Source organism: Ictalurus punctatus, chromosome 12 (assembly GCF_001660625.3).
Source record: "Ictalurus punctatus breed USDA103 chromosome 12, Coco_2.0, whole genome shotgun sequence".
NCBI lineage: Eukaryota > Metazoa > Chordata > Actinopteri > Siluriformes > Ictaluridae > Ictalurus > Ictalurus punctatus.
In genome coordinates, this window is record NC_030427.2 from 2,783,751 (window position 1) to 2,855,839 (window position 72,089).

General features: G+C 39.5%; 1 protein-coding gene and 1 long non-coding RNA gene across 16 annotated transcripts; both read right to left on the reverse strand.

Annotated features, from left to right (window-relative positions):
• Positions 1–242: 242 nt before the first annotated feature.
• Positions 243–26,283, reverse strand: LOC128634216 (TBC1 domain family member 10A-like). Of its 15 annotated transcripts, none has more exons than XR_008397507.1 (13): positions 26,257–26,283; positions 25,971–26,105; positions 25,005–25,058; positions 24,794–24,909; positions 21,662–21,740; positions 21,473–21,573; positions 20,670–21,385; positions 20,225–20,384; positions 11,425–11,517; positions 10,252–10,775; positions 9,950–10,124; positions 9,063–9,193; positions 8,082–8,769 (listed from the first exon to the last, which is right to left on the reverse strand). XR_008397507.1 is itself a non-coding variant. In XM_053684504.1 (7 exons), the coding sequence occupies exons 5-7, from the start codon at positions 3,652–3,654 to the stop codon at positions 2,497–2,499; spliced, it is 807 nt and encodes a 268-aa protein (XP_053540479.1). In that variant the 5' UTR covers positions 3,655–3,758; positions 9,063–9,193; positions 9,950–10,124; positions 10,252–11,517; positions 11,606–15,307; the 3' UTR covers positions 243–2,496. The 15 variants fall into 15 exon arrangements, 4 of the variants coding, with proteins under 4 accessions (XP_053540479.1, XP_053540481.1, XP_053540480.1 ...); XR_008397508.1 differs by having other exon boundaries at positions 10,252–10,303; positions 10,707–11,517; XR_008397506.1 differs by having other exon boundaries at positions 10,252–10,303; positions 10,447–11,517.
• Positions 26,284–27,226: 943 nt separating this feature from the next.
• Positions 27,227–30,723, reverse strand: LOC128634235 (uncharacterized). The gene is made up of 2 exons (XR_008397542.1): positions 28,916–30,723; positions 27,227–28,792 (listed from the first exon to the last, which is right to left on the reverse strand). It is a non-coding gene; the product is annotated as an uncharacterized LOC128634235 (long non-coding RNA).
• Between the last annotated feature and the right edge of the window lie 41,366 nt (positions 30,724–72,089).

Genomic DNA, 72,089 nt, shown 5'->3' on the forward strand with positions numbered 1-72,089 from the left:
AAATCAATTAATTCAGAAATTACACACAATGTTAAGTTGATGTAATTATCAACATTATTATGTCAACACAACTCATCAAAATAATGTGTACAACTTTAAAAATTTGTTATTAATTCAATAAATTAGAATTTTTATCTTGCAACCACACATTAAATTTAGATTGTGGGGGTTTGTTTTGTATAGCTCCGCTGTTAGAAAATACACAATGGTTGAATGTGAACATAAATGAGCAGAATGTAAGCTTGTGAAATAAATTAAACTTTATTGATTGCACTTTTGAGAAATTGGCATGACTTTGAATAAAAATTTACTGAAATAAATACTCTAAAACATTGATATACCCGATGTTCAAATGTTCAAAAAGAAAAAAAAGTTTTTACATACCTTCTAAATAGGTCCCTTTAGGAGGTAAACGTTTTAAAGACGGTGTTTTATAAGAAACGTGCGTATTACATGCCTTCTAAACCTAACCATTTAGGATGATAAAATAAAAATTTCTACAGTCCTTCAAGGCTGTATGATGTCGTTGTTCTCTTTTACTGAAAGAAAGGTCAAAATCATCAGTGTTATTTGTTGTGAAGACTGAAGTGACAATATGTCTGAAGAAAATGAAAATATGTATTACATATCCTACCTTCTAACCAGGTTAATTTAAGGGTGAAAAACCTTTTTTAAAGACGGTGTTTTAAAAGAGTCGTGCATTTTGTTTAAACTATAAACAAGATTTCAGAAAATGGTCCGCCAACGAGGATACTTACACAGAACTGTCGCTAAATACATAAGCTTTCGTCTATGCTTTGACATCCCATGTCCCAGCAGTACATTTATGACCTCTGATGACTATGTGGGTGTGTGGGGGGTGAGTGTGAGAGAGAGACACACAGGTGTTCTTTTGGGGGTTTTGCTGACCAGAATTCTTACAAATGTGTTTGTTAACGAATTAAAGGGAGTCATGTGTCTCAGTGTTAAAATTATGGTTAAGATGTTGTAGTTAAAACACAGAAGAAACTCTGCAACTATCTGTTACAATGTCTGCTCCGAGAAATGCTAATACCCTTAGAAGATTGCTGTGTATTCACCAACAAGAGGACCTGTTGAAATGAGAGAGGACCTGACTTTTGCTACAAAAAAAAAATAAAAAAACCAAGAGGATAGATTGACAAATTATTAATGAAGGTAATGTAAAGACGTTGTTGTTTAACCCTGAGCAGGGCGTCAACAGCTCCAAAGATCGTGTCTTAAGTCCGAGGGTTTAGTTAGGAGGTAGAAAAACATTTAAAGACGGTGTTTTAAAAGAAACAAGTGTTTCATCCTTAATGGTAAAAAAGAAAAATGGTTGTACTCCAATATGAAATAAAACGGCGGAGACACACTGAGTACACTTCTGTTCCACAGTCTATAAGGATCCCAAAACTTCATGTAGTGTGGAAAAATATATACACCCTCCGTGACTCTGTTACTTAAGGTTTAAACATTATTATTTTGTGATGGCAGCAAGACAAAACGGTTGTGCATTTGGTATGTGGTGATTTTAGAATTAGGCCCCAAATGTCAATTATGATTTGTGTATGGCTTCGTCAGGCAAAGATCACGATGGTATGGAAAGAGTATACAAGAGTAATTGGGGTGATCTAATGCTTAGGACTTGTACAGTACTTCAACTCGGGAACGTCCCACCATGGCGTTCAGAGAGGCATTATCTAAGGTACACGTATATATAATATAGATCAGATCTATATTAGAAGGCGGTGTGGTATAACGTGAATCAGCAATAAAGTTCTCAGCTTGAGTTGTTTTGTTTGCGTGTAAAGTATACAGACAGAGGATATTTCACTGAGGTTATGTTAATGAAAAGGCTGTGCCTATTGTACAGGATTGTTGTGATTGTCGTGCAGCTCTTGTAAGATGTGGTAAGGAAATTTGTGAAATACAAACACAAAGAAGTGGTGGTTGCTTCGGATTAAGAAGAAAAAAACCTGCCAAATTGATACGAGTGTAATATAAACAAATGTTTGTGATGCCTGTGAAAGTCTTTCAAAAGTGAATCTGTAGGTAGTTTCCCTTCTGAAGACTGGAGCGAGTAAACAGTCCTCAGCAACTGCAGAGTTTTTGTGGAGTGTGTGTACATTTTTGGACCAAGTGTGGTCCTCTCTCAGATTGTTTGCAGTTCCTCCGGTGTAAACTATAACACGTATAGTTTATAACAAGTATAGTTTACACACGTTAAAGACTTAACGATCCTTGCTATTCAGTAGACGTGTGCCAATAATCAATTCCTCAACGTATCACACTGTTTAACACGCACAACAAAAAAAAAAAAAAATCAATGAGTGTTCTTTTTGTACTCGGGAGCAGCAGGCGAGTCGTGGGTGACAGGTGCGTTGTGCGTTAGCAGAGGGCTTGAGTGTGTAGATGGATCCAAAATGGTGGCTGAGTTTTATGTATTATTAGGGAGCTCATCATGGTCAGGTTGTCCGGATTGGACAGGAGCACATTTCAGCAGGTGAGGACGCTACGCTGAAGGTGATCCGTGTACAGGAGCAGTAAGGAGGGATAGATGTTGCAGAGGGATAGATTCCGCCAGTTTCTTATCGATGGAGGAATTCGAGGACGCTGCACGAGTCGCTCTGTAGAAGTGCTCGTCTCTTTGACCTGATTTTCCTGCATTGTAGGGAGCCGTGGTGGATGTGATGGTGTATTTGGAAGTACAAGATTGAGATTTTCCTGGTTCAGAAGCTGTATGTCCAATATCTGACTAGGTTTAGACTCGCCAGGTAGAGCGTAGGGGTTCGGAATGAGGGCTTGGTTTTTCTTCAGGCTCCCTCTCTTCTTCCTGAGGTTCGGCTCGGACTTCTCCTCAGGGATCGATGGGTACTGGACCATAATGGTGGGTTTCTGGCGGAGGTCTTGGTGTGTATGAGGCTCGGTGGCCATGATGGTGCGAGCACTGTGCATTCTCTGAGGGAGTTTGGGGCCGGGCTTGCCGTGCTTCTTCTTCCAGCGCTTCAGCTGCGTGCGTTGCTCACGTTCCACGTCCTGTGCCGATACCTGCAACTCCAGAACCTACAGCAAAAATCAGTCACAAAAATGAACTGGAATAGAATGTCATTCTACTGTACTTAATGTGTTAGGATGGGCTTCATTACAACGTCATGTAAAAGACGATGATAAATATTTATGAATGCTAATTTTGTAGAAATACGAAGGTGATGATGGATAAAACATGCTTGATCACCATGGCATGGACTCGCATAGTTACAGTAATGACAGGAAATGTTACAGTAGTGAGAGACCCATCATCATCATCATCCTCCTCCTCCTTCTTCTCTCTGTTGTGTTACCTGGAGCACGAAGAAGCCCTCCTGCATGTATCTAGGCTCAATCGCTCTGAGGACCTCCATGGTCTCATACTGACCCGGACAGGCCTTGAGCTTATCCCGAGTACCCAGCATGGACGTCAACACCACCAAACCCACACAGAATATCATTTTCACTCCTACACAAAGAAAGAATGAGAGAGAGAATCAACACAGAAAGAAAAGAAGGACAAGTGTGTGTTTGTGTCTGACCGTCACACAGGAACATGTCCCACACTCTGAGGACCGTGGCCCAGGGCAGAGTTCTGGAGAAGGCGCACATGAAGCACTCCATCATGTAGAGCACCGGCTCGATCTTGTGCTTGTCCAGGTGCCGATACGCCACAGAACACACTCGCTTCACAGCGCATGCAGGATCTCTCCGTCCAGCTGAACCGCCTCCTGCACACATAACGGTTCACAATAAACGATATAACTTGCTGTTAATAACACAAAACAACTGTTCTCCTATACAGAGAAGCCCTGTTTCTAATAATACATTGTGCAAACAAAACACGTAAAATTACAAAGCAAAACTACAGCTCACACTAAAATACATAAACACACACACACACAATAATATAGAACATTAAACCTTAAAGAAAACACTAAGCAAAACTGCCTCATGAACACAGCAACACATACACACAAACACAAGATGGCGGTGTTGAGTCAGCGGAGCAGGGTGGGGTTTGTAGCTCCGATATATAATTTCTAACAGAGCTTATGATCTGTGTGGCGTTACAAAACTAAATTACCGAGTGCGAATGTTTCCTCTACAACTTCAGACTGAACTACATTCGCTTCAGTCAGATTTCAGTTTTTCACTTTTTCACGCCTGCAATCCACGGATACACAACTATAGCCGTTTTAAAAACGTGCATTCAGTCCGGTTTCTCGTTTCTACTGTACTTCTATATTCCAATTTATTTAACTAGGCCTGTAAAAAGAAAAAAAAAAACCCAAACACATGGCAAATGGTACTTCTCAGCTTAATTTGATTGGTGAACAAATACAGTGGTCTCAGTTGATCCTAAATGTTTCTTTCCCAACAAAATAGAAGGTTTAACAAATAAAAAAATGTAATTTCTCAGGAAGTTATTCAGTGAAGTAACAATGAACTATTTTGGCCCTTCAAAGCTATTCAGTGATGAATGTAGCCACCCTTCTTTTCAATAACCGCCGTGAGCCTTCCATTGAATGTCAGTTTCTTGATCTGTTCATGATCCATTTTAGCTGAATGGAGCATTGTCCTGCATAAAGATCATGGTCTTCTTGAACGTTGCTGACTTCTTCCTGTACCATTGTTGAAGAAAGGATCTTCTACAAACTGGCAGTAGATTTGGGAGTTCATTTTCAGTCCATCTTTAACCAGACGGAAAAGGTCCATCTGCTCCATCTATAATCACTCTTATTTCATTGGTCCATGAAACCTATAAGGAACGGTCTTCAGGTATTTCTTGGCCCAGTCATGATGCTTCAGCTTGTAAGTCTTATGCAGTGGCGGTTGTATTTCAGCCTTCCTTACTGTAGCCATGTCTCTGAGCACTTGCCACCTTGTATTTCTGGACACTCGTGGAAGGTTGCAGTTCTGAAACATGGTGGCGGTGCTGGCTAATGGGTTCTCTCACGTTTTATTCTTCTTAGTCTTTTGCAGTCAACTAGCGCCTTTTCTTCTCCGTGGTTTTTTGCCCCCTGTCGAGTATTCATCACAAAGCATTTTTCTTGGGAGGTCACACCTCAATAATTTTGCGATCGTCAGTGTGCTGCAGCCCCCTGATAGGCATTTTACAATTTCTGACCTTTTTTTTTTGACCCATTTTCCTGAATTGGAGAAGCTAATAATTATGCAAACCTTATATAGGATGTTAATCACTTTAAGGTGTAGTGTTTATATGTGGTGTTCTCCCAACAGGTTATTTTGTAGACCTTGATTTTGTTTGATAACGAGCTTTGCTTTCATTGGTTGGCTTAAAGGAGGGCGGGATCATGAGTATTCTACTTTTTTCCCCTTCTTCGCACTCTTTTTGATTATACTGTTCTATCTGCTTTTCATGCACAAGTATGTCCCTGTACTATTAAGGGGAAAAAGTGCATGTGCAAGGAGATGTACTACAAATATAATATATAATATAAACTTACACACATTTTTAACCAGACAACACCACAAGCTGTCAAAATGGCTGACGTGGCCAGTTTTATCCATGTTGGGCAGAAGGATAGACTGTTATCGTAACCATAGTGCAAAGTGTGAATGAGCGAGCAAAAAAACACTGATAAGACCGATTTGAAAACTTTCCAGGCTGATATTCTAATGAGCACGCTTGACCTTTGTTGATGTGAAACACTCAGCCTGCTATGGTACTATTTGATGATATCTTTTCATGTGACAACACTGAAGAAATGACACTGTGCTACAATGTAAAGTAGTGAGTGTACAGCTTGTGGAACCGTGTAAATTTGCTGTCCCCTCAAAATAACTCAACACACAGCCATTAATGTCTAAACCGTTGGCAACAAAAGTGAGTACACCCCTAAGTGAAAATGTCATTTTACAGTTCAACAAACTCTCCTCCAGCCCCCCAGTGCTGAGCCGCCCACAGAAGACAACGTGGTGTAACCTGTGATACATCTCCCAGCCTGAAGAGGGAGCACTGCTCAATGCATACATGCTCTCAGTGGGGGGTGGGGGAGGGACATCTGCTTTGTGACTAAGTCAAACTTTCTGTGAATATTTAACCATTTGTCCTCATTCTCACTAATACGACTGTTTACAATATTATTCATATGAAGTTGGAAACTGTGCAGAGGTTTAATGTGTTTCTAATTGAAAGTACAAACTCTGAGACAAACTATTCATGCATTAGTGCTGCTCCAGCTTTTTAGTGTCCATCACACTTTTGTGTGAAAGCATCGCTGTGTGCACCGTTAATCCAGAGTCTGTGATTAGATTATCCACATCATGTTCAAATAAATATTTCTATAGTAAACGCTTTAGAGCGGGGAAGCCTTACTGTGGTCCTGTAAGACTACAGTCCAGTACAGTTTGGGAATTTTCCTGAATCACACCCGATTTAAGTCCTCGGGTCATTAGGTAGGAGTGTTAGATGAGAAATCATCACACTGTGCATGATCACAGGAATTCAGGACCAGAGCCATGCTCCCCTGATTTATAAATTAATTGTTGATGACCTTAAAGTAATTCCCAGTGAAGATTTATCATCTTTTTACAAGCATCCTTTTCACATGTAAGAAAAATTGCAGTGATTTGTACATTTGTGCTCTGCATTTCTTTCAGAGACGTGGGACTGAATTGTCGTGTATATAGGCAGTTTTTTTGTGCTCTGAAATTGAACAGGACTTTTGAGAAGATAGCTGCTCATGGTTTAATTCACTTTTAAAAAGGGACTGACAATATGAAGTGAGCATACGTGTATAAAAAGGTGGTTGTGTTGAAGAAACCTTGTTGACCGATCTTTGCTAACTTGCTCTGTCTGTGTGTGTGTGTTTACTGGTACAATAGTGGTAGCAGATTTTCAGAGCCGAGCTTACAGTAAGGAAGACGCTGAAGTGTACTTGTTTGGAAGATGTAGAAACTCAAGTCTTACATGTTAGCACAAACATGTCTTTTTCCTTTATTAGGGAATTTGTACTTTTGGACATTTTTGAAAGATATCATGCTTGTGAAATGTGCTTTGCGTGTTATTCATGTTCAACTGGTTGTACTGGGCTTAGATTTGTGTCTTTTTGAATCATTTACGCTCTATGGCACCTTTTACGGTTTTGCTGTATGGGCTGTGTTCCAATTGATCTGTGTTTGATCATTTCCTCCCTTCGCTCAAACGTTGTATTTGAGAAGGCCTTCTTAGTAGAACGGTTGTTTTCCTCAGCTTTGGATTTAGCTGAGGGCCGAGAGGTTTTTGGAGTTTGAAGAGGAGGCGATAAAAGATTTGGAACACAGCCCTGTTTTCCTTTCCGAGGTTCCCCGGCTTTTTTCCGTCACCCGTCACCTCCTAACCGAGCTCAATTCTGCTGCAGCTTTTTAGCCACAAGCTGCTGGTGCTTGACTTCTGAGGCCTTATCCTGTTAAGCGGCCGCACTATGGCAAAAAGGAGAGTTCAGTATGCCGACTGTATGAGCTTCAGTTGAATGTGTATGTGGTCGAACTCTTGGTAGGACAGTCCAGTATATTACAGACGAACACAGACGAAAACATCCACAAGGCTTCCACTAAATATTGTTGAATGTCCGCTCGTATGCAACTCTCCAACAGTGTCACGTCCTATCGAGAGTTTCAGTCAATGTTTATAATCTAACACAATGGGATTTTTTTTTACTCTGGTGTAATTTTCTTGACCATTTTAACGCAGCATCTCTGGTGTTACTTTCGTCAAAAATGTAGAACACCAGAGACGAGGCAATGACGACGTGATCTCGTTCCTTCGTGTGTTTTTGCCTCAGATTCTGGCGACTGTTCAGACTCGGTTTGTAGCGAAATTTCAAATCCACAAATGCCTTGAACAACGTACATTTTCAACAATCCGTTGAAATCGACTGGTCCATTTCCGCTGCACGGTGGATTTGAAGGGTGCACTGTGATCAGTGTGGCGACGTCTGGGAATCGAGTTTCTGAAAAGGCCACGAGTTGGAGGTTACATTTAGTTTCTAAGGACATCTGGGCTCTTGGTGTCTTTTGGATAGGAACTGCAAAACTTTTTCTATAAGGGTGAAAACAGATGCATGCTTAGATTCTTTATCTGTAGACAGTTTATCTTGCTTACTACATTGACATATGAAGTTTGGACGGGTTCTGTAGAAAGAGATTAACATTAAGGGGGAAAAAAACAATGTAAAAATAAAATACTGAAAGTGAATTTGTCCTGGATTGTTTTATTTATTATTTTCCATTGGGATGTCAAAAGCTTCTTCAACTTGGCCACAAATCTAACAAAGCCAGGTACATTGTCAAGTATTGCCCCAAAATACCTCTATGGTAGATAGATGTGCTCACTGATCACTTGTACATGTGCTCATTCATACAATTATCCAATCAGCCAATCATATGGCAACACCACAGTGTACAACATCAAGCAGGATCAGATGAAGAGCTTCAGTCAATATTCACATCAAACACCAGAATGTAATCCAGTGATTTTATCCGTGGCATGGTTGTAGATTCTAAATGGTCTGGTTTGAGTATTCCAGAAACTTCGGCTCTCCTAGGATTTCCACACACACACTTGTGTGAAAAACATCCGGTAAGTGGCAGTTCTCGGGGTGGAAACACCTTGTTGACGAAAGGAGAATGGCCAGACTGGGTCAAGTTAATAGGACGGCCATGGTAACATCAAATAAGCTCTCTTTACATACATGGTGAGCAGAAAAGCATCTCAGGATGCACAGCATGCCAAACCTTGAGAACAGTAGAAAACCTCATTGATCCAAGATCCATTTTGAAGTATTAAAGATTTATAAAATGTGACACTAGGTTACTTCTCTATAGTTAAAAAAATTGCAAACAGGAATGTGTGTGTGTGTGTGTGTGTGTGTGTGTGTGTGTGTGTGTGTGTGTGTGTGCCCGCTTCATACTCATCCACTCCCTACTTGTGCCTGAGTGTATTCATTGAGTAAAGACAGTGTGTGCTCTTAAATGTATGTATGTGTGTGTGCGCGTGTGTGTTTAGACAGCAGTGTGAAGTGGTGTACCACTATGTGAGGAGGGAGAAGTATGCTCTGAGGATGAGGAGATGGAGCAGGATGACGTGGCCTCTCTCTGGAGCTCCTCCACGTTCTTCACGCAAAAACAATAACTCTCTCAGATTCTGATGGAGCGGCATCTACATAATCAACAAAGCACACAAACATCAGTTTCGTTCTGGGACACCGATTTTCTAAATCATTCCATTCGCTTTCTATTTATTTATGTAGCATTATTAAAAGATCAGTCATCAAGCCGGTGTAACCTTAATCTTTATCGCTAGCTGCTCCTGAAGTGTTTTGGAAATCGTTTCAGCCACGTCATGTTCACTCACCGTCCACTTTATTAGGAACACCTGTACGTTCATGTAGTTTTCTAACCAGCCAATCATGAAATATACAGGAATATAGGGGAATCTCAAGAAAACTCCATTTCAACACATTAAAAAAAAATAATCTCACAATGTTGGACTTGAGTTTGTAATGCAGTGAGCACAACCAAGGAGTGCATTTTAAAAAGAAAACTACAATGTTGTTGAAGACTGAAACCTGTACCTACAAACTAGAACTGAAAATGGAACCACTGAAGAGTCAACAGTGTCAGAGATCCTCGTGTGTCCAGTTCCACTGTGTACGGCACTTTTTATGCTTACCGACCCATTACTCCAGCTTTTGTGTTTTTTTTAGCTTTGTGCTGATAGAAATGGTTTTGTTTTTTTAAAGCAAACTTGGTGTTAAAACCCAGAAACATCTAGAAATAAAAAGTGACATTCATCATGTGTTTGAAGTGACACTGTTCAGTTATACAAGTAACTAGGTATTTTGGTATATATTGGAAACACTATTTTTGAGCATTTCCCCAGAATTTCATAGAGTGTGGTTTGCAGTATAAGCACCTGTGGTCTCATGCGTGGGTTCCAACGCACATAATAACCCACCCAGAGCTCCAGATGTGTGAGACTGGCCAGTGGATACAGCACCTGGTTTTTACAGTCCACATAGAACGGGTTAGTGAAGTCCTCCGGCTGACTGTTAACGTAGGACCACAGTGACTGTTTTACCCTGTACTTCCTAAAAACAAAAGAGAGAGAGAGACAGAGAGAGAAGTCATAAGACACTTAGACAAATTCCTTTCCATTCAGAAAAATCAGACAGGCTGGAAAGCCTCCGCCCATTAGTGGAGAAATGTGGAGCGTACCTTTTCCATTCTCTCCTGCTCACTGCTGTAGAGGAATGTACCAAACAGGCAGCTGTAGGGGCGATCCAGGATGGGGATGAGAAAAAGCTCTTTGAACTCAGTGTATAGTAAGATGCTTAAATGCGGATCTGCACAATAGTGCCTGAACAGATAATCAGTCTTTTGTTCAGTACGGAAATTATATTTAATTCTTACAATTAGAGTCCTCTTCAAAAGTATTGGAACATCAAGGCCAATTCACTTGCTTTTGCTGTATACTGAAGACATTTGGGTTTGAGATAAAAGACGAATATGAGACGATAGATCAGAATTTCAGCTTTCATTTCCTCATATTTACATCTAGACGTGTTACACAGCTTAAAATATGGCAGCTTTTTTGAAGCCATCCTATTCATTAACTGTTCAAAAATACTGGAACGAGTGACTGATGTTTTTTTCTTGCTGGCCAGGTGTACCTCGTTAAATGGACTTTAAAGAATGAATAGCTCTGAATGTCTTCTCTTGGTTTGAGCCCTGGGTTTCACCTGTGGAGACAGCATTTGTTGTTAAAAAGAATAAACCGACATGAAGACCAGAGAGCTGTCTATGGGAGAAAAGCAAGCCATTTTGAAGCTGCGAAAAGAGGAAAAACCGGTCTGAACCATTGCACAAACATGGGGCATAGCCAAAGAACAATTTGGAATGTCCTGGAAAAGAGAGTTAGTTCTCATTATGATCTCTTACTTTATAACATTAAAATAAAACAATAGTTCCCTCACAAGCCTCTCTTTTTTCCCCCTAACTCTTGAAATTAATAAGACTTGCAATGTTACTGAGAAACTGGAAAGTGCAATGTCCTCTCTGCCGTGACACTGGAGACTACTTCCATAAAACTTCCATAAATAGATAACTTATAAATCTTAACTAGATCACAATGATCATACGTCTTTTTCTTTAAGTGACATGTTTATAATATGTTTACGATTAAGCTTAGAATATGTATTGCGTACGCCATACTAGACCCTGTCAATGAGCTGTTACTATAGGAACGAGAACGAGCACATCACTATAAAGCTGTAATTTCCCTTGCAGCAGGAATCAGAATCTTGCTGTTCCAGAAATGTCTCCAACGCCTTCTGACCAATCAGATTGGAGAATTCAACAGTGTTGTGGTGTAAAGCATCAGTAGCTGACCTGTCTCATCATCTGCCACACACAGTCGATGAACTGCACAAAGAGAGGGGATCGTTCCGAGTTGGCGTGATTCTCATCTCCAAGGCCGACACGCTGAGAAACACAGAGAGAGAAAGATGGGGTTAAATATACATGCGTTCACGCACCCACACACAGCCACGCCCTCACTGCTCATACGCACCGAGGTCAGCTTGTGTCCGAAGCTGATCCACTCCTTCTCGATCAGTACCTGGAACTTGTGTCCGAAGCTGAATGTAACTGATATCTGATATTAAATTATTGTGAATTATCTATATTTTACACTTTATTACCCCATATCTATCTAATTATATATATATATATAGTAAATCGTGCACATCGGAGCAACTTCATCCCGACCATTGCCTGCCTTCAGGGGTGCTAAGGAGCTCCTCGACCATGCCCATGCCCAATGTAAGTTACATTTTCACTGGTGCTGGCGCGTCTACCGAGTTTTGGGAGTTTTCAGCCATGTTTAGGCCCTTAAAAACGACAAGAATGCATGAAATAAACAATAAACACCAGAAAATCAATAGGGCCCTGCACCTCCGGTGCATGCGCCCTCTGGTGGACACCGGAAGCGCTGCACCTTCGGTGCTCTGCCCCAATAATAAACAGCAGATCCAATAGGGCTTTGCAGCAGCGGTGCTCGGGCCCTAAAAAGCAGAATAAAGCACCAACAGAAGACACAGAAGCACAAAAGCAGGTAAGGATAATTACAGAAATGGTTACATTACAGAGATCCCCACAATGTGATCCATGACCACAGTAACATGACAAGAAGCTTCACCTCAGACCAGTCACCAATTGTTGTAGGAAGGTGAAAGTGGCTGCCTTAAAATATTTTTACCTCAAAGTGATTTGTAGTGCGCGCGCACACACACACACACACACGGTGGAAAGGGTGTAGCAAAAATCATGCAACTACTGTGGGAAAAAGAGGGGGAAAAAACCCTGATACTTTGTACCTGATGCATCATCTTTTATAATTGTGATTAATGGTCCGTTAGAGAAGAAAAAATTCAGTTCCATTCTTTGATTACTTATTTGGCATACAGTGAATATTCACACTTTAAGGCCATGTGGAACAATTTCCAAAATGCATTTAAATGGGGTAAATTGTGTACATTGAACCGAGAGTACTAGACATGTTTGCTAAAAGCAACACAAAGGCTTTATTCACACTGCAGGAATTTTATATTGTGTGTTTAGATTTTTTCTTTTAGACAGACTGTTCAACTGCAAATTTGTTCTGGTGAATGACAGGCATTCAAAATCTTTCTGCAGAACTCTGTTGAATATTCTGTACATCAGAGATTCATCTGAACTTCAACAAAACATTTCACATTTATAGAGCTCTGTCTACGGTCATCAAGTAATCACATTTATAAGTTTATTTATTACCTCTCCCCTCTGTTGGCTCAAATATAGCCTATTACCCAAAAACACTTAAAATTCAACATAGAAGCCAACACTCACATCTACCTCTGAGCCCAGTTGGAGATAGAAAAAAAAGACACCAGCCGTGAGTGAGAAGAAGCAAGGGTCCAGATTTATTGTTCCGTTCCACCACACGAGATCCACACAGATGAGAATTCTCAGAAGTGATGAGCTTAAGCTCCTGCATATCCTCCATACTGTCCTGCATATCCTACTATTCTGTTTTTTTATAGAGAGTTTCTCTATTACAATAAGATTATTAAAGTTATTCATGTGTGTGTATGTTGTGTCTACTTGCCCGCCCTTGACTGTACGAGCGTGTGTGTGTGTGTGTGTGTATTAGCACTCCTCAGCTCAGCTCGTATACCTCTTTTTGACTTTTTTGACTACTACTGCTCTTAAAGATCTTTAAAGTGTAATTCCAATTTGTCAATGTCCGCCTAATCCCGCTTCTATGTGTCTAGGTGCCCATCTTTTCTTCTTCTCCCCTTTGCTGGATGCTAGGTCTCCCTTATGTTTATTTTATGACATTTTTTATCCACAACACCTCCCTGATGGATATTTACACCCCCCGTTGCCTCAGCAGAGGAAAAACCATCATTGAGGACAGCTCTCACCCTGGCTCTGATCTGTTGCCCTCAGGGAGACGTTACAGGTGCATCAGAACAAGGACTAATAGATTCAAGAATAGTTTTTTCCCCAAAAGCTATAATCATTCTAAACACACACATGTACTGATTTCACAGTATAGGTATATAGTGTCTCAGAACTGTGCATTTTATAGTACCCCCCACTTAACCATAGTTAAGAGCCAAATCTCCACCATTCTGAAAACATAAAGTACGTATTCATGTGTAAACAAACATGTGTTTTAAAATAAATGAACATTAGAACAGATTTACTTGTCTCTGACTGAACAAAGCAGGCCATATTAAACTGGGTTAAATATACAAATCCACACAGTTCACCAGTCCAATAGAATCTGTACAACACGTTAGCAATACTTCTGCTCTGTTTAGACCCAGAAAATATAAAATACTTACTTTAGTATGAAATTTCTGTCAAGTGTCTACCATGGGGTCGGGATTTACGGTCTGTGAACACGTGCTGATTACACGTGCAGGAAAAGCAACCCACACGTGCAACCCTGACCGAGTGAGAACGACTCAAACGATTCAAGAAGAGGATTCTGAATCGGTTCATTTAAAGAATCATTACCAAAGCCGCTTATCTTACTTCGATGGTTTGATAACAACAGCCCGTCTTACAGAGTGCTGCAGGAATGAGTCGTGAAACCCAGAAACGATTCAGCGTACTAGCACTTCCGTCAATGGGGTTTTGGGTTAAATGCCGGAAATAAGGTCTGTGGTGAACACAAGCTCAAGATGTTTTCACGTTTATCTCGACACACAGCCTAGTGAGAGACTTTTTATTATTTTAAGGTACATTTCCTGAAGAAAATGTGAGTGGTGCTTGCCGTGGCAAAATTCAGATCGGGTGCCAATACTTTTGAGAACTGCCCGTGAAGGGCGCCAATAGTTTTGAGAGCCGGACGCATAGGGCGCCAATAGATTTGACAGCCGGACGCATAGGGCGCCAACAGATTTGAGAGCTGGCCGCCAAAAGATTTGAGAGGCGGCCGCGCAGGGCGCCAATACTTTTGAGAGGCGGAGATCTAAAAATAGTAGTGCTACACAAGCTTGGTTGCAGTCGTGTTGATTAAGGAAAGCTACAAGGTTACAGATGTGAGGTTCTGACCTTTACGGTACAGTGAGGATGAGCAGAACATCTACACAGCATGGAACTGTGAATAGACTCAGTGTCTGTGGACTCGTGTACACACAGTTTGGTGAGATTATGCTACAGGAACAGTCAAAATACACCATGGCCTTGAATGTTTTGGCCCTGTCGTAAACACTAAACAATCACAACTACTCTGTTGAGAGCGAGAAATGACCTCACAGAGTGCTGCGTGTTGACGTCCATTTTATATAGTTACTGTTTCTGATAGAAAATCGATCTCCCTCGCGCGCTCTCAATTCTGCACTGTAACAGTGTGGGACAGAGACCCAAACAGCAAGGTGAAAATGATCTCTCTGCAAAACATGCGTAAAAGTCGTTTAAACAGATTACACAGGGTCTCTTTCTCCTGCAAGGGGTATGTCAACTTCAGACCAGAACTATATACCCACCCAGCTACCAACACGCACACACACGCGCGCGCACACACACTAATTCAGCCACTTAAAAACAGGAAGGACTTTTATAAACAATTAAAAATAGACTATAATATGAACATTTTAACAAATTAATAAATAGCGCAAAAAACACAGCAGTTAAAACACTGTAAATACCCTCCTTTATCAAAAGTCTGCTCTTGCGCCCACACTCTCGCTCTGATGCCAGCTGGAGCCGCCTCTTCATGGTCCCCTGCTGATTTTGTACGTTTGCCCACTGACAAAGAAATGATCAGTCTATAATTTTAATGGTAGTTGTATTTGAACAGTGAGAGACAGAATAACAAAAAAAATCCAGAAAAACCCATGTCAAAAATTAAAAAATAAAAGACACCTGGGAGCCAGAAATCTTTCTGATTGAGAGGGGGTCAAATACTTTTACCTCATTAAAATGCAAATTAATTTATAACATTTTTGACGTGCGTTTTTCTGGATTTTTTTGTTGTTATTCTGTCTCTCACTGTTCAAATAAATCTACCATTAAAGTTATAGACGGATCATTTCTTTGTCAGTGGGCAAACGTACAGAATCAGCAGGGGATCAAATACTTTTTTCCCCCTCACTGTAACTGTTTATTGCACAGGTAATTCCAGCCAGTTTGATCACCGTGATCATTCCTAAATCTTATCACACTACTTTATCTCGGTGTCTGATTTACTTCAGACAAAATTCCAGATCTAACCACCTAACTTATGGAAATTAAAGTTTATTTTAAACTACTTTTTTCTTTCCAGTTTCATTTTTATTGAACATTTCTCCTGAACACGTCTACATGTCAACTGAACATCACCTTTTCTCTTCTCTCCTCCCCTCCCTTTCCCAAGGAAAACAAATTGAGCAACACACAGCAGTAAACATTCACAGGTTTTTCTTCTTTTTTCACTAACAAAGGAAAACAAAATTAAAAATGCAGAAAACCCGCCCCCCGCCTCATCATGGATACCCAATAACTGTCGCTGGTTATAAAGATATTGTAAAATCCAACAACAGGCACAAATATTTAAGTGGGAAGTGTCTAACTCCATAAAGTATACAATAAAGGGATGCCCTTTATAAAAAAAACTTGTCCGTACAACCATTCATCCTATATGTTATTTTCTCGAGTTTCAGAAAAAACATCACGCCCTTTAGCCGCTGGGAGATAGATGGGTATTTAGCAGACTTCCACTGCAACAGTAGGGAACGTCTTGCTATAAGGGATGTGAAAGCAAAAACATCCTTTTGTATCAAGCTCAATGGAACTGAGGCATCAGGAATCCCAAATACAGCAATCAATGGACAAGGATTTCAATCTACCCTGAGAATAGTGTACATGATGGTAAAAAAACAGTCCAAAAACCATGGAGATCTGGGCAGAAGAAAAACCTATGGCCAAGATGACAGGGAGAGCCATGGCATTTATCATACTTGTCCTCTACGTCCGGATACATCACAGAAAGTCTCGACTTGGACAGATGGACTCTGTGTAAAACTTTGAACTGGATGAGTCCAAGACGAGCACAGGAAGTGGTAGACTGTACCCTCCCTATAGCACGTTCCCAACACCCCTCAGTTATCTGTACTCCTAACTCCGTTTCCCACGCATTCCTAACTTTGTTACACGACTCACTACCTAACGCCAGAATGAAATCATAAATCCTAGAAATCATTCCTCTCTGATGTGGATTGTTTGAAAACAAGCTTTCCCAAGCCTGTTCAGGAGGCGCAGAGGGGAAATCAGGAAAACATCTAGAAACGAAATTCCGAATTTGAAAATACCGAAAAAAAATGAGTCACAGGGAGGTCATAAGTGTATGCCAGATTGGCAAAGCTATCGAACACACCTTCGTGATACAGATTTCTAACTTGTTCAATACCCTTGTCATCCCACACTGAGAATGTGGAGTCCAAACACGATGGAGGAAATAGGTGGTTGTTGACTAAAGGACACAAAGAGGATGCACCTACAAATTTAAAGCGCCGTCTAAATTGATACTAAGTCCTAAGTCCTAAGTGTTGAGGACAACTAGATTACCAGTATATAGGGAGAGTTTTGTAGGTAGAGAGGAATAAAGTAAAGCAGGTAAAGAGGATTCCCTACACGACAATAGTTCCAATTTAGACCAAGAAGATCCAGGAGATTTAACCCAGTAGCAGAGTTTATGGATGTGCGCAGCCCAGTAATAGAATTGAAAATTGGGTAATGCAAGTCCTCCACTAAGTCTACATTTCTGCAATAATTTACTAACCCTTGGTGGCTTCCCTCCCCAAATAAAAGTACTAATTATCTTAGCCAATGAATCGAAGAATGATTTTGGCAGAGAAAGAGGCACTTGCTGGAACAAGAAAAGAAACTTCGGTAATATATTCATTTTGACGACATTGATCCTGACAATTAGAGAAAGGGGTAAGTTACCCAAATCTGAATGTTAGATTTAACCTTTGAGATAAGGGGAGTGAAGTTAGCTGATGAAAGATTAGATAGAGAACGTGTCACGTTGATACCTAGGTATTTAAACCCTTACTGACTAAATCGAAACGGTAAATCTGACTGTTGGAGAGAAAATGCTGCAGTATTGACAGGAAAACAGTCGCTTTTATCCAAATTTAATTTATAACCAGAGACAACACCGAAGGATTCCAGAACAGCCAAGACAGCTGGCATAGAGGCAACAGGATCGGTTACATACAATAACAAATCATCAGCATATAGCGACAATTTGTATTCTACACCGTATAGAACTATTCCTTTAAACAAGGGAGAAGATCTTAATGCGATAGACAGAGGTACGATAGCGACAGCAAAAAGCAGAGGGGATAAAGGACAATCTTGACGAGATCGTTTGTCTGAACCCTGGCATTAGGGGTTGAGTAAAGGAGGCTAATCCAAGAAATAAACTCATCCCCAAATCCGAACTTCCTCAAGACTGCAAACAAATACTCCCACTCAACCCTATCAAATGCTTTTTTCAGCATCTAATGAAATCACAATCTCAGGAAGCACTGCCGAATGCTTTGAATAAATTATATTAAAGAGCGTACGGGTATTGAAAAACATCTGACGTCCCTTTATAAAACCCTTCTGCTCTTCACATATAATATAAGGGATAATGTCCTCTAAACGAGATGCCATTACTTTCACCAACACCTTTACATCTGCATTAAGCAGAGACAGCGGCCTATAAGAACCACAGGAGGTTGGATCCTTACCCTCCTTAAGAAGCAGAGCTATCGTGGCTTGTGTCAGAGTCAGAGGCAAAGACACATTCCAAGGATTCGTTGAACACAGATAAAAGCAATGGAGCTAATTTTCCAATAAACATTTTAAAAAATTCAACTGGAAACCCGTCCGGGCCAGGAGCTTTGTTAGATTGCATAGTTTTAACTGAATTCAAATTTCTTGAAGAGAGTGGGGAGTCCAGTTGCATGGCAGTATTCGAATCACTAACAGGGTTACAAAGGTCTTGAAGAAATGCATTCACTTTAGTATCGTCTGCAGGAAATTCAGATTTATAAGGTGAAGAGTAAAACCATTTAAAAGTAGCATTAATTTCCATGGGCTCTGTAGTGACGATATTATGAGTGTTTTTAACACTAGGTATGAGACGGGAAGCGGCCTGTCGCCGTAGCTGACGTGCCAGTAAACGACTTCGGCTCGTCGCCATGTTCATAATATGAACCAGGAGTACGTAACAACAAGCGTTCCGCCTCTTTAGTCGAAATAAGATTGAATTCTGCCTGTAAGTCGATTCGCTGTTTAAGAAGTTCTGGAGAGGGGTTCAACGCACATCTTTGATCGAGACTACTGATCGCAGATGTAAGTTCATTAACCCTAGCAGTGCGCTTTTAATTACAGAGAGTGGAGTAAGAAATAATCTGCCCTCTGATATAGGATTTAAGTGTCTCCCATAACAATGAATAAGAGGTGGAGTCATTCTGACTGAAGAAAAGAAAGTCATCCATAGAAGTAGAAATGAACTCACAGAATTCACTGTCTGCTAAAAGAAGAGAATTAAATCTCCAAGGCGGTGGGCTATGTTTATAAATAGAAAGATGAATATCTAATTCATGATCGCATGGTCAGAAATTACAATACCCAAATAGTCAGAAGAAACTACACAAGAATCAAGAGTGCTGTCTATAAAAAATAATCAATCCTCAAATAGGATTTCAATAGGATAGCACCTGGGAGAAGAAAGAAAACTTTTTAAGAGCAGAGTTACGGGATCTCCAGGGATAAACGCGACCGTTCTGACCCATAAAATCGGAAAATGTTTTAGACATAGCAGATTGATTCAGAGTACGGGGATTAGACCGATCAAAGTTTTGGTGAATTACACAGTTTAAATCTCCACCGAAAATCTACAGGTGAGTATTTAAAAAGGGAGATTGCTCAACAATCTATTAGCAAATTCCACATCATCAAAGTTTGGAGCGTGTACATTTACCAACAACACCTGTCTTTGCATCAGAGTACCAGCAACTATAATATATCTACCGTTCACATCAGCAACAACGTTAGTGGAGGAAAACTGTGACCTTTTGTCAATTAAAATAGCGACCCCTCTTGCTTTCGAATTAAAGTTCGAGTGGAAGACTTGACTCACCCAAGGGCAGTGTAACCTTTGATGATCTTTAATACTTTAAGACGTAGGTGCGTCTCCTGTAAAAATACTATATTGAAGTTTAAATGTTTCAAATGTATAAAATCCTTAGATGTCTTGACAGGATTACCCATACCTCTGACGTTCCAACTAATAAATCTTAAAGGCGTGCCTGTCCCAGCTATGCTGGGATCCATATGACTACTAACCATTTAAATAAAGTAAACCAGAGAAATATAAATAGCCAATTAGAGCCGAAGTGGGACCTCCCAAAGTTTATTTTAAACTTCTAATCAAAGTTTGCACTTCTAAACCAATGACAGCTTTAACGTTATTAATTGTGGAAAGACCATGGTATAGGCGGGTAATCCATGGCTAGGTGTGCATTAAACAATTTGCACGAGTGGTTCTTTTCCTCCACATCATGCATTAAAATCGTTTAATGCACATCTAGCCGTGGATTACCCCTTACATATCATCTGAGAGAGACAGCTAATTCTGTATGTAAACAGATATACTTACCAATCACGACCTCTCCGAGTTGGAGAGCGGACAGTGAAGTCTTTCCATTGACTCCCCTCCAATTGAGATTCTTTGCCAGGGAGTTAGCAATCACCCTCTTCAATATGCGCCAGGTGCAGTCACGCACATACACCCCGTCAATAAGCACCAACCAGTTTACCTGAAATCGATTTAAAAAATAATATACACTAGTATAAAAACAAATAATTAATAAGCATGTATTGCCTCGTCAACTGTGTCAGTGCTTCTCACTACTCCTGCAGTTACCCTGCCCTGTGTGTTTTCCATCTCTACTAAAGAGTAGGTCATAACTGTTCCCTCATATCAAAGTGGTGTTCAGTGTTGTGCTTTGAGTACGAGTGTGTCACCTTGAGAAAACAGAAATGCTCTCAGTAGCTGTGTAATTGTGCAAGTAGTTGTTAACAAAAAGGAAAAAAACTCTCACCAGATTTTGCTTGTAATCTGGGCTCTGTTGCATCCTTTGCTCCAGACTACGCAGTCGAGGAAGGTCTTGCAGGGGCAGTAAATCTTCATCAATATCCAAAGGCTGCACCTGGACCTCCTGTTAGTGCACACACACACACACACACACACACACACACACACACACACACACACACACACACACACAGGAGCCACTGCTTCTTTTTTATTTGTGCACTGAAAGTGAAAGAGGCGGAACAGACACCTCGGTCATATTGACGATAAAGACAGGGTTAGACGGAAGATTCTCCAACTCAATGGAGCTGCTGAGAACCCTGGCAGGGCTCACTGACTGATTCTGAAAATCCACATTCACCCTGAGAGAGACACACACACACAGTGAGTGAGAGAGACACAGAGAGAGAGACCTGTAACAGAACAGCACTAATGTACAGAACATCATCTAAACATCACACTGTCTAGGGGATGTGGTCACATGACTACTCTCACTTAAAATGTAACCATGACTCATCTGATGATGCTCGCTGCAGAGTGTGTGTGTACCGTGTATATCTGAGGTGTGAGATACACTACCCCCCTGCCCAAGTCTCCACCTCTCCAGCGGGTTAAACGTTGAGATGGAGAGGAAGTCTCTTCTGCGTGAGAAGGAGAGACAGAGAGACCTCTGGGAGAACGCCAGAACCTCTCATTGACGAGCGGTAGAACTCTACATAGGCCCTGATACACACAGACCCACAATACATGTTTATAGAAAATCACAATTAAACACACACACACACACACACACAGTGGTGTCACACACACCTGGAGCTGTCAAAGGAGATGGATTTGATTTAACCACAGTGTCTGAAGAGAGACTGGAGCTGTTTATAGTAGAGGAATGCAAATGGAGGGAGATTACACACCTGAGAGAGAGAGGGAGGGAGAGAGAGAAATATTATTAATAATAATAATGATAATAATCCCCTAGTTAAATGGAAGCTGACTGAATACCACTATGGTGGTCCTGGGGTCGTTTCCATAGAGTTCCCTGGAGGAAGCAGTTCGGATAAAATGCGCCTGCAATCACCACCTGAACAACGGAAACATCACTGATACTTAATAATAATTATTATTTATTTTCTGCAGGAGTAAGTTACACTTCTTGGACTTTGTCGTCATGGTGACAATTTTAAACTCTGCATTTGCAATTTTACTTTGGATGCTTGTGCTTCTAAGGCTGCGAATTATGACTAATATTTATATTTACTGTACATCAGGGGTGCCCACACTTTTTTGACTTGCGAGCTACTTTTAACATGACCAGTCAAAGAGATCTACCTACACTAAAAATGCTAAACATATACATATACATATATATATATATATATATATATATATATATATATATATATATATATATATATAAAGTATACGCAGTATATATATATATATATATATATATATATATATATATATATATATATATATATATATATATATATATATATACACATACATACATACACACACACATACATACAATATATGTTCATGTACCTTGCATAACTGCATGAACCCTTATGGCGCGATACAATTCAGTACAATTTTGGTCATTACCTTACTCTGATGACTTGCACTGAATAGAATCAGCCAGGGTTGCATAGTCCGGACAGTAGCTGCTGGTAGCCAGCCTCAAGCAGGCCTCCAAATGATGATCAGTCATTGTGGAACGGTATTTGGACATAATGATCTTCATGAGGGAAAAGGCTGACTCACATAAATAAGTAGAGCCAAATAATGCAGTCAAGGAGGTGGCACATTTCCTCATGTTTGGGTACTTTTCCCCTGTGAGTAAGTTCCAGAACTGTCCATGAGCCCTGGACTTCAGCTGAATGTCAGTCTGTAGTTTCAAAAAATCTCATCCTCCACTTCAGACGAGTTCAGGTGAAACAGCGCTGCAATTTTCGATGCGAGTGAATCAACCTCAACATTGTCCCTAAACGGGTAGCACATGAATGTGGCGAATGCCTCCAATAAAGCAAAGTCTTGAAAGCGTCTGTCAAACTCTGACCGACAGCTGTCAATCTGCTCCGTGTAGCGTGCAATGTTAAACTGCGCACAAGCCTTCCACTGCGTCTCCAGATCTGACGCGAGGTTTTGGAAGTTCCCAAAAACATGGTGCTGCAGCTTTGAAAACAGAAGTTGCATTTTCCGTTTAAAGGCATTAACTGCCTTTAATTTTTGTCTTTTCCTTGCAGCTCCAAATTAAGTTGGTCAGATCGGTTAAAAATGCTCGGTTAAAAAAAGTCCAGCAACCACTGATCATCACTGACTTGGGTGTATTCTGCATGTTTAACAGCAAAAAGAAACTCGCTTATCTCCGGACAGAGCTCTCGAAATCTCTGCAGGAATTTACCCCTAAGCCGTCTCACGTCAGTGTGTAGCAGGAGCTGATTGGTCGTAGTCTGCCTTCTCCAGATGCGCACGGAACAGCCGTCTTTGAAGTGAACTAGCACGTATAGAACAGGCGATCTTTGTTTCAACATCCATGATCTCTTTCACGTTTAGCATTCTTGTGCATAAGGCTTGTTGGTGTATTATGCAGTTGTTGGCTCAAATTTAGCCTATTACCCAAAAACATTTAAAACTCAACTTAAAAGCCAATAAATACTCACATCTACCTCTGAGACCAGTTGGAGATGGAAAAAATACACCAGCCGTGAGTGAGAAGAAGCAAGGGTCCAGCTTTATTGTTCCATTCCACCACACGAGATCCACACCGATGAGAATTCTCAGAAGTGATCCCCCTACCCTGAGCTTAAGCACCAGTATTTATACTGTATTTACACACTAGATAACCCATATGTTTCCAGAAAAGGCCTATTTCACTTACACATAGAATCAGAACCCAGGCATTTCTAATAACCCAGAAAATAAAAACCCAGCGTTTTGAATTACATAGAGAATCAGAAACCAGGATTCTCATTTACCTAGGTGGTCAGAAACCAGGATTCTCAATTACCTAGGTGGTCAGAAACCAGGATTCTCAATTACCTAGGTAAATAAAATGACGTAGACAAGACGACTAAACAACCGGGAGGGACCTTGGTCTTATCGTTATCTCGGGGGGGGGGGGCAGTTTGACCCAGCCACCCTTATAACTGGCTCCTCATGGTTCTTTCTTAAAATTAAGGCCTTCCTTGCGAGCCAAGAACCCTCACCATTTGAGTCATGAGTAAGTTTACATTTTCCTGTATTTCTAGTTTATAATTTATTTTCATATTTGCACTATATTTCTTATTTTATATATATTTATACTACTTGAAAAGCGGTTTACTGTACTTCCAACTTCTTAATATCATTACAGTTCTACTGTCCTGCATATCCTACTATTCTGTCTTTTTATAGTTTCTCTATTACTATAAGATATTATTAAAGTTATTCATGTGTGTGTATGAGAGCGAGAGAGTGTGTGTGTATGTTGTGTCTACTTGCCCGCCCTTGACTGTACGAGCGTGTGTGTGTGTGTGTATTAGCACTCCTCAGCTCAGCTCGTATACCTCTTTTTGGCTTTTTTTGACTACTACTGCTCTTAAAGATCTTTAAAGTGTAATTCCATTCCGTCAATGTCCGCCTAATCCCGCTTCTATGTGTCTAGGTGCCCGTTTTTTTCTTCTTCTCCCTTTTGCTGGATGCTAGGTCTCCCTTATGTTTATTTTATGACATTTTTTATCCACAACACAGTGGTAGTTAAAGAAGTCAGGGAAAGCATCGTCTTCCCTGCACTTGGCAATGAATCCATTTGCACTGCTCAACCATTGACTGATATCAATTTGCACACTGGAGCTGGGTTTTGTCAATGAAGTCTTTAAAAGACTGAAAAATGTCCTCTCCCCACGATTTCACTTTCTAGCCTTTAGCACTGGCGCGCTTGATCGCACACGTGTGGTGAGAGAAAAGACGAGATCTCAGACTGGCTGCCCTGTACGTCAACTAACTACGTCAACTAGCGATCTACCTGCACTTCCTTTGCGATCGACCAGTCGATCGCGATTGACATATTGGGCACCCCTGCTGTATATATTTTGACCTGAAGACTACACCTGCTCTACTCGTGTGTGTGTGTGTGTGTGTGTGTGTTACCTGCACTATGAATTTCTGTGCGTGCGTGCTGGTGTAGTCAGAGGGAAAAGTTTCGCTGATGTGCATGTTGAATTGTGACACTCAATTCTTTAGATCCTCAAACAACTCGGCCACCTCTAATACACACACACCAGAAATGATAGTTAGGGATCTGTGTCGAGAAGTGTGTGTATAGATGTGTGCGAGTGAGTGAGTGAGTGAGAGTCATAACCTCTTGTATCCGTTTAATCTGAATGCAGTTCTCTTTGCCCCACTCCAGTTCATCCTAAAACACACACACACACACATCAGTACGACTTTATTTAATTCTATAATCCAACACGTTATAATTCAACATAACTGTCACGATCTCCTGCCTCCCATACGCCGTGTACCGGTTTAATCTATTTCCTTATTTGGTCAGTGCTTTCTGTTCTTATTTCGATGTCCTCTCTCATACTGGTTCCTATTTCTTAAATTGTGCACTCTATCTGTACACTACACACTTGACCATCTAACACCTGGATATTTGAAGAGCACACACACACACACACACACACACACACACACACACACACACACACAACCTGCGTGAAGTTGGACCCCCCACCAACACAAAACATCGGCAGAATAGTTTGTGCTGGTTTGTGCCGTAAAATTTTTTGTTTGTGCTGCTTCAGTTCTGGAGATATTAAAAGAATATTTATAGGTCATTCTGGGGTCACTCGAACCCCCCACATGCTCCAAATTCACCCCAAATGGTCTCAATAATAATAATAATAATAATAATAATAATAATAATAATAATAATAATAATTCAAAAGAAGAGAACTATAGCGCCTTAACCCACACTGCGCATGCGCGAAGCCGGATGACTCAGCCATTAAACTAGTAAAAGAGCTCTAATTAGCCAGTGAAGCTAAATGTCGTTCAGCCACGTCCACTTATAAAAGTAAATCATGCAGTATTCTCAGACTGGGCAGTTATTGACAGAGTGAATTCATCGTTTTATATAGAATCAAAAATAACATCGACCTATTTGCTAATCACATTTCGAATAGCTTGCTCATTAATTACACTGCGCATGCGTGGACTGGACTGCCTCCTCAAAAGCTAGCACCGCTAGTATATTTGTATAATATTAACATTAATACTGAACCAGAGTGAATAAAAACAGTTTTAAAATGTTATTTCTCACTTCTCCTCCTCTTGTTCTTCTTCTCCGTGCGGGTGTGAGTTATCTTTGGTCGGTTCCTCGGTGATTCGGTCATTAGTGAACCGAGCTCCGAGAGTGAATCAGTGCGCCGTCACCGCCTGCTTCATACTGATACACCTGAAACACAGGTGTTAACACCGTTAACTACACACATACACACAATACAGCAAAAAACAGAACGGGTTCGGTTACACAGAACCAAATAAACTCACTTTAGTTTGGGTCCAAACGGGCCAGAACTAACACTAACACCGCTTTCTGCTCCTACCTTCGACTTCTCGCGCTCGTGGTGACGTCACCAACGTAACGGACGTTGACGTAAATTTGAATCTTTGAGGAGAAAATAAAATAAAATAAACCCAAATATTATTTCATAAAAAGCTTCATTATTCTCTTCTTCTTAAACACGATAGAGGATAAGATATACAAATACATAAAAAAAAACAGCTTTATCATTATTTTAAATCAAATCCACTTTAAAAGTGCTCCTAATTACATTTTAATTAAAAATATACTTCATCTTACTCTTATTTAATTAAATTTTTTAAATTAATATTTAATTAATCGATGATTGTAGACGTTTTGAGGTTTCACGTTCTTTGTGCTTTATTATCATAAATATACACTTTGTTTAAACTTTTGAGTTTGGACACAAAATGTAAACATTCCTCATGAATCCAGAATATTCATTTGTTTATTATTTAGAAAGTAATAATTAAACAGCTGAATAAAATGATCAGATTAATCACTTGCAACATTTAGGATATGAATTTCTTGTATTGAGAGAGGTTTTTAATTATACACAGATATAAATAGATGTTGTTTATTTGTAGTTTTCATATTTGACTCAGTACATTACACCACATTTATTTAATCAACTATTTATCAAGTTTTTTCAATATTGAACTGAATGATTGTTCAATATCAATAAAAATCTTCAAATAATCTATCAACACCATCAATACATCTCATCAGTAAATAAAAATCTACATTTATCCAGCTGATCAGCTTCGGCAGGTAAAGAAGCCGTGGCTTTAATCTGATCTTCTGATTTCTAATGATAATTAAATGACAAAATACAGAATTAAAGAATATCTTTATTTAAATTCAAAATCACGAATCATTTTTAAAAATATGGACTAGAAGTCATTTCTACAAGTGTTCATACAGACAGAAAGACCAGAGATGAAACGGATTTAACAGATACAGGACAATTAGGACAAGGAAAGTGAGAGAACTAGAATTATCATTTTTTTTATTATTTAAAAAAAAAAAATTACAACTGTGTTCAAGATCACAGCAAAAAGACAGTAGAGGAAACAAAGGGAAAAAATATTTCACATTTCCTGTTTAAATTCAACAGTAAAATCTCATGAACTGAAGACATCGTGACTTTTTGAAACCGGTCGTTACATTTTTGAGTCAAACGGAGCAGGTAGTGATGAAGAAGCTGCCTCGAAAGATCATTTCTGTTCCTCGAAGAGTAAAAAAAAAAAAAACATTAAATCCTAAATGCATGAAAAATAAACTATGTACATTTTATGTCTAATTACAGTGAACCCTACGGAGAGTGAAGCTCACAGAGGCGAAGTGTTCACGCTACAGCAAATTTCACCGGTTGACGCTAAACTCGCTCACTTAGAAGGTGCGTTTCTCTGTCCCGGGATATTCCTAGCACTGTGTGAAAGCTCCTGAGATGTCCAGCATGGAGACGTGTGTGTATGTTGATGTGTACACAGTACCAATGGTCAGGATGTACTGTTGTGTCCGAGTTTCTCGTTCTCCTGAAAAACACACGTGCGCGCGCACACACACACACACACACACACACACACACACACACACACACAATGGAATTGTAAAGCAAAACATTGGAATATATATCTTAATCACATCTCATAGTCCTTTTATAGAGTCTGAATCAGTTTGACTGATTCATTTTGAGTTTATTCAGAGTCGAATCACTTTCTAGTGAGAATCAAATACTCATCTCAGTCTAGTTCGTTTGGAAGTGTGCGACTCTCACTAGAAAATTATTCGACTCCGAATCGTCTCGAAACGAATCAAAACCGATTCAGACTGGACAAATGGACTAATAGAAGAGAAAGAGCAACAGGAAAGAGGACAGCCTTCCTGCTGAAAGCAAACCGGATCAGAATCTTACATTAGATTATTTTCTATATTTTTATTTTAAATCAGTTGTGTTGTTTTTCTTCTTTCTGCACTCGATTAAGGAAACACAGCAATGATAAATAAATAAATAAATTTATCTGTCCAGCTTCCTCCTCTTCGTCCCCCAGAATGACGTGTGGGTGACGGATTGACGGATTTAAAAAAAGATGTCTGGGCAAACTGTGACCTCCTAGAGTTAAAAGTGAGCATCCAAGGAAATTTTATGTGTTAACTGCACTACATTCTGCAGTCACAGCACCAGAAAAAATATGTCCATCTACTGTACATGTTAACACACAAAAAAAGCTTTTGAGTATTAGTTACCCTGTCTTACTGTACAAGGCACCTGCAAATAATAAAGCAAGTAAATAAAAGTTCATCTATCATTTCACTTCCACTAATCAGTCTTTTGACCAGTCTAAAAATAAAAAGACTAAAAAGAAACAGACTTAGCAAGAAGAACTGAAGATATGTGGATGATGATGTCTCAGTTCCACCGCAGCTTCAACAGCCCTGGATCTTCTCCTTTAAAGCTTGGAGAAGGGCACGTCTTTCGGACTCTTCTTTTCCAGGGCTGCCTGCGCTGACTTCATAAGATCCTGTGTCTGCAACATGTTCATGTTCCAAGTAGCCTGGAGACGCAGAGGAGATATCTCAGATTTCGACCGCTCTACTTTGTGTTTGTGGCCATACTGTGTGTGCATGGGTCTACCTTGAGGCTAAAAATGCTTTTCATGTCTTAAGCAGGTTCTTACCATGTAGTCTAGGCTCTCAGTCACACTGTGGTCTCAGGAGTAGAGGAGGTTGATTTTGGTTCCTTGGACAGCGACGCGACTCCGGCCTGAAATCTCACCTGCTATTTCCAGAGCTCCAGCAATCATGGACTATCAGGGAACACACGACTGCAGAGATGAAGAACAGAACACACACTTGCCTTCATTTATACTAAATAATAAAGCTACATGAAAAAAATACATGGTACAACCCAAAGTCACATTCTTCTGTTATCATTCCATATCTTCCATGTGTCAGTCCAGAATTTCACCTTTTTGTGATCACAGAAATTAACGCAAAATCAAGAAACTCCACAATATTCAGAGGAGCTTCCACTTTTTCAAAGTCACTGCAGATTTGGGCCAAAACATGTCATGACACGTCATCACCACAACAGGCCTTCAGCACAGGTTACTCTACTTCCTGAAAAAGTGCAGACCCGGATACAAGTTACGTTCACATTCATGGGACAATTCACATTCACAGTTCCATTGTAACTGAACTCGGACCACCTTCTACAGGTAGTCTCGGGTTCGGTACCGCAGTGCACTTCCCAGTCCACATTACGACGGTCACATTACCAACTTTTCATGCAAACTGCTCTGTGTTGGACTAAACATCCAGTGGGAAAGCCCACTAGAACAGCTACACTGCAGAATTTTTCTGTCTAAAAATGAACAAATTTCAGGTTTTGTAGCTCTTCTTTGATAAATGACAAGATGGTAATATCATAAAATAGTTCATCATAAAACTTTGTATTAAAACCGACATCTGATGCTCACTGTGGTTTATTTAATCTTCAACAAACTGCAAATGTAAATAATTGTTCAGAGTGTGCCCCCTTGTGGTCAACTCTTTCATAGGGGCTTGTACGAGTCAGAACAATCAGCCCATTCTTATCTTCTCATCACTTACTATCTCTATATATGATCATATGGACAAAAATAGCTTGTTTACAGATCTTGGTGTAAACATGTAAGCAAGCAATGTATGGCAAGTTAATGTTCCTCATACCTTCACCTGAAACCAGGCATCCTGTGTGCACAGACGAATATCACAGGCTGTGATTAGATCCACTCCTGCGAAAGAAGAAATCAGATCCACAAAAAAAAAAACTTAGTAATTCAGTCTCCTGCAGCTAAAAGCCCCAGTAAAAGATAACTCTCTGATGGTTAAAGCTTTGCAGGAAAAGTGACAGCAAACAATATGGATGGAACTTCCCAGAGTTGTGGTGAGTGTATGAGATGATGGTACTTAACACTCCCAACAGACCTGCTTCCACACAAACGCCATGCACTGCCACCACCACGGGCTTTGGGCACTGCAGACACATCAAACACAAAGTTCAGTTTATATACCACAATGTATTACTCTAATAGGTTATTGATTGTACAAATACTACATGCATGTAGAACCCCTACATGCTTTGTGTTTAATTTATGTAAGGAATAAACATACGGTTATAGGAAAACAGTCAACGATCCAATGAAGTGGAGTGACCGTTATCACCCTAAGGTAGAACTGCACATTCTGAAGTGTTTTATTCCCCTTACACCACAGCAAGTTGTCAACAAGCGCATTTCGTTATTAATTAAAGAAGATCATGTCATACACATTAATCTATTTTAAAGGCTGATCGACAGTGGATCTTACAGATGCCGATAACCAAGTCGGGTAGCACCTACTCATAACCGATTACTACTGAATGAAAATATAACACTCAGTGGAAAAATTAAGTTCACTTTATTACAAAAATAAACAGTACTGACCGTACCATGAAAATGTACTGCACTTTTACTAATGATATATATATATATATATATATATATATATATATATATATATATATATATATATATATATATATATATATATATATATATAGCATCAGACTTTTAATCTGAGGGTCCAGGGTTCAAGTCCCTGTTTGGGTGTTGTAGTACCCTCCATATCTTCTGAGAGGACCAGTGAAACCATCTAAGGTGCCTCTTTCCAGCATGTTTTGTTCAGCAAGCAAAATGGGCAAACTAAGGGTAAACATTCAGCAGGTTGTCAAGTTACTAATGGTTACTAGGTGAGAGTGTTGCTACCTAAGCTTTGTTACCTTTTAGCATGAAGTTGACAAAGACATGGGTGGTCATCATAGAGATTGGAGTCCATATAACAGCATCCTTATTAGACTGCGCAGAAAATCATGGGTCTGTGTGAAAAAGAGCACATTGAATGACCCCGACGTGATTTGAACCTTCTGATCTGGAGTCAGACGCACTTCCGTTGCGCCACGAGGTCCCAGCTCGAAGCCTATAGCGCATCATGGTGCAAGGCATACTTGTTCATCGGCGTGGCGATCAAGACACATTGGAACCCGGAGACAGGTGGTGGGCTGTGACTGTTGCGACTAGTGTCTGACATCTGGGCAAGAGCTCTTTCAGAGGACAAGGCACGAGCCCTTTAAAGGGATAACCTGCCTGGTTTCCCTTCCCTGGACATTAAGGGAGATTTTCAAGATCAAATGGTAGATCTCACCCCAGTGCGTGAGAGTGAAGCGTGGACAACTTATACCTGAAGCGCAACTCAGGGACTCAACTGCCTATGCGATAGAACCATGGTTCAGCCTTCTTCTGGGTAACTTCACACATTTACCATTTGTACGAGGCCTTTGCGTCATTATACGTGTCAGACGATGGGCAATCAGTGGCAAAGGTGGCGTAAACCTGCTTTTTGAGAGGCATACAGAGCCAAGATTACACGTCAGTTTGTGGTGTGGAATTAACGTGTTTGTTAGAAATTTTGGTCTCCTTGTGCAGAAAAGCCAAGTTTAACTAAAAATGCTGATGCTATTCTACTTGTTCTCATACCATGACACGAAGGCATTCCTTGAACCAAGACAAGCCTCCAGAGTGAGCCTTACGAATAAGAGTTATGCTGGTAACGATTTCCAAGCGACATGCTGGTCAAAAGTGTGCTAGTTGTAAACAAAAATACGAACAAGGTCGTTAAACAGAAAGCACTGGGGTTAAGTTGATCTCAACTTAGAAACTGGCCAACATAATAGATAGGACCAAAGTTCAACATTCTCTTGGTTAACGTCACCATTTTACAGGTTTCACAAGAACCTTGTCTCTTTGTATGTCTCAGACTGCAGGCAGTCAGTGGGTAAAGAAGTATGAAGGACAGAGCCGTGGTTGAACCCTGTTGTTTTGTATCCTTGAATAGTGGTGCTGAGCTGTGTTAATAGTTTGTAGAAAGCCATGAGAACCAGATGGGATGGGCCCTTTCCAAGCCAAGGGCTGAGCACCATTTATGTCTGTGAGAACCTCTGTGTAACCTGTGTAACCTCTCTCCTCTGAGAGGTCCAGTGAAACCATCTAAGGTGCCTCTTTCCAGCATGTTTTGTTCAGCAAGCAAAATGGGCAAACTAAGGGTAAACATTCAGCAGGTTGTCAAGTTACTAATGGTTACTAGGTGAGAGTGTTGCTACCTAAGCTTTGTTACCTTTTAGCATGAAGTTGACAAAGACATGGGTGGTCATCATAGAGATTGGAGTCCATATAACAGCATCCTTATTAGACTGCGCAGAAAATCATGGGTCTGTGTGAAAAAGAGCACATTGAATGACCCCGATGTGCTTTGAACCTTCTGATCTGGAGTCAGACGCACTACCGTTGCGCCACGAGGTCCCAGCTCGAAGTCTATAGCGCATCATGGTGCAAGGCATACTTGTTCATCGGCGTGGCGACCAAGACGCATTGGAACTCGGAGACAGGTGGTGGGCTGTGACTGTTGCGACTAGTGTCTGACATCTGGGCAAGAGCTCTTTCAGAGGACAAGGCACGAGCCCTTTAAAGGCATAACCTGGCTGGTTTCCCTTCCCTGGACATTAAGGGAGATTTTCAAGATCAAATGGTAGATCTCACCCCAGTGCATTGAATGACCCCGACATGATTTGAACACGCAACCTTCTGATCTGGAGTCAGACACGCTACCGTCTCTCTCTGTCTCTCTCTCTCTCGTGTGCGCATGGACTGAGTGAGTGGGCGGAGTCGGAGCGGAAGTGAGTGAGTGTGTGCGGAGCGTGGCCGAGGCCGCTGCTCCAAGTTCTCTTTTTTCTATCTATTTTTTCTTAAGAAATACGTTTTCCTTCAGGTCTTTGGTTTCTGAGAGAGTTCAATTTACTACTGTTTGTTGTGTGCGCGCGCGCGCGTGTGTGTGTGTGTGTTTGTGTGTGCTTCTCGCTGGCCTGGTCGGCTGTTTCCGTGGTGTTTTGGGAAACATGGCTGTCCCAGGTACCGGGAAATATGAGTCTCTCACGCGGCGGCATGCTATTAAAGTAGCCACTACCGCCAGCGTTGAGGAGGTTAGTCTGGCCGTGGGGGAGAGTGTAGGATACGACAACATTCTGTCTGCGGCCCGGATGAATAGTGCTGTTGTGCTGTTTCTGAAAACGGTGGAGTTGGCAAACGACATGGTGGACAGTGGAGTTGTGATTGATGATGTGTTCCACTTAGTGCTTCCTTTGTCAACCCCGTCAAAAAAAATAATCCTGTCGAATGTTCCTCCTTTTATTAAGGACGAGGTTCTGTCCCAAGCTCTATCCCGCTATGGTAAACTGGTCTCCCAGATCAAGAGGATTGCAATTACAAGCAAATCCCCTCGTGTAAAACATATCGTGTCTTTTAGACGATTTGTGTACATGGTCCTGAAGGATAATAATGAGCTGGAGCTGACATTCAATGTAAAGGTGGAGGATTTTAATTATGTAATTTATGCCACTACTACTACAATGAAGTGTTTTGGGTGTGGTTTATCTGGTCATCTGGTGAGGGCCTGTCCAGAAAAACGGGTAAATCCCGAAAATAGTGATAATGCTAACGTAGCTGCTGGTAACGAAATTACTGTTGGAGAGGGTGTTGGGGTGGATGGGGCCCACACACTGGGAGAGGGAACAGCAGTACCCTCTCAGGTGGAGGCACCTGAAGCTGGCCCCTCTCACCAGGGTATCAATGTTCAACCAGGTGAAGAAGAGAAGGCTGAGGGTGAGCCTGAGTTATGTGATAAGGATACACAGGATAGTACGGTGTCACTAGATAGTGTGGATCCGTCCCTTGGTGATGAAGTTGCGGATGATAGCTCTCATATGGAGACGGAAGAAAATGTGTTCAAGGTGCCCCAGAGAAAGAGACGGAGAAATCGCCCTCATGCACAGGCTAAGAGGAAAGATGGCGTAGAGGAGCTGAATTCTGGGGAGGTAGAGAGTGAGAGTGAAGCCTCCGACTGCAGTATAACATGTAGTGTAAATCTAAGTGGCTTTTCGAGCCATGAATATAGCGTGGACGACATCAAGGTGTTTCTGAGAAAGACTAAGCATGCTAGGAATGTAAGGATAGACGAGTTTTTCCCAGATGTGGAACAGTTCATTAGAAAAACACGTGGGTTTATGTCAGAAGGGGGTTTCACTGATCAGGAGGGGTACCGTCTAAAAAAAATCCTTACAAAAGTCAATGTTATGCGGGACAATAATGATAGTGACAGTCAATCCTAGACATCATGTATGTAAATCTATTAGTTTTCATCATTTTTATGAGTGAGTTTCGAGTTGCTTCGTTGAATTTAAATGGAGCAAGGGAAATAAATAAAAGATTTTTGTTGTTTGAAACGGTGAACCAAAAGAAAATTGATGTAATCTTTGCTCAGGAAACCCACACAGACGCTAATAATGCTGCGGACTGGGCCAGGGAATTTAAAGGGTTATCCGTTTTAAGTCATAAGACATCTACCAGTGGGGGAGTAGCTATTTTATTTTCCAATAATTTTATCCCCTGTTCTTATCAAGTTGATGAAATCATAAAGGGTCGACTGTTAAAGGTTAGAGCTCAGTATGAGAATAGGTGGGTCGTTTTTGTTTGTGTTTATGCCCCGACCACGGCCATTGACAGAATGGTATTTTTACGAAACCTAGATAATGTCCTAAAAAATTGTGACTCTGATGATTTTTTGATTCTAGGGGGGGATTTTAACTGTACAGAGCTGGATATGGACAGGAATCATGTAGAGCCCCATATGCCATCACGTAGAAGGCTAGTCGAATTAATGAATTCCTGTGACCTTGTGGACATTTGGAGAAATTTCCACCACATGCAGAAACAATATACCTGGGTGCACTCCTATAATAATATGCTCTCTATGGCCAGATTGGATAAATTTTATGGTTTTAAACACCAGTTAAGTGCTTTTAGAAGTTGTGCAATTATACCGGTAGGATTTACGGACCATTGTATGGTTCTGTCTACTGTGTTTTTAAGTAAACTCAAGCATAAGAGTGCGTATTGGCATTTTAACACCAGTTTATTGCAAGACGGTCATTTTAAGGATGTGTTTAAGTATTTTTGGAGTGATTTTAGAACAACAAAGCATTCTTTTAAATCTGTGCAACAGTGGTGGGATTTTGCCAAAACGCAAATTAAACAGCTGTGTCAACAGTATACCTCCAGTGTCACGAGAGACACAACTCTACGTATGAAATCCTTGGAAGATGAAATAATGGCGCTAATGGAGCCAATGAAAAACACAGGACGGCAGGTATGCATAGAAAATTTAAGGACAAAGAAGAATTTATTGACCAAATTGCTAGACGTTACCGCACAAGGAGCTCTGGTCAGGTCGCGATTTCAGAATGTGGAGTGCATGGATGCACCATCAAAATTCTTTTTTAATTTGGAAAAAAAAGAATGGTCAAAATAAGATGATACATGGCCTGTTTTCTGATGATAGGACACTTTTAGTAGACCATAGAGAAATTCGAAAGAGAGCAGTCGGGTTCTACAAGGAACTGTACATGAGTGAAATCTCCGTTGAGCAGGCCTATGATAACGTCTTCTTGGAAGATCTCCCTCAGGTGTCAGAGGAAGCACATGCAGACCTCGGAGGGGCGTTGACCCTAGAGGAACTGCTACGAGCCCTCCAGGGTATGGAGAGTGGCAAGGCACCAGGGATCGATGGTCTACCGGCTGAATTTTATAAGTCCTTTTGGCCTGAAATGGGTGCAGACCTACTGGAGGTACTGGGTGACAGTTTAGTCACGGGGCGGCTGCCACTCAGTTGTCTCAGAGCAGTATTGACTCTGTTGTCTAAGAAAGGAGATCTACACGACATAAAATCATGGAGACCTGTCTCAGTTCTCTGTGTAGAATACCGACTGCTCTCCAAGGTATTGGCAAACCGACTTAGTAAAGTCATGGAAGAGGTGATCCATCCGGACCAGACCTACTGTGTGCCGGGTCGATTTATTCACGATAACATTTCGTTCATTAGGGATGTTGTAGAGGTCGGAAGGATTTTTAATTTGGAATGTGGTTTGATTTTAATTGACCAGGAAAAGGCTTTCGACAGGGTTGAGCATACCTACTTATGGAACGTTTTGTCTGCTTTTGGTTTTAATTCGGATTTTATCGAAAAAATAAGAGTTCTGTACCGTGACAGTGAAAGCATACTGAAGGTTAATGGTGACTTGTGTGCTCCTTTTAAAGTTCATAGGGGAATAAGACAAGGATGCCCGTTATCAGGCATGTTGTATTCCCTGGCAATTTAACCTCTTTTAGCAAAACTGAGAACAGAACTGCAAGGTATAACAATTCCAAGGTGTGAGGGTGTTTTTAAACTATCAGCATACGCTGATGATGTGGCGATACTTGTTGGCAGCCAGAGGGATGTTGATACGATGCAGAAGATCACTGACGATTTTAGAACTGTTTCTTCTGCCAAGGTAAAGTGGGAGAAAAGTGCGACATTTTCAATCGGGGGATGGTTAGGCGGCATCCCAAACCTCCCAGACCGCTTACTATGGTGTAGAGGTGGTTTTAAGTATTTGGGGGTGTTTTTAGGAGATGAAGGGTTTATGGGGAAAAACTTTGAAGGGACTGTCGAGAAGGTAAAGGGTCGGTTGGAGAAGTGGAATTTTTTAGTTAAAAAAGTGTCCTTTAGGGGGCGTGTACTTATAATTAACAACCTGGTAGCATCATCCCTTTGGCATAGGCTTGCGTGCATCGATCCTCCAATACATGTTTTATCTAAAATCCAGTCAATTTTAGTTAATTTTTTCTGGGACAATCTACACTGGATTCCACAGAGTGTTCTGTTTCTCCCCAAGGATGAAGGGGGACATGGACTGGTACACCTGCAGAGCAGGACTGCAGCCTTTCGGTTACGTTTTGTGCAAAGGCTGCTACATGGACCTGTAAATGCAAACTGGAAGGCTGTAGCATGTGCCATTTTACGGACACTTAAAGGGCTGGATTTACATAAACCTCTTTTCTGGATGGACCCGAAAAAGATGGACATCAGGAAACTTCCTGTTTTTTACCGAAATGTTTTTAAAGTGTGGGGACTTTTAACAGTGCAGAGAGTACAATGCTCAAGTTCTCTCTACTGGCTGCTGCAGGAGCTGATTATAAAGGGTTCCATTTTTGATGTCTCTCAGAGGAAGCCGTTTCCTGCGCTCACGGAGGGGTTCCGCAGGGCTGGAGTCATCACTCTGGGTGACCTACTGACCGTAGCAGGACCGGGTTTTGGGAACGCGGTGGCAGTTGCTGGGCACATAAAGATGAGGTCAGTCCGTGTAGTCACGCAGTTCCTTGTGGAATGGAGGTCCCTGTTGACTGAAGAGGTCTTGAAAATGCTGGAGGAATATTCCGGAGGGCTAATTAGTCCCAATGACCAAGATCCCTTACCAGATTTTAGTGTCTCGGCGAATGTACATGAGTGCTCAGGTGTGTTTTTTAAATCTGAAAAACTAAGTTTTGTGGGTCCCAAGGTACCATCTGGGAAAGAACTGTATAAAATGTGGGTACTATCCCTAAATAAAAAGTTTCTGGACAAAAGAGTCGACACACCTTGGCGGTCTGTTCTACAAATAAAGGAACATGTAAAGCCACAATGGAGAGCTTTGTACAAGTCACCATTAACAAAAAAGTGTGGGGATTTACAGTGGAGGATTTTACACGGTGCAGTGGCTGTTAATTCTTTTATCTGTGTTTTAAACCCTGATGTGAGTTACGAAGGTCCTTTCTGTGCCGTGAGAGAATCTGTTTTTCACATGTTTATGCACTGTGTGAGATTGAAGCCTCTTTTTACTGTTTTACAGAGACTGCTTGGCCATTTTAATGAGAGTTTTACAATCGAAACTTTTATTTTTGGTTTTAAATACTCTCAAAAAAAAGGTTTAAGTGTCAGTTGATAAATTTTATCATAGGGCAGGCAAAGATGGCCATATATGTCATCAGGAGAAACAAAATTGAATCAAATTCAGGGGACAGCGTTTTAGTGGTTTTTGCGATTCTCTTAAAATCTAGGATACTAATCGATTTTAAGTTTCACCAAGAGATGAAAGACCTTGTAGCATTTGAAAATATCTGGTGTCTGGAAGGGGCATTATGTGTGGTTTTAGAAGAAAAAGTGAGATTTCTTCAACTTTTAGAAGACTGTATGCATACTGGTTGATACTTGGTTGCTTATTTTATATTCTTCACTCCTTTGGGGGTTTTGAAGGCAACTGGAAGGAGAAGTATTTTAATTATCTATTTATTTATCTTTTTATATATATATTTATATGTATATAAACTTAATTGACTTATTTTCTCTTAAGGTCATTTGCAATGACTCTGAGGGACTGAAATAGGTCAATGTAGCTTTTAAAAGCTTGTAAATAAAAGGCCTTTGAAATTCAATTCAATTCTCTCTCTCTCTCTCTCTCTCTCTCTCTCTCTCTCTCTCTCTCTCTCTCTCTCTCTCTCTCTACCATTGTGGAATTGTGTATAGACAACATTGTATTTAAAAAAACAAAACAAAATTGTCCTGTGTATTTGTAAATATGTTCTATCTAGCTTGTATTTGTAAATGTTTTAAAATCTTACTCCTTATTTGGAATACATTTTCAATAACTTACTATAACACACTCTGCATATATTATTTAGATACTTATTTTAATTTTGACAAACTGTTAATTTCACATTCTTCTTTAACAGTTAATTTTACACACTGAAAGAGTATCGAAATAGTAAATGTTGACAATGCCGCTTTTAAAAAATTACATAGATACAATATGTAACAGATAATATAATAAATATTTGAACCGATGTTTTTACGTTAGGTTCGTCCGACCCGCCTCCTGGATTTTCCTCGCTTTCTATTGCCTACTTAGCGCTCTACACTTATGTGTGACTGGCCCCCGTGTGGCAGGTGAGAATTCTACCACTGAACCACCAATGTTAAAAATCCATGGAATTCGCAGAGTGTGTTTTAAAGCTGAGTATTGTGCTGCCTCAGCAATTTGGTTTAAAATTCTAAAGGAGAACCTCTTCCATATTTCAGCAGCATGGAGTTTGTTCATTACCCTAGTTTTGGGCGGAATTGATAAGGCTTGTGAAGTGCTTTGGGTGAAGGCTCAAGCAACATAAACGTCTCCAAAACTCAGTTGTGCATGATAAAGCTTGTAATGTTCTTTTGATGAAGGCTTAACTTTCAAAATTCACTTGGGCATTGGCCGGGAATTGAACCCGGCCCTCCCGCATGGCAGGCGAGAATTCTACTACTGAAGTATTGTGCTGCTTCAGCAATTTGGTTTCAGATTTGAAAAGGAGAATCCTGTCTTCCTTATTCCTGTATAATATTATAATATCTCCTCTCTGCTCAACACGCATGTAATACAGTCTACATACCGTAGAGCAGTGTTTTTCAACCACTGTGCCGTGGCACACTAGTGTGTCGTGAGAGATGGTCAGGCGTGCCGTGAGAAATTGTCCAATTTCACTTAGTCTTAAAATTCTTTTTTATTAAAATTTATTCATTATTATCTGCAAATAATAAGCCATTGTTGAGTGTCTGTGCTGTAATATAGTGACTGGCAGAGTAATGTAATATTCGTCCAGGTGGCAGCAGGTAATTGCCTCCTACCTTCTTAGAGACAAGAGAATTAGTGACGCATGCGACAGGTCGTGGTGGCAGTGATGGAGAAGTTTTTAAAAAGGAAAAATGCAAACTCCGAACTGGGCCCTGGACAAGATTGTGACCCAGGTGAAGGGCCTAGTATGAGTGGTGGTAAAAAGAAAGCAAAGACGGTGAGCTCGAGGCAATACAGCAAAAGTTAGGATTTACTTTCACCAGCGATGAGATGACCCCGACTCCATTATGCTTGGTGTGTGGCGAGAAGCAGTCCAATAGAGCCATAGTGCCAAGCAAGCTTAAACGCTATCTCCAAGCGAAACACCCGTCGCTTCAAAACAAGCCGATGGACTATTTTGTTTGCCTGCGTGAAAACACCGAAACAGGCAACATTAATGAGAAAAACCACAAAGGTAAATTACAAAGCCCTCAAAGCTAGTTGCTGAACTTGTAGCTAAATGAAAAAAGTCCCACACTGTGGCAGAGACGTTAATACTACCTGCCTGCAAAGACACTGTCAACGAGATGCTCGGCCCTGACGCGGTTAAAGACATATCTAAAGTCCTGCTCTCAGATAACACAATTGACAGACGTATTGATGACATGTCTACAGACATCGAAAGCCATGTTTTGGAAAAGATATGCATCAGTAGGAAATTCTCAGCTCTTGGCCAATGTGCGTTTTGTGGATGGAGATGCCATTAGAGAAAACTTCCTATTTTGTAAGGCACTGCCAGAAAAAACAACAAGAAAGGAATTTTTTTGGGTCAAATTGGAATATCTTGACCAGGGAGGACTTACGTGGGAAAATTGCACAAGTGTTTGCACTGATGGAGCTGCAGCCATGGTCAGGCACACCTAAGGCTTCGTTAGCAGAGTGAAGGAAAGAAACCCAGATCTTATTGTTACACACGGTTTTCTGCACCGTGACACCTTCGTTGCAAAGACTTTACCAGCAGAACTAGTTCCTGTGGTGGATGATGTTGTGCGCATAGGGAACTTTGTAAAGACACGACCTTTGAAAAGGTATATTTGCATCTTTGTGTGAGGAAATGTGAGCGGAGCATAAAGCCTTATTGCTCCATGCGGAAGTCCGATGGTTGTAGCGTGACAAGTTGCTGGCCCGTGTGTATGAGCTGCGGGAGGAACTTAAAGTGTTTCTGACAAACAAGAGGTCTGATTACTCAAATCTGTTTGCAAGTGATGAGTGGTGTGCAAAGCTGGCATACCTGGCAGATATATTTCATCATCTGAATGAACCGAACACACGGATGCAAGGCCGAAATGAGATAAAATAAATGGATTCCATTTAAAGGTGCACCTCTGGCAACAACATGTGCAAAGTGCCAACCTTGAGATGATCCCACTCACAGAGGAACGGCAAGATCACCCTGCTGCACTGTTCGAGGTAATAGGTAAACATCTGAAATCTCTTGAGGAGAAGTTGTCATTTTATTTCTCTTCAGCCTCCACTGAATGCCTTGACTGCTGTTGGAAAGGACATGACTTTACAGGAGCAGGAGGAACTAACTGAACTGAAACAAGATCGTGGTTTAAAGCTAAGATTTGCTGAACTTCCTTTGGACAGTTTTTGGTTGACTGCTGCCAAGGAATTCTCCATTCCGGCCAACAAAGTTTTGACATTGCTCCAATTTTCCACAACATATGTGTGTGAGCTGAGCTTTTCAAGCCTAACTTCTATAAAAACTAAAAACAGAGAGAGACTGAGAGCTGTTGAAGAAGAGCTTTGTGTATGCCTTTCTTCAATTCCTGCCAGGATATCGGCTTTGTGTTCATCTAAACAGGCCCAGGTTTCACACTGAGTGAGTATAAATAAATTGAGAAACTATATTGTAATTATATATACTGTATTAGGCTACAGAGTGCCATTCTGTAACATTTTTGGTTGGTGGTGTGCCACAAGATTTTTCCAATGTAAAAAATGTGCCATGGCTCAAAAAAGATTGAAAAACACTGTGTTACACTACACAATTTAAGAAGCTACACTTACTTCTGCTTCCATTGAAACACTTTTCAGTTTTGGAGCAACAACAACAGCAACAACAACAACAACAAAAAAGTGTTGGAACAAAATAAATCTTATTTTCCATTCCAGGTTGCAGGTATTCGCGGGTGCAATGCAACACTGTTCCACACACAGATAACTCTTTTGAATGTTTAAGTGACTAAAATCAGAAAGCGCCACCAGCATATCTGACAAAGATGACTCATGAACCAATTCTTTAATCACTAGCTGAAAACGACGTATTGAATTTACACAAACGTCAAATAACAAATACAACATTCTACTTTCTCATGAATATGGTATAGTGCATTGCTTAATCAGCAGTTTTTCTTATAAGGACAAGATATTTAAATTGAATGAATTTAATGAAACCACACATCAAGCTGTCTTTTCTAACAGAACATTAAATTTAGCATTAGCTCCCAGTTCCAGAAAGTTCTAGCCAGACATTCAGGGGGAAAGAATCAGAACAAAATGTAAAATAAAAAAAGTAGTGAAAGATGAAAGTGAAGGAATAAAATGTAAGGAATAAAATGTTCTCTAAACTGATCCTCCAACCCCCAGTAGTTAACCACACCTAGAACGTCTTACATTTAGACAGATTTTTTTTTAAAGTCTTTAATTTATTTATTCATTTTCATATGGTTCATTTACATGTGATTCATTTACGTATGATTCATTTTCATGAGATTCATATTCAAGTGATACATTTTCATGTGATTCATTTACGTTGATTCATTTTCATGAGATTCATGAAAATTCTTTTTTTTTAAGTGGCAGAATTTGTTTTTAACACAATATATAGATTTAAAAAATTATATAATTTCTTTTCCATTTTTTTATACAGCTGATATTTTCTCATAGAATGTTAAATACATATAGAGAAATATATGCAGAATGAAGGACAAGGTTTTGTGCCTGTGCCACCTCCCACACCAATGAGTGTTGGGTTAAGTCATCCCCTAACCTAACCCTGCCTGAGTCTTTTTATTAAAGGTGTTTAATTTAGTTTGATGTGGTTTAGTTTGTTAGAATGTGAATTTATCCGTTATATGTTGGCTAGCTAACTGCGTAGTTAACTAACGTTAGTCAGCTGAGAAGAAAAATATCAGACTTTTTCCTCATTCCCTGCCTGTCCAAACCCTGCCTCCTCTACATCAGATGCCCACGATGTTGAGACCAACTCGACCAGTGAAAGTTCTCAAGTGACATTTGAGTCATCCCAGCCCGTTTCAATCGGTGTGCAATCTTTTACAGATGATGACAGCCAAGCGCAGCGAGTTGAGTCTTCTCCCGTCTCTGCAGCTCTCGTCCCAACAAGACAGTTTAAATCAGCTTGGCTACAAGAGTTTGCCTGGTTACGTTATGACAAAGGGAAAATGTACTGCACCTTTTGTGCTAAAGCAGGACAAGATATTGCTGGTAAAACAGAGTTCATTACCAGTTCGAGTCATTTTTAAAAAGAAACCGTAAAGAAGCATGGAGACAGTAAAAAAAACATAAGAACGCCAGGGATTGTGTCATTGCTAGGTCTGCCCCTCGTGCCACCCCAATCGTGAAAGCAGTGCAACGTGCTAGTGATAAAGTCGCTGAAAAAGAGATGAGGAATTGAAAATAAAATTCAATGCAGCCTACATGACTCTGAGCCTGAATAAGCAGGAAATTAATAAAAAAGTGAAAAAAAGAAACAAATGACTGCACATTTAAGTATTTACGGTAATATGATTCAAGATGGGGGCAGCCCTGCCAATGTTGAATGAATGGATGAATGAATGCCTTTTATTGTCACTATACACATGTACAATGAAATTAAGAGCCACTCCTTTTTGTTCCGTGCAAACGTACATTCAATAAACAAGAAGAATAAACAGATAAATAAACAGATAAATAAACAAGATAAATAAACAAGATAAACAAGATATTGGGGCGGATGGGGTAGGTACTATGAAATGCACAGTTTTGAGACACTATATACATATGCTGTGAACTCAGTACATGTATGTGTTTATAATGGTAATAGCTTTCGGGAAGAAACTATTCTTAAATCTATTAGTCCTTGTTTTGATGCACCTGTAACGTCTCCCTGAGGGCAACAGATTGAACAGATCAGAGCCAGGGTGAGAGCTGTCCTTAATGATGGTTTTTCCTCTGCTGAGGCAACGGGAAGTGTAAATATCCATCAGGGAGGGGAGAGGGCAGCCAATGACCTTCTGTGCTGCTCTTACTACTCTCTGAAGCCTCTCCCTGTCTGCTGCGGTGCAGCTACCGTACCACACCGTGATACAGTATGTCACTGCCACTGTTGGGCCCTTGAGCAAGGCCCTTAACCCTCTCTACTCCAGGGGTGCTGTATCATGGCTGACCCTGTGCTCTGACCCCAACTTCCTAACAACCTGGGATATGCAAAGAAAAGAATTTCACTGTGCTGTAATGTATATGTGATCAATAAAGACTCATTATTATTATTATTATATGACGTACTGAACATCGCACATATTGTGTATGTAAAGAATACATTGTGTAAACTATGGGAGGCAGAGTAAACAAAGGCAGACAGTACAGAAGGGAAAGAAAAGGCAGTGTGAGGTAGCCATTTAACAATGATATCATCATATGTCATATGACATCACTATTTTGGCTCCTGAAAATTTGATTTGGCACATAAATATTTTGGGTTTAGGAACCAATGGCTCCAAGATCTTTTTTTGCCTGGAGCCCTGGAATATGTTTAATAAAATAAATAAATGAAATTTTTTAATGGGATCCAGAGAGGAAAGGAGCTCTACTAAACCTCAAACAACAACGATGACCAAACCCTGAAAGGAGTAAGTACAAGCCTTTTCTACGTAAAGTCTACAAAGAGTGTGGCCACTGAAAACAAAGAAGAGAAAAGGATATATACAACTTTGCAAAGAAAGTTTTCCTGTTCTCCTGTTGGGATGTTCTTCCTCCATTTTATGCCAGTAGCTCACCCAGACCTCAAAATTGCAGTCCTGTGAAGAATGACAAGGCGTATTTTATGCACGTTCCAAGATGTCCATCAAAGGAATGATTCCTTGATTCATCCACCAGATGGCATCACTTCTACATTTTTCCCTATACATACACAGGTATGTGTTTTGTTTCTGATTTGGTGTTGTGTTGATTGAATAATTTCCTTGACTGTTTCTCCTTTCTGAATTCTATTTCATCTTAAAGGATTTTCTGCCCCTATTCATTCTTCCCCTTTGCACAGGCTGTTCCATCTTTCTTCCTTTTTAAAGTGAACTTACTTTAACAATATGTCTGTAGTATTGCACAACAGATTTGAAGTCTTGGCTGACTCTGGACTGATAAGGGAACCTGCAAATGTAAGTGAAAACCAAATTCAAGGTGTCTCAAATCAAAAACTGCTGTAGATTTAACACTGACAAAATATTTCAAATTTTTACAGGCTCTACATCATTCAGAAATTCTGGTGGCCACAACACCGGCTAATCCTTATCCACCAAGTGTGTTCAGACAGATCACAAAATTCACATCTTTCATTAAACCTTCTCCAAACCAGTCAACACTGGAAAAGGTCAAACAAAACACAGCACAGTGGATGGACAATAATATAGAGATCTTAAAAGAACACTACGATGAAGTAATAGCAACCATTTTGTCTGAAATAAGGGAATTGGACATTCAGGTTTTCAACAGCGCAGTAACCTGGAGCAAAACAAGATATAGAAAGAAATTCACAGCGAGTTCAGCACAGACCCTGAAATCAATGTTAACAGAAATGCCAAAAAAGTCACTCACCCCATTGGCTGAATCCTTCAATGACCCTGAATCGTTTCCACCTCTTAAACCGAGTACGCAACCTGTTATGGGTTCCTATGTGGGGACCGTAAGGGAAAATAGGGGGTTCGGTAGAGAGGGGAAAGCCAGACTTTCATTAACCCCAACACAGGCTGGCCCTAAAGGAAAAAGGGGAGAAAGGAACTTAAAACAACATGCAGAACAAACAGTAGAAGTGCCTATGGTCACAGATTTAACTAAGGAACTACAAATAATAATGGAAGAGAAACCAGTTAGTTTACCATCAACCTCTACTCTACTGAGGGAGGACCTGGAGAGCAGGAAACAAACCAAGCAGCTTGAACCATACAGCAATGTAGTGTGTTAGGAAAGTGGTTTCAATGGTATGAAGTCCTGCTGGAGGAACTTGCAATCAGAGATGTTCCATCACATCTGTGGAATTGTGATGTATTTGTCCTACAAGACTAGTTTTACTCTACTCGTGTGGTTGGGGAGGTGGGTAAACCCTGTGTAGAGGTTACTGCTGGGGAGAAAGGAGAGACCACGACAGTCCTTCAGCATTCAATGCAGCGGGAACATTTAGGGTGTGCTGCTGTCAGTGCAACTCATTGTACCACGAGAGCTGTGGAGAAGATGTGCTTTCTATTAAATGAAATATATTTACGGTGTTGCTGCTATGGCACACTGAACACAATAGTGTCAATTTACTGTTAAAATTAAAATGGTTTCAGTCGAAATTACCTGTTATCTTTTTATATTGGTCCATGTTAACTGAACAGCCGGCCCAATTTGCCTGAACATTGTGTTGTGGCTCAAGAGGGTTCTTGCCGATACTCTAACCCTCATAATTTTAAAACAATTATACTTTTTCATATTTTTAAAAGAAATTTATATTGAAGAGGCCCATGCTAATTTATAAAAATATCATTAGAGATCATGATTTGATGAGATGATGAGACATGATAGCTTATTTGATGGTATTATAAATCATTTTCCAAAAAGTGGCCCATGTTAGCTGACTTCACCCTAGCCATATGGAAAAGTACCTCATGTACACAGTTAACTATGGTGGTGGATCTTTAATGTTTTGGGGCTGTTTTTCTGCCAGAGGACCTGGACATATTGTTAGGATACATGGCATCATGGACTCTACCAAATATCAACAGATATTAAATAAAAACCTGACTGCCTCTGCCAGAAAGATTCAAATGTGCCATGGTTGGATCTTCCAGAAGGACAGTGATCCAAAACATACATCAAAATCAACACACAATTGGTTTACTGACCACAAAATCAAGGTCCTGCCATGACCATCCGATGTGTTGACTCTTTCAAGTCATTTAACAGTAATGAGCAGCATTAAAAATATTAACATGGATATCTGAGTCTGATAATAAAATTAACTTCTACTTACAGTCAGATTTTGTAGTGTTTAGGACATTTAACACCCTTCTGTCCAAAAGAAACCAAAAGGGGGTACAAACTTTTACACTTCACTGTATTTGGTTGAAATTGCACTAATAGAACAACTGAATTACACTGTACTATTTTATAAAAAAAAAAAAAACATAGTATCTAATTTATTGTCACTATATACACTTTAAATACACTTTACCTGGCTGCTATCACTATAACTGCTATGATCATATTTGGTATAAGCTAATTTGCTGAATACTCAGTCATAGTGTGTTATGTTTACATTTACACCATTTTTCCATTATTGCACTACCTGTTATATGTTAAAGATCTAACAGACCTGTGCGGACACATTTTTACTAATTATCTGTTAAAAAAAAAACATTCTTAGATTTCAGTGTTTGTTTGTGCTCACATAGTCCTATTGAACACAGCATACCACCATCTAACATACCATCTAACATGATATATATGGTTATATCTAGAGATATAGAGATAGCTCTTTAACATTTTACACTGGGTCAAAAAAAAGTCAAATCATTTATATTTATATATTTGCACTAGAGCTGCAACAACTAATCGATAAAATGGATAATAATCGATAATGAAAATTGTTGTAATGAATCTCATTATGGATTAGATGGTCTGCCTTACATTACTTCTGTTCAGAAAACACGCTTCGGGGAGTAAATACTAAAGTTCTGTCCCAAATGAAGTACTGTACACTTACACTATGCACTGTGTACTCTACTGTCTGTATACTCTACTGTGTGGATTTTAGAAAGGTAATATCATCTCAAATGTATTACTAGCGATTTTTTTACTAACCGGTAGTATGAGTCACGATGACGCATGACGTCATACGCACACTAGCATTAGCAAACACTCAGAGTCACCGACACTGACTTTCTCCAGTTTACTCTCTGTCAGCGTTACCTACTATTCCCAACATGACGTCAGTCTCCATCAGATGGAGGAGAAATCATCACGTGACTGAGGAAGAAAATCAGAAATGCAGGGAGCATTTTATATTAAACACCGCGAAGCACAAAGTTATGTTCATATCCACTGTGTGTAAGGGGCAGGGGAAACTGGTGCACGCTGCTTAAAAGGTTTAGATTAATTTAAGTTTATTGTCATTATATGCTGTATCTGTGCGCTTGCAGTGTAAATTCTGTTGTTTATTATAACGGAAGCGATGTGTTATTAACGAGGCCGCGTTGCTGGTCACGCGCGGTGTAGATGCGCTGATACAGCGTGTAGCGCGAGTAAGATCTGTAATGTCTAATTCAAACACAAAATTTTATATAATTTATTTTATAGTATTTATGCATTATTTTCATGGCTGCACAAAAAGCACTGAATTAAACTACAGTCCTAATTAATAATATATACTCTAGTGTGTGTGTGAGTGTGTGTGTTTGTATTGGGTTCTTTTCTGTTTTGGACAAACACTTGTGTAAAGTTTTAGTCTGAAGTAACACTCAGTTTGTGGATTTTATTTCAAATAAGAAGAAATGGTACTGAAAGTTTGCCCCGCCCCATCCGATTAATCGAAAAAATAATCAGCCAACTGATCGATTATGAAAATAATGGTTAGTTGCAGCCCTAATAATTATTAATGAATGAATCATCCCCACTCCTTCCTCCAAGTGGATTTACCATATATTGTGTATGAGTATGGTTCATGTAGACCAGTTTACCTCACAGCTCCATGTTCCCTGATTCGATCCTGAGCTCAGGATACTGTTTATGTGGAACTGCAGTTTCTCCCTGCGTCTGTGCAGGATTCCTCCAGGTTTTCTCCCACCTCACACAGACCTACTGGTTGGTGAATCTCCTATGCTATCTTGCCCCAGGGTGTGAATGAGTCTGTGATTCTGTGTCTGTGTGTGTCCGTGGTCTCCTGTGATGGACTGATGTAAGATATATTCTTGCCTCTTGCCCATTAATCCTGGATAAACTCTGGATCCTCCTTGACCCTGAGCAGGATGAAGTGGTTACTGATGATAAATAAATGAGCAAAGTTGACAAACTGCATCTGCTTTTTACTTGTATCTACTCTATGGGTCAATATCGTACACTCATATAATTGTCAGATTATTAGAAATCCATGGCTTCAATATGTCAAGGGGAAAATATTGTTAATATAAAATGATATCTAATTCCTTTAATGCAATTAGGTTGAGTACAAAGCCACCTACTAAGCCACTGCAGTGGAACTGCATGATAGAAGTAACAACTTCATTCATGTCATGTTCTGTGAAGAGATTACTACACACCTTTGTAAGATATATTCAATTTCTTGTCTATTTCTGACATGGAACAGCCTTTATTTCTCAAAACAACAATAGACTGATGAGTTTCTGAAGAAAACTCTTTCTTTCTGGCCATTTTGTGTCTGTAATCAAACCCCCAAATGCTGATGCTCCAGGTTCTCAAGTAGCCCAAAGAAGGCCAGTTGTATGGCTTTCTTAAACAGCACAACGGTTTTCAGCCGTGCTAACATCTTTGCACAAGGGTTTTCTAATGATGAATGAACTTTTTACCATGATAATGTCAGATTAGCTAACACAATGTGCCACAGGAACACAGGAGTTGCTGGTTGGTGAAAATGGGCCTTTCCATGCCTACGTAGATATTCCCTTAAAAATCCAGCTATAATAATGACTGTATTTCTGATCAATGTTATTTTAAAAATTGTGATTTTCATTCAAAAGCAAGGCAATTTCTGAGTGACTCCAAACTTTTGAACTGTAGTGTTGCTAAAGTCATAAAGTTAATAGTAATTCTCTCATGGTGGTGTTCTAGTTATAATATCAGTACAAGCTACTGTATAAGGTGTGCTACTGTAACAAAAGAGGCAGAACATTAGTTTGGTTTGGAAATTACCAGAGCGTTTGATCATTCTAGACAGCATGGCTCAGGTTAATTGTCAGTCATAAAATACAATAAGTGGAGAGAGGAAAAGTAAAAGGATATAATGGCTGCATGGTTAAATAATGCACTGATGGATTTTCTGTGCATTACAGTGTGTGTTTTTATGAAACATTGTAAGAAGCAGTGGAATAAGGTGGACTGAGAAATATAGAACATTACTTAATAGGTCTAATACTGAATATACAGAGAGTTTTATTTAGTGTACATACATTTTATGAATTCATGCTGGTTTTGTTTTCTCATTTATTTTATTTTTTATATTCTATGGTATGCTGGTATGGCAAGAAATAAATTATAAATGCTACTTACATTTTAATGGCGTTTTCTAACTCTGTGTGTGTGTTTTAACATAATCTGTTTACAGTGAATTCTATAAAAGATTGGGTATGAATGTGGATTTAAAAAATAAACAGCTTTAATCTCTATGATTACATGAACACAGTACACTAAGTAAAAATCTCTGCATACGGGTGGACCAAAAATGAGGAGATGGGAAGCAGGCTCAAAAATCACCTCTTTATTTTCCTTCACTATTTCTGTCTCATTTCAGAAATTTTATTTCACTATGCACATATCTAGACACACGACTGTCCTCTTCCTCTCATGTGTCTGTTTTATCCTGCTCATTGAAACACAGAACACCTGTTACAAAATCCTGCACAGGTGTAGATCCTTACCACTCACTTTTCCCTGGCTCCCAGTCTAGTCCCAGTCTTTTCCCAGTCTACCTCATTCCCCTGCTTATTATGATGTTTCATAAAAACACCATTTAATACAGATAAAATCCATCAGTCCATCATTTAACCACCAACCCATCATTTAACCATAGGTGTGAGGTGTTTCATGCATCTCTTCCTGTAAATCCCTTCACTTTTCCTTTCTTCACTTACTGTATTTCCAGTCTTTCCCAATTAACCTGGACCATGTTGTCTAGAATTACCAACCCATGTCTGAAAATGATTCAACTATAAACATATGTACATAACAGATTATTAACCCTTATGCTTAATGTTTACAGTAATTACATACACTTTGTTAGTGTTTAGTGGTATTGCCTGTTCATTGATTGAATTTCGAGTAGCCTTCCACAAGCTTCTCATGATTTGCTGTAATTTGTGCTCATTCCTCCGGACAGAACTGTTTTGACGGCCTCATTGCTCAGACATGCTTTTTCACTTCAGTCCACAAATTTTCTTTGGGAGTCAGGTCAGGGTGTTTTTGATGGCCACTTGAGTAGATTTACTTTGTTGTCTTTAAGCCATTTTGTTACAACTTTGGAGGTATGCTTAGGAGCATTGCCTTGCTTTACATTTTATTTTTTTCCCAATAACCTGTGTTCAATTTCCCTTACTCGCCCTACTAGGCCAAAACCAGTGTGCACTTGCAGCATGAGGAGACGAGTGTGTAGTAGGGTGGTGTTTTTTTTAAACTACTATATTTTCTATAGTTGCTATCTAAAATGACCTTTAATACAGAGGAGGTGGACTATGGGGAGGTGCAATACCAGTACCCTGATACTAACATAACATAGAGGTTCTCTTTTTTTTGGTGTACAGACAATGCTAATGTTTCCTCTTCGTTACTTGACAAAGTTATTATTTTAGCTGTCGAACACAGTATACTGGAGAAATGAAAGAATGAATATTGATGTTATTTTATTTCAACTCCAATATTTTCCAATATGTTTTTTCTAGTCCAGTCAACTTTTCTGATTTGTATGGAATTAATGAATTAATTTTATTATTGATATTATCATGTTTTTTTCATACATCTTGCAATGTGCTCTTGGACACATTAGTGATGGAACCTGGAGCCACTGGGTGTTTCGGGTCTTTAATCCTAAGACTCCCTGGACCTGGCCTGTGTCCAAATTGCTGATCACCCTCCAGAGCCTTCTTGAAGCTCTCTCAGCAGCCTCTGTGGTGTTCCTGATAGTTCTTTTCATTTGTTGTCCTGTGATGTTAAGATGCTTTAAGGTGTGGTAGAGAGACAGGCTGGAAAAGCCTCTCCAGCACACAACGGGATCCTCATAATAATAATAATAATAATAATAATAATAATAATAATAATAATAATAACAACTATCATAGCACTGGCACCCTATCCAGGGCTGTCCCCTGTCTTGTGCCCCAAGTCCCCTGGGATAGGCTCCACGCTCCCCCACGACCCTGTGTAGGATACGCGGTACAGAAAATGGATGGCTGGATGGATGGATGTCCCAAATCAATGTCACTGCTACAGCAAAATCATAGAACTTTGGGGAAATTAAACTTATGGCAGAAAATTCTACTGAGCTTCGTGCCACTGCAACATTATTTTTTAAAAACTTATGGCTCAATACTAAACCTACCAAAAGTTTCTCACTCCCATTTTCTGTCTGCCAGATCATTTAATAAATAAGCTAAAAATCTACAACAGAAACAGAAAGCAAAGTTAAAACCAACAATTTATTTTCAAAGGTTATATAAACATCTCAAAATATATTGTACCTCTGTTAAACATTTCACAATAATCAGTAGGAATAAGTGGAACTAAATCTTATACAAACTGTACATGAACATGGTCAGAAAGATTCCAACAGGAATTTGAAATGTGAACCTTCGATTAAAACTGGAGTACGTGAGTGAGGGGTGTGCCGCTGTTAAGGTATAAAGTTAGCATGTTTCCATAACTCCATGCCTGACTAGCACCCCAGCCTCGGTGCACTTTGTCGATGCAGCCACCTCTTTCTCACACTGAGTGACAAACTGTTCGTAGAGGTAAAGGCCTTTCCAGCTTTCAATGACATGGTGCTGCTGTACTCTGCTGCCTTTAACTACACCAGTCATGGTATCCTGGGGAATGATCATCACACTTCCCGGAAGCTCCATGATGGATACGTGCCTGCCTGTACTCGTGGGAAAGAATGTTGTGTTGAGTAAGGCGTTTACTGTGGAGAACACATTACAGAACATGTTTGAAAACAACACATTTGGATGTCAGCTTTAGACCTCATTACTCTGAAATTCCACGAAATGCAAAAGTAGCAAGATTCAATATCAGTCCTTACAGGATTTCCATTTTTTTTTCTGATTTTTGCAGCCATAAATGCGTGATCTCTGGCTTTTTTCATAATGTATGATGCAACTTACAAAGTTTATTGTTTTACTTTTTTTTGTGGAAAACTACTTGAATTGGTGAAATTTGTAAGTGCATGACATAGTTTTGAACGGTCTTTCACAGTGATGTTTGTTGGGAATCAGAATCAGATTTATTGTCAAGTACAGTGGGTTTACATGTACAAGGAATTTGTCTTGGTGTACTGGTGCTTAACAATAACAGTACATACAAGAAATAATATAATATTAATAAGAAAGAGTTAGGAAGTTATGTTTTGGAAGGTTTAGGAAAATAAAAATAAAGACATTAACTGTACATTAGTACAGTATGTGTTGTACACAGCAGTCTGACATGTGTGTGTGTTATGTTGTGGATAAAAATGACATGAAATAAACATGAGGGAGACTTAGCATAAGTAAAAATGTAATTTTATAGGTAATTCACAGGATGGGTGGGTGCGTAGTCTGGAGGAGAGCGAGAGGGGGAAGAAAATGGGGTGCGTCCTGGGGACATGGGGAAATCAGCGAGGGGGAAGTGAACGGACCACTGAGAGTCAGGCAGACTGGTAGGAGAGAAGAGGGATGAAGGGTCGGGGCCTGGATCAGAGAAAACAACATCATCCTCGAACTGAAAGCTGGAGTGGGGTTCTGGGTCTGACTGTGTAGAGGCGTCAACACGCACGTTCATGGGGCAGATTCTGTACCGAAGAAGAGGGGGGAACCCCGGATCTCTAGTCCTAGGGGGGGTGCTGCGAAGATAGTTAAGTAGCATCATGATATCAGCAGTGAGATGCACAAGCTGGTAATGAGTGTCCAGATCCAGATCCAGATCCAGGTCCAGTAACGGAGAGAGAGGGGACTGATGACGGGCACCGGCACCTAGACATACAGAAGCGGTTTTAGTTAGAGGTGGATAAATTGGTAAAACACTTTAAAGATCTTTATGGGTTGTTAGTCGAAATAGTCGAAAGAAGTGTACGAGCTGAGGAGTGCTAAAACACACACACACACACACACCCTCGTACAGTCAAGGGCGGCAAGTAGACACAACATACACACACATGAATAACTTTAATAATATCTTATAGTAATAGAGAAATAGTATAAATATATATAAAATAAGAAATATAGTGCAAATATGAAAATAAATTATAAACGACAAATACAGGAAAATGTAAACTTACTCATGATTCAGATGGTGAAGATTCTCGTCTCGCATGGAAGGCCTTATTTTAAGAAAGAACCATGAGGAGCCAGTTATAAGGGTGGCTGGGTCAAACTGCCCCCCCCTCTCGAGATAACGATAAGACCAAGGTCCCTCCCGGTTGTTTAGTCGTCTTATCTACGTCATCTTATTTCCCTAGGTAATTGAGAATTCTGGTTTCTGACGCCCTAAGGTAAATGAGAATCCTGGTTTCTGACCACCTAAGGTAAATGAGAATCCTGGTTTCTGACGCCCTAGGTAACTGAAAAATTCTGGTTTCTGATCCTCTGAGTAACTAGAAACTCTGGGTTTTTATTTTCTGGGTTATTGGAAATGCCTGGGTTCTGATTTCATGGGTAAATTAAAACCCCTGGTTTCAATTCTATGTGTAAGTGAAATAGCCCTTTTCTGGAGCATAAGAGTAAGGCAAATGAGCTCTTTTTTAACCCTATTGGTAGTGAGATCATAGTCTTTTTGAAACCTATGGGTTATTTAGTGTGTAAATACAGTATAAATACTGGAGCTTAAGCTCAGGGTATTGGGGATCACTTTTGAGAATTCTCATCTGTGTGGATCTCGTGTGGTGGAATGGAACAATAAATCTGGACCCTTGCTTCTTCTCACTCACGGCTGGTGTATTTTTTCTATCTCCAACTGGTCTCAGAGGTAGATGTGAGTATTGGCTTCTAAGTTGAATTTTAAATGTTTTTGGGTAATAGGCTAAATATAGCCCTTCAAACAATGCCTTCTTTAAGTCAGGTGATACAAGCCTGCACAACTCAAACACAACCTGTTGAAGTGAACCAAATTTAAAATAGTTAAGAGCCGAATCTCCACCATTCTGAAGGCATAAAGTACATATTCATGTGTAAGCAAACATTTGTTTTATCTATGGAAAATAAATGAACATTAGAACAGATTTACTTGTCTCTGACTGAACAAAGCAGGCCATATAAATGTTGTGGATAAAAATGACATGAAATAAACATGAGGGAGACTTAGTATGAGTAAAATGTAATTTTATTGGTAATTCACAGGACTGGTGGGTGCGTAGTCTGGAGGAGAGCGGGAGGGGGAAGAAAATGGGGTGCGTCAGCAAAGGTGAAGTGAGGGGACCACTGAGAGTGGGGCGGACTGGTAGGTGAGAAGAGGGACGAATGGTCGGGGCCCGGATCAGAGAAGAGGACATCTCCCTCAGACTGAAAGCTTGAAGGGGGTTCTGGCTGTGTAGAGGCGTCAACACACGTTCACGGGGCAGATTCTGTATCGGAGGGGGGGGGTTTCCATTTCCATTTCTGGAGGGGGTGCTGCGAAGATAGTTAAGTAGCACCATGATATCAGCAGTGAGATGCACAAGCTGATAATGAGTGTCGAGATCCAGATCCAGTAAAGGGGAGAGGAAGGACTGACGATGGGCACCTAGACACACAGAAGCGGTTTTAGGCGGATTTTGACAAATTGGATTTACACTTTAAACTTTAAGAGTACTACACTATGGTTTACTAGTCGAAAAGTCAAAAAGAAGTATAAGAGCTGAGGAGTACTGACACACACACACACACACACACACACACACACTCACACTCACTCTCGCACAGTCAAGGACGGGCATGTAGACATAACGCACACACACATAAATAACTTTATAAGAATAATGAAAAGGAGTATTAAGATATTACAAGACATTACAATATCTTATAATAATAGAAAAACTCTTTATAAAATACAGAATAGTATGATATGCAGAACAGTAGAAGGGTAATATAATGATATTATGAAGTAGGAAGTACAGTAAACCATTTTCAAGCAGTATAACTATATATATATATATATATATATATATATATATATATATATATATATATAGCAAATATGAAAATAAATTATAAACTACAAATACAGAAAAATATAACTTACTCATAATTCAGATGGTGAAGATTCTTGTCTCGCAAGGAAGGTCTTAATTTTAAGAGAGAACCATGAGGAGCCATTTATAAGGGCAGCTGAGTCAAGCTGCCCCCCCCCCCCCCCCCCCGCGAGATAATAGTAAGACCAAGGTCACTCTAGATTGTTTTGTCTCTCCACTTTTGATTCTATGGGTAATTTGAAATCCCTTGGTTTTGATTCTATGTGTAAGTTGAAACGCCCTGGTTTTTGAGCTATTGGTAAGTGGAATAGCCTTTTTTTTTTAAACATAATAGTAAGGTAGATGAACTCTTTTTTAACCCTATTGGTATTGATATCATAGTCTTCTTGAAACATATGGGTTATTTACTGTGTAAATACAGTATAAATACTGGAGCTTAAGCTCAGGGTATCAGATCACTTCTGAGAATTCTCATCGGTGTGGATCTCGTGTGGTGGAACGGAACCAATAAAGCTGAACCCTTGCTTCTTCTGACTCATGGCTGGTGTCTTTTTTCAAGAAGAGGATTCTGAATCGGTTCATTTTAAGAATCATTACCAAAGCCGCTTATCCTACTTCGATGGTTTGAATGAATGAACTGAATCAGTTGAACCGACTCTTCATTGCTCAGTAAGCCAACGCCGACGAGAATTTCAGTATTATTTTAAAACATATTTATATTTTTTGAGAGAAGTTTAACGGCTTGAGAAGTGACTCAAGCAGCCTTTTTATTCACAAATCTCACACACACAAACAAGGACACAATACTCGCTAAAAAAAATAAGTTACCTCAAAAATGTGACAAAAATGACCTCAAAGTGTTTTTTGGTAAAGCAATGTTTTCTGTGAAGCAGTTTACTGCCTACAAATGCCTCTATGATCACAATGCACCTCATCCACCAGCAAATTATCAACAAATCTTAACAACAGACATTGAGAGTAATATCAAATACATATTAATATTGAGAGTAATATCAAATACATATTAATACTGAGATTAATATCAAATACATATTAATACTGAGATTAATATCAAATAAAATGAATGACCTGACTTGGACCCATCCAAGATGTCCACCGATGAAAAAGAGCACAGCCTTCTTGTGAAGGAAACTTAACGGCTTGAGGAAGTGACGTAAGCAGTAATGTAATTGGTTGCTAGGGAATAAATTGTGTTGAACACATGTGTGATTCCATATAAATAATGAAATGTTGAGCAAACTCGTTTAAATAAGCCAGTAAGAGTAAATCAGCTATTAATTGGAGCAACTGAATAAAATAAGTTGAACTTACTAAAGTCAAGAACTATTTTTTTTACAGTGGTAACCTAAAAAAAATATGCCATTAATAAAGATAATTGAATTTAACTTGTTTGAGGTATGGTTCATGAAGCCAGAAAGTTCGGATATTAAACAAAAAATGTTTTGAGTCATATCTGTGATTTTGTTTATTTGCTACGAAGTTAAAAAAAAATCCAGGTGAACATCCAAGAATAGTGGTTCCATAATTAGGGGTTCCAGCCCGAAGGGTGGAAACCCTATTGTAATTGTAAGGATTATTATTATTATTATTATTATTATTATTATTATTATTATTATTATTATTATTATTAAAAACTATAAAACCAAGTCAGTTCTTTACAGATCCAGTCTTTTGGGTGGCGCCCTGTTCCTTTCAGGGTAGCGCCTCTGTAACGGTGGAGTTGTTTTCAAGGGAGACTGTTTCTGTTGCAGGTGTCATACACTTGTTAGTGTCATGATCAGAATCAAGTGATAAGTCTGGTGGTCACACTGTGTCTGTTTTATTGAATGCAGACTGTTCAGGGGTGTTCTTTGGCTGAGCATCCAGTATTTGATCAACGTGACATCTCCACATGTGCTCTCCAACGTCCACTTCGTACATCAGTGGTCCAGCTCTTGTGGCTATCTGCCCAGGTGTCCACTTGTTCTCTTGATAATCACGTGCTAAAACTCACCGTCCAACATCAAAACTCCTTGCTGCTTTACTTGTCAAGTACCAATCAGAAATCAATGCTAAGGGGAGTGATTCCACTTAAAGAAATAGATCCACTCTAAACACTACAGAGTTGATAAGATTTGATTAAATTTTGATTCGTTATCAATATTTCGTTTAAAATGTCAGTTTTGCAGACATGGAATCTATGTTTTAATATCAATGTTGGTAACTGAAACCCTTCTACTTAAATATAGTACTGAAATACACATTTACATTAACAACAGGACACACAGTTATCTTTAATTACTTTTTACTTTGAGTAACAAACATTGTAACAAGAAACCATAAATATGTGTATACAAAGCACACAAGGTAAGCACAAATACGAATGAGTTGGCCAAGGAAAACAACAACAACATCTGTTGACAAACATTGTGAGAGCTATAAATAAAAGGCCAAAAACAACAGTCAGTGACATCACTAAGAACCTCCACAGGGCAGGGGTGGAGGTATCCCAATCCACCGTTAGAAGAAGACTTTGAGAGCAGAAATATGGAGGCCATACCACAAGATACAAAGCACTCATCAGCACTAAGAATCAGAATGCCAGATTGGAATTCGCAAAGAAATACAGAGACGATCCACAAATGTTCTGGAACCAAGATGAACCTCTACCAAAGTGATGTAAAACCCAAAGTGTGGAGAAAGAAAGGATCTATCAACTTAATAATACAGATGCAATAAACTCGATTCTCTGCAGCAGAAAAGTGAACTTGCACAATTATGTTTCATGTTCCTCTGATAAACACAGATCACATAAACATTCCTAACTTTTATTTTTAAAGCATTGTGAGGATGTGCAGATCAACACTTCAGATGGAGGCATGTCAGGCTCTATGGAACACTCCACCCCTGTGGAAGAACATGATGGAGGACTGCAGAAGAATCTCAAATCCCATCAGTCTGGTAGGCACATAAACATATTAACAACACAAACATGTCGTATTTGCTGTATTTATTTGTTTGTAAGCCCGTTCTCAGACGCACCTTTATGTAGGATTTGAGTGGCAATTACAGTTTCAGCATAAACACAGTTCTCCAAAACTCTCCTTACCCTATCATGCAGTGTAAGTGCTGCCATGGAAACTCATTTCTGCCTCCTGTACTTGTAAAAGAGAGCTTTGTCTGAGCTCCTGTTTCTTCAACACCTCCACAGTGACTGTAGCACTTCTGCTGGTCACCTGATATGTTTTTCAATCTCACATGCTGTTTTTCTTCACTTTTAAGTAACAGGCAAGGTAATTAACATCCTCAGGTGCAAGATCTCTCCCCTCACCTATATGGAGCATCCTATTCTTTCCCAGGAGGCCTCAAACCTGGCGATGTTCATTTCATTCCAGAAGAAAAATGTTCAATTATGTGTCAGAGGCAGCTTCACAGAAATATATAAAGTCTTGATATAAAATGTACATTTCTAAATGTATCACCAATGGTGGTGAGGATAAACTCCCTGAGAAGGTATTAGGAAGAAAACTTTAGAGGAACCAGACTCAAAAAGAAACCCGTACATTTCATGAATGTTATTCCTATGTAGGTACAAGCATAGCTGCTGTGCTACAACCTTTTCTAATATCTTGGAGACAAAGAGGAGATTTGATATTGACCTACTGAAAGAAATTCTCTTATACATGTACTCTCTTATACTACGAACTGCTATCAAATACCTATGATGAATGTATTCATTTAATTTCCTTGTATTCATTTGATTACCTCTTTGAATAAGCTGATCACCTGCTATCCTTGATTATATTATTATGTATTTCCATGTCAACATGACACATTACTTATTTTGTATCATGACTATGTGCTGTGTGTTATGTTTAAATCTGTCTGACACCTGGACCAGTAGAAACCGTCCATGCACTGCTTCTTATCAATGTGTATAAATACTCTTGTTTTGCATGACTCACCTATATTATATTGTTATCTCTCTGATTCTTAAGATAAAGGACAAAATATGTTTTAGAAGTTTGTTTATATTTTTTAAATACTACATTCATTTGAAATTTATATATTTCTAGACAAAGGTCTCGGCTAATGATCCATGTAAGGGAACAGGTTTATATGAAAATGCTTTATTGTCTTCATAACGTAATTCTTGTCAACTGAAAAGCTATTTTATTTTCATCCCCCAATAAGAATGTAAAGTCCTCAATTATCTAATAATAATGTTCAGTAAGGACTTAAGTGATAAAATACATTCTCTACATTTATGTTTCTGTTTTCACACTATTATGAAAAATCCCATTCCTAAAATCCTTAATTCTCTACCCTCCTTTTTAATATTAAGCATATATAACCAGTGTTCTTAGGCAAACAAGACATCATATATAGTTCAGTTAGTGTTTTTATTAACACAATAAATTGAAAAAAAGAATAAGAAAGAACAAAAACCTTCATCTGATGGTGTGATGATAAATAACTGTCGGAGTTGACAAATAACCAGCTGTTATAACAGATTAAGTACTAAAATATTTTTTAACATTAATATTTTTTTGATTGACAAGACAACAAATTAAGATAACTAAGTAATTTTTTAAGTATTTAATTGAATTCAACAATTAAATTTTGTAATCTTATTATAATTGGGTTCCAGAATCCTTCCAGTGTTCTTCTCTTTGTAGCAGTACGTCTCATTCTGGGTCTCTGGTGGCCCACTGGACAAACAGAAGAAGCAACTTCTCTGATTCCTCTGCTCCCTATAGTCCAATTGAACCATCAGTCTTGCTTTTTTTGTGTCCCTTTTCTTCCACCTTTGTCATTCCTCTAGAATCTCCCTTCTGCTTTCTGGGTCTCTGTTTAATTTCTCTCTTCCCTTTCTTTTACACTACCAACAACATTAGATTATGTCCCCTTATTAAAAAATATTATATCACTCTATAAAGACTTTTTATGAGCACTTGTCAACTCCATCAGCTTGTAAGTCGTCTCTTGAACTCTCTAGAACTGGCTTGTTTAAAATTAATAGCCTCAATCCTTTGTCTAATATTTAAAATTTTGCCAGTGAAAAAATTTGCGAAATTGTCGCTGCTATATAATGATTGTGTGCATGTTTCTTTGGTGGTTTTATTCCTAGTTAATTTTGCTACAGTATTAAATAAGAATTACAGTGGAGAGAGAGAGACTGATGTAGCAGCACTAAGAGATTTTCTATAGTTCCGGAGACTCTGCATCCATGCTGTTTAAATATTACCAATTTGGTTTGACACCATTTACGTTCTACTTGACGAGTGGTCTGTTTTAAGGTGTGTGTGTGATCGTTATACCAGGGTGCTAGCTTGTTCTAGGGGGGGAACGACAAACTTTCAGTACCATTTTGTTCATTTATTTAAAATAAAATCCACAAACTGAGTGTTAGAAATAAAAAAAAAACTTCAGACTAAAACTTTATTATAACACAACTGTTTGTCCTATTTTATGTATGTTAGTTTACATTTTATATAAGCATTTATGAATTATTTTCAATCACTCCCATTATAATAAACTACAGAATGTAAACTGTATCATGCAAATACACCATATAATGGCAATAAACTTGAATTAAACTAAACCTTTTAAGCAACTCACACCAGTTTCCCCGACCCCATACAGACCATGCAGTATTTTGGATATAAACATAAGTTTGTACTCGTTCATCACTGTCGTGTGTGCGTGCTACACAGTTGCCGCTTTTTAAAGTTTGATCTTTGTGGCATTTAATATAAAATGCGCCCCTGCCTTAGAGGACTTGGGTCGCACACTTTTTTCTGCTGTCACTTGACGATGACACCTCTGTCTGATGGTGACTGAGGTCATGTTGAGCATAAAAGGTAACGCAGATATAAACAGTAAACAGAAGAAATTCATTTTGTTGACTCTGGGTAAAGCTAGCAGCGTCGCATTTCGTGCGTTTGACGTCAGGCACCACTCACTGGGAAAAGGCTTATTCTTCCGGTTAGTAAAAAATTGCTAGTGTTCCATTGGAGACAATATTACCGTTCTAAAATTCATACACTAGACAGTAGAGTATATAATGCATAGTGTAAGTATGATGCATGTTTTCGGAACAGAAGTAAGGTGATAAGTAAACGTACCCCATGCCGTGCGCAGACCAAGTAATCAATAATGAGATTTCTTGACACCGATTTTCATAATAGATTATTATAGATTTTATCAATTAGTTGTTGCAGCTCTATATAACTTCAGAAAACACGCTCACACTGAGACAGCCTTTAGAAATATTGTTTCAGAATATTTTTGTATTTAGTTTTTTTCCCTTACATAGGAAAGAAGCTGCATTATTGTTCGCAGTGTGGGAAGAGTTTTATTCGCAAGTATATTCTCCAACACGAGCACATTCATGCTAGAGAGAAACCATATTACTGTGAACAGTGTGGGAAGAGTTTTGTTACCTAGAGTAATCTCAAACTACACCAGTGCGTTCACATTGGAGAGAAGCCGTATCACTGTGATCAATGTGAGAAGAGTTTAGGTACCCTGAGGAATCTCATACTACACCAGCGCGTTCACACTGGAGAGAAGCCATATTACTGTGAACAGTGTGGGGAAAGCTTTACTCAACAGACTTCGCTCAAACAAGTCCAGTGATAAATAATCGAGACCTCAATATTGATCAAAATAATCGGGATTAGCGTTTTGGCCATAATCGTGCAGCCCTAAATGGAAGGCTTTATTTTTCACGGACTTGATAAACATTCTAAAGCCTTATGAATTTACTTTAGTTTAGTTAGATGTAGGCTTTGATTAGAGCTAGATATGGACTAGAATAAAAATCCTGGTATGTTTCCTTCTTTTTCACCATGTAGAGATGAAAACTTTACAATATACTTCCGTTCCATTTGTCTTTTTTAGGGGTTCAAGCCTGAAGGACTGAAACCCTCTCGTAATTGTAAGGGTTATTATTATTATTATTATTATTATTATTATTATTATTGTTGTTGTTGTTGTTGTTGTTGTTGTTATTATTATTATTATTATTAAAAAATATATAAAACTGATCGTGCAGACCACACCATATGTCCTAGAGAGCTGAAGCTTTGAAGGAAGGTACAACCCCAGAGTACTACAGCGTCACAACATTTCGGCCTGATCTGCCAGATGGTGGCGCTATAGTGAGCATGTTTAGAAAAATGGTAATATCTTTTGAACCGTTTGTCACAGACTCAAATGTCTTACATTTAGATTTCATTTCCTCCTATACAAATTTTCTGCCATCTTGGATTTTCTGTAAAACCTACTTTTGCAAATTAGTCCTAGGTTTTTCGTCCCATCGAGACCAAACCAGTGCCAAACAAATTATGGTGTCTTTGTATAAAATGTTATCAAAAAAAAGGTTGAGCTTTTGACTTGAGGTAGCTACTATACATGAAAACACAGATAGTAGGCATGGCCTCCTTTACGTAAAGGACTATAACTGCTGAGAAATTTTCACCAACCTTGGTATACTTATGTATAGTCTCCGCCTGAAGGCACGCATCATAAATTGCGGAGTTTGGCCACTTGGTGGCGAAACTTTGTGGTAGAGGACTGCATTGAGATCCCATGGGTCCCGTGAGACCCAACGCAAATCTCGTGGGAGTGGGCGGTTTTACCTTTACAACAGGCACAAATCTGGCACCTCTGGAATAAGGCAATACCTCAGCACCTGACTCTCGGACAACCCAGATCCAGACAGTGTGCTTGAATGGTGGAAGTTAAACAGAGAGCGCTTTCCTGCGGTTACATTTAGAGTATCCCTGCATCTAGTGCACAGTCAGAGAGGATATTTAGTGTGTGTGAACGGATGTTGGAAGAGAGATGCACAAGTCTGGGACCGCAGTCCATCAGCAACATTCTCTTCCTCCATAGCAATCTAGAGTAGGTTAGGCCAAGTCATTCATAATTTCCTTCATTCATTAAGTAGCCTACGTTTTATGTTTTATTTATTTATTTATTTATTTTATTTTTGCTACATGTTAATTAGCTACATAAACACCTGATATCTGAGATCTTTCTTTCCTATTTATTTAATTTGTTTAATATTTATTTATTTTATAAGCAATTAAATATTGTGCCTGGTTGGGTTACCAGAGTTGAACTATTATTGTTAGCTGTGTGTGTGTTACGCATACGTTTAAATATGTTTTTAGGCTCCGCTAGTTGTGATGTTTTAAAATTTAGGAGTTTTATAAGGCTAATAAAAATAATAAAAATTGGTCCAATGTGTTTATCCTGTGTGGTGCTTTACTTGTGCTTTTTATTTATGGTCAGTTTAATTAAAAGCAATGTTTTATGTCTGTTATTCTGAATGTGTAGCATAGCCCTAACGTTTGTGTAAATTTTTCATAATATCTACAAGCTGTGACGGAATGTTTGCGGGTGCGGGCGGGGGCGCAACACACGCGTTGCGGGCGGGAGCAGAACACACGCGTTGAGGGTGCGGGCGGTAATGGTCAGAAATGCAGGAGCGGGATTAAGAAAACAGTTGGTGGCATAAAACACATGAAAGCGGCTGTATAAATGGTGTGTAAATGGTTGTATATTATCCGATGTTTCAGATGTACCCATTCTTTGTATCATATGTTAGGTCTCCTCGTTTTACACAACTTTGTTTCCAGGACCACTGCTGTCAATCAAATCATTCATTAAATATTTTATATGATTTAAAATAACGTACTTTTTGAACTAGAACTAGGGAGTTAGAGTCGATGCCAGAACGATTCACTGCTGCTACTTCTGGTGTAAAATTTTAGCAGTGCAGAATTACAGAGCTTACAAACTGCAGTTGTCTTAATGCCACACAAGACGACATCTTTACAGAACCGATGCGTTTTCCCACCTTCTTTTTATTGACAGGATATAATCATCCCTGATCATCGGATGTTTTTAAACTAGAGCTGCAACAACTAATGGATAATAATCTATTATGAAAATCATTGTCAGCGAATCTCATAAATGGATTAGTTGGTCTGTGCCTTTACTCATTACGTTACTTATGTTCCAAAAATCACGCTTCGGAGAGTAAATACTAAAATTGTGTCCCAAATAACGTACTATACACTTACACTTCCATCTAGTGCGTCTAGTGACCCCTAGTGGTCAGTTGTGTAATTGTAGAGGGCCCAAAGTTTTAATAATGTTTAAGTAATATAAAATATTTTTTGTTAAATGTATCAAAACATATTCAAGCGAGATGTTTTAAAATTAATCAATTTGGTTATTCGCAAATATCATGTTAGCTGAGCTGATGTTCGTTCATAGATGGATTTATTTTAAATTTATTTTACAAATGAAATGATCATTTTCAAAAACCTATGAGTGGAAGACAAGTGTTGCATTGATGGATAAAATAAACAAAGGATAATTCAGAGAGCCAAATTAAATAAATTAAATAAACAATAAAATGTAAAAAAATAAAATCTTGAAATGTATTTATTCAAATTTAATGTTAACATTACTAATGTTAAATATAAATAAAATAAAGCATCATATATAGAAATGATTGTTTAATCTATAGTCTATAATTGTTGTGGAGTGAGGGGGTCCTTGTAGATTGTTTGAAATGTGCTAGGGTCCAGAGCTCACAAAAGGGTGAGAACCACTGGTCTAGTGTATGAATTTTAGAAAGGTAATATCATCTCAAATGGAACACATTAGTTTTTTACTAACCTGAAAGTTCACCCCCATCCGATTAATTGGAAAAATAATTGGCCAACTAATCGATTATGAAAATCGTTAGTTGCAGCCCTATTTTAAACCATTGGCCGATAGCGTGAACAATTGCCTTTATCGGCCGATACATCGGTGCATCTCTACTTTTATATTATGATGTCTATATCAGGGTCATTCAAAAATCTGGGCATGACCAAATGTACCCAAAAGCCTATAATTCCACTATGAAACCTCAGAACTTAAAGAACATTGGTAAGCACATGCAGCATATGATTCTTACTGAGTCTGCCGAGATTCATGAAGATTGGCCTATAGGTTACACTAGAACAGTTGTAAATCATGCATCTCCATAGTAAATTAATGTAATCAGCGATTAGACGAGGTTTAGAGTGGTCGATCGTAACAAAACTCAGTGGACCGGTTTGACTCTTGGCCCCAGAGGTCTGTGCTCAATTAGAACACAAACGGCCACTGGGAGGCACCATCACATTTTGTTTTGTGTGTGGATTTTATATCATGTGATGTTTCCCACAAACACTTTCTTTATAATAAGAACAAAAAAAAAGGTGTGTGTGTATATATATAAATATATATATATATATATATAAAAAAAAAACACAGATCAAAGGGTGGGGGTCATATGGTGTTTTATGAGCACAGTGACAGGGGCCCCTTCACAAAGTTTTGCATAAGGTCCCCAGATTTTTAGGACAGTCACTGGATTTAGTTCAGTAAAAATATTTGTAAAAATATTTTAAAATATAGTGTTATATTTGAGATGATATTACCTTTCAAAAATCCACACACTAGACGGTAGTGCAGAGTGTAAGTGTACAGTACTTCATTTGGGACACAACTTTAGTATTTACTCTCTGAAGCGTGTTTTCTGAATAGGAGTAACGTAATGAGTAAATCTCCCCCATGCCACACGCAGACCAACTAATCCATAATGAGATTCATTACAACGATTTTCATCATCAATTATTATCCATTTTATCGATTAAGTGCTGACGGCTGACACCAATCTAGACACGTGCTCGAACAGCCAATGACAGAACAGGGAGGAGACAGAACAGAAACATAACAAATGCACGTGTCCACAGTAAACAATGTCATGGTTGTCAACATTCAAAGAGCAGGTGCTCGCGCACCTTGCCCTCATGCTTTCCAGTGCGCTGCCTAAAGGGGAAACTGTGACAGTAATCTTCTTCCCTGTTTGTGGATATTATTGAGTGAAATAGATGAACTCACCTACAGAACAAATTAAGTCAGCGAGAGGGATCGAGGGGGAGGGAAGTATTATTATGTATATAATTTATTATTAATGTTATGCGTGTGTGTCTGTCTTATTATTTCTGTGTCTGTGTTATTATTTCAGACATCAGATATTTCTCATGTATATTAAATGTTTTCTACACATTTGATCATTTTAGAAAATGTTTGAAGCATTTTTACACGCCCCCCTGCTCTCATCAGACGGAACCCCGGTTGGGAAACACTGGGTTAGTTACTCGTCTGACCAATGTGTTTAACTTACTCCCCATCATCACTTTTATTCTGAGTATTTTTATTTATAAATGTATTACTGCATGGTTTATTATTTTAATGTAACACTGAACTGCACTGTTTGGATTAATGCTGGTTAATAATTACTCTGATCGTCTTTAAACAAACCTCTGGTACTGTTACAGAAGAGTTTCACTTTTTACACCAACACGTTACGTCTGCAAATACACTATATATATCTCCTTAATGACCTTCTGGCTCTAGTCCCAGCCTGGTACACTTCATCCTGGAAGTCTGATCTGTTATTGTGACACTGGTATTGAAGCTTAAAGGGCTTTGATTGGAAACACAGTTCTGGTGAATGTCTAATTGCTCATTTATTGCCAGAGTAAAGCTGCTTTAGACAAAACACACGGTTCTACTGACTCAGTTTACACAGGACATACAGAGATGCAGAAAAACACCTGATGTTTGTCACAAATCAAGGATGGGTTCAGAAGCAATTGATATATAACATTTATTATATAAACAAACAACAAAACACTAAGACACTAAGACAACTAGACAAAATACTGTGGCATGAAACAAAACACGGAAACATGGAACATGGTAGTCTAAGACAACGAAAGACAGAAACAGTGCAGACAATTGTTGGCTCAAATTTAGCCTATTACCCAAAAACATTTAAAATTCAACTTAGAAGCCAATACTCACATCTACCTCTGAGCCCAGTTGGAGATAGAAAAAATACACCAGCCGTGAGTGAGAAGAAGCAAGGGTCCAGCTTTATTCTTCCATTCCACCACACGAGATCCACACCAATGAGAATTCTCAGAAGTGATCCCAATACCCTGAGCTTAAGCTCCAGTATTTATACTGTATTTACACACTAAATAACCCATATGTTTCAAGAAGACTATGATCTCACTACCAATAGGGTTAAAAAAGAGCTCATTTACCTTACTCTTATGTTCCAGAAAAGGGCTATTTCACTTACACATAGAATTGAAACCAGGGGTTTTAATTTACACATAAAATCAGAACCCAGGCATTTCTAATAACCCAGAAAATAAAAACCCTGAGTTTCTAGTTACTCAGAGGATCAGAAACCAGAATTTTCAGTTACCTAGGGCATCAGAAACTTCGTTTTTCATTTACCCAGAGAATAGAAAGTGGAGAAGACTAAACAACCTAGAGGGACCTTGGTCTTATCGTTATCTCGAGGGGGGGCAGCTTGACTCAGCCACCCTTATAAATGGCCTTGCGAGCCAAGAACCCTCACCATTTGAGTCATGAGTAAGTTTACATTTTCCTGTATTTCTAGTTTATAATTTATTTTCATATTTGCACTATATTTCTTATTTTATATATATTTATACTACTTGAAAAGCGGTTTGCTGTACTTCCAACTTCTTAATATCATTACAGTTCTACTGTCCTGCATATCCTACTATTCTGTTTTTTTTTTATAGAGTTTCTCTATTACTATAAGATATTATTAAAGTTATTCATGTGTGTGTATGAGAAAGAGAGAGTGTGTGTGTATGTTGTGTCTACTTGCCCGCCCTTGACTGTACGAGCGTGTGTGTGTGTGTGTATTAGCCCTCCTCAGCTCAGCTCGTATACCTCTTTTTGACTTTTTTGACTATTACTGCTCTTAAAGATCTTTAAAGTGTAATTCCAATTTGTCAATGTCCGCCTAATCCCGCTTCTATGTGTCTAGGTGCCCGTCTTTTCTTCTTCTCCCCTTTGCTGGATGCTAGGTCTCCCTTATGTTTATTTTATGACATTTTTTATCCACAACATTTCCCCCTCTGAGGCTATGAAGCCTCATACAATACCTTAATTAAGCGTGGAGGAACTGATTCTGCCGCACCCCATGGCCGTCCCCCGCTAGCTGTCGGAGGATTACTCTAACGAAGCCATAATCCCTGCGCCCGTCCCTGTACTCAAATGGGTCCCTTACATTAACCACTTCTATGCAACACTGATCTGAATAGGAGCTGAGGAGGTTTTGTAGACCTGGTGGGAGACGTGCTAGTGTTGTGCACCCCGGGGTCTCATAGTAGATTGGCAGCTGGAGAATGGGCCTTAGGACCCCCCTACATCCACTTTGCGCCGGACATGTGTAGATGTACTTAGCCATAACTCTTAACCCTTAACCTACTTCTCCTTTCAACTATGTATATATATCTCATTTCAAATCTAACTACCTTGATTATACGTTTGTTTGCCTACATAAGTGTGATTAACTGAGTTCCCCTAATCATTCATTACTACTACTACTGCCGTACGTATTAGTGGCCACTACAGTAACTAACTACTTGATCTACACGTCCCTATCTTTCTCAACTAGGCCTGTCAGCCCACAGTTTTGTATTTGTCGGGACCTGCAGATTCTTGCTTCCCCTCAAAAACCAAACCCCAGTCTTTCGCAGTCAGGGGTGGGTGAAAAAACCTCCTACGAGGTTCCCACCCTGTCAGCACTATGTGCTCGACAGCACCATTACACTTTTCTCATGCCTGAGTGCGTCATATCACAAACATTTTATAACATTTTATAGCAATACTTGACAGTCTGTTGTATGCAGTATCTCTCTGTATGCTGGTTGTCTTCAGCTCAAGCACTTTACGTACTGTAGAGAGCCACCCTTTGGGGAGAGGTTAGGCTAGCACGTACACCCAGGGTATGGATCTTCACATCTTCTCATCCTGTCTGCCACTGACTGAGCAGACCCCCCGTTGACGGCAGCTTCATACACAGCAGCTTCGTACCGGACCTTCACGTGTTCCCCACCATCTCGTCATTGGAGGATTGAGCATCCTCCAGGGGTTGCATGTTCTAGTCCGCTGCTGCCCTGTAGTCAGCATTCTCGTAGTCAGCATTCTCTCGCTGCTCCGTGTCTCCCACCTCCGGGTGAACACCTCCGGGTCTCCTACCTCCGCGTGAACACCTCCGGGTCTCCTACCTCCGGGTGAACACCTCCCCCCGTTGAGGTGGTGACGCCTCACACATAACACTGCACTCAGCTCTGTTCCTGTGAATATATAGCTCCATACATAATAGTTAGTGGTCTCATATATGTTTTTGATTCATCTGCAATTACTCCAGCGGCAGTCCATCACAAGGAACAGACACAGACATGGGTCGACCCGTAAGCATTTCATGCGGTGTTAGATACATATGGCTGTTAGCCTGCATGTGATAGGTCATTAGTGCAAGAGGTAGAGCATCTATCGAACTACGTTTAGTATCAGCACAAATTACGTCAACTTGAGATGGTATGTCAGATCTGGGACCTATCCCTGGTCAAGGAAGAAATTTTTGAGTACAAATATCACACTTAGATTATCCTCCACCGTTACCTGCAAGTACAGAGATCATTCCTCTACCTTCCCCCTCGCACACTGGCTAAGATCATGGGCATCTATAATACATACAGCAAGAAGTGCAGTCCGAATTCAATTAATCTATTTGTCCGATAAGTGGCGTTCCAATTTTTTTCCTAGAACCTCGTTGCATTCAAACAACTCCAAACAGACGACACAATCCATGGGCCTAAACATCAGAATTTATCTGTATATTTATATATATTAACAATTCTACCCTTAACCTGGTTGCACTCTTTAGTGATAGATTTCAATTCAGCCCATTGGGCAGATCAGGGTGTTCATAATGTTTATGAAATTTCCGATCCGAAACTTTTAAGCTCGAGAAAATGTGAATTTTGGCTAGACAATCGTGAGTGCTCTCAGTGACTGGCTCCACAGAATTAATTAGGCACTACAACACTACAGTTGGTGTGTTAGGCACACTAACAGGTTTAAGAATTTTAGTTCGGGTGGCACATAGATTAACCCCATATCCCCATATCCTGTTCTTTCAAAATAGAAATGACCTGGTGTGATGAACGTAAGATCGATGTGTGAGAGAGCAATTTTCCCAATGATCCGCACTAAGAGAGCCTCTCCAGCCTGGCAATCCTTGTGCCACCAAATCCAATGTTTTCAATACATAAACTACAGCCCTGTAAGCGCCCCACTCTCCTGAGCCGGGACCCCCCCCCAGCAGCACCCTTCCTTTTCAGTCACATGTAAGACACAGTCTTTGTTGTAGTTTTCCAGCCATAGTACAGGTGCAAAGCATAAGTCCATTCAATGTCAGGCTTGTCCAAAGAACACCCGGATCTCAGGATGTTGTCCTTTAGTGAGCAATCAGTGATCTACTGCAGACCATACTTGATAACGTCCAGGAACATTTGTTGTGCTTTTATGGGGCGGTGGATGACTCCAATCATTTCCTGACGGCCTTGGGAGCGTGCAAGGGAGTCTATGACCACAGAGGAGTACACCGCAGGGGAGCCCACAGCCCCCGAAGGAGACGCTTCCAGGTGTACTACTGATCTAGGAATTGTTAAGGGGAGTAACGGCCTTGAGCTCTCACATGCAGTCACTTGGAAAAAGCGCTGATCAATAATAATATCATGTGGAGTGGAATTACAGTTACAGGTTACAATTGGGACATCTTATATATATATATATATATATATATATATATATATATATATATATATATATATATATATATATATATATATATATATATATATATATACATCTATATATATACATCTATATCTATATATATGTATTCTATATACATCATACTATA

Coding starts and splice junctions, on each gene's coding strand:
- LOC128634216 (XM_053684504.1), bottom strand. CDS start 3,654: ATGATGGAGTGCTTCATGTGCGCCTTCTCCAGAACTCTGCCCTGGGCC. Junction 3,497..3,569: donor GGACATGTTCCTGTGTGACG/GTCAGACACAAA, acceptor TTCTTTGTGTAG/GAGTGAAAATGATATTCTGT. Junction 3,064..3,341: donor AGGGCTTCTTCGTGCTCCAG/GTAACACAACAG, acceptor TTTTTGCTGTAG/GTTCTGGAGTTGCAGGTATC.